The sequence below is a fragment of the Physeter macrocephalus genome, chromosome 3, assembly GCF_002837175.3.
Source record: "Physeter macrocephalus isolate SW-GA chromosome 3, ASM283717v5, whole genome shotgun sequence".
Classification (NCBI taxonomy): Eukaryota; Metazoa; Chordata; class Mammalia; order Artiodactyla; family Physeteridae; genus Physeter; species Physeter macrocephalus.
This window is the reverse complement of record NC_041216.1, coordinates 23,183,285-23,255,089: the sequence shown is the minus strand read 5'-3', so window position 1 is coordinate 23,255,089 and position 71,805 is coordinate 23,183,285. Positions and strand designations below refer to the sequence as shown.

General features: G+C 46.8%; 2 protein-coding genes across 6 annotated transcripts in view; one reads left to right on the top strand and one right to left on the bottom strand.

Annotated features, from left to right (window-relative positions):
• DHRS3 (dehydrogenase/reductase 3) overlaps positions 1–12,956 on the bottom strand; it is a 40,061-nt gene extending 27,105 nt beyond the window's left edge. The window contains exons 1-2 of one of the 5 annotated variants that reach the window (XM_028487830.2): positions 12,782–12,956; positions 11,868–12,017 (exon numbers count right to left, since the gene is read on the bottom strand). In XM_028487830.2, the coding sequence (XP_028343631.1) occupies positions 11,868–12,017; positions 12,782–12,898 (267 nt within the window). In that variant the 5' untranslated portion in view covers positions 12,899–12,956. Of the gene's footprint in view, positions 1–11,723; positions 12,470–12,505; positions 12,516–12,781 lie in introns of those variants that run through there. The other 4 variants (XM_028487833.2, XM_028487832.2, XM_055083765.1 and 1 more) reach the window with 4 other exon arrangements.
• Positions 12,957–47,924: 34,968 nt separating this feature from the next.
• On the top strand, positions 47,925–59,080 carry LOC102995548 (arylacetamide deacetylase-like 4). The gene is given in 9 exon segments (XM_007129751.2): positions 47,925–48,092; positions 52,098–52,314; positions 56,396–56,459; positions 58,272–58,541; positions 58,543–58,637; positions 58,640–58,816; positions 58,819–58,887; positions 58,890–58,919; positions 58,992–59,080. Coding segments are annotated over 9 exon segments (1,179 nt in total).
• The last annotated feature ends 12,725 nt before the right edge of the window (positions 59,081–71,805 follow it).

The window sequence follows — 71,805 nt, the reverse complement described above, 5'->3', positions numbered from 1 at the left end:
GAGAGGGCACATGGCAACAAGCAGCCACAAGCATGGGGAGTTGCCATGGTAACCCATGACTCTGGCCTCACCACAGCCCAACCCTGACCAATTGAGCTACTTGGACACAGAGGTGAAAATGACTAATGGGGAAGAGCTGGGTGGTTGTCTGGGGAGTGGGCAGCCAGGACCACAGCAGAGGCCCTGGTCTCGACCAGCCTCCGTGCCTGGGCTGGAGAAAGGCCTGCACTGGACCAGCCCCTGTCCATGAGGAAAGGGGCCATCGGCCCCCAGCGGGAGGGAAGATGCCAGGCTCTGAGCCCTCCCTGTGCGGAGAGTGATTCCTTCTTACCGATTTCTAGAAAGGGTCAAGAGCTAAAATTCCCAAGGACTTCTGTGGCAGGGGCAGAATCCTCCTTTTTCTGCAGAATCCCAGAACCAGGGTGACTCTGGCCAGCGGGTTCTTTGCCTTTTGCCCCTGTGCCCCGCAGAGCACCTGGCCCAATAGCAAAAGGTGCAGAGCCAGGGCTGGAGGGTGTCCACTCTACTCCCCACCCTGACCCTGACCGGAAGGAGCCATCATTTCTTGCAGATGCTCTGGTGCTGAGCTAAGAGGTTTACAGAAGTTATTTCACTGAATCCTCATACTTTTCGTTTTTCAGATGGGGGAAGCCCAAAGAGATGGTTATTTGTCCAAGGTCACACAGCAGGTTGCTGGGAGGCCTCTTAGGATTTAAGGGATTAGGAACTGGCTCCCAGCAGCCCTGGCTGGCATTATGAATTGCAAGAGTGCTCTAGCCAGTGGGCTGGTCTCTACTACTTGAAAGACCTCAGCGGCTGTGACACTGCCCACGGGCCAGCCCTGGCTTTGGGGCTGGGATGGCCAAGTCACCTTCTCCCAGGGCTGGGAGCTGAATTTGGGCCGGGTGCCCTTTGGGAGGCTGTCTCAGTCCTGCTTGAGTAATTAGGGCTTCTAGCTCAGGGGCTGCCTAGTGGTGGCAGAGGGGGCCTGGCTGAGGGCTGAGCAGCGCCTGGGGTTCCTTCCACAAGCCTGGGGTAGAAGTGGGGAGCCCTCTCCTGAGGGGCGAAGGCACAGGCTAGGAGGAGGACACTTCTGTCCACGAGCTTCTTCAGCTTGGAGTAAAGAGACAAAAGTTGAGGCCCCAACGAGTCCAGTGAGGGGCAGCTGAGGAGAGGAGTGTGCCCTAAGTAATTCCCTAGAACATTTTACTTTCAAGCCTTATTTTTCTTCTTATCTTTGAAGTAATGGCATTCTTTCAAAATGCACACAAAAATCTTACAAAGAATTCTAAGCTACAAGACCTAAGTGAAGCTGATCTAGTTAAATGGAGGCGAGGGCCCCTCGGAACCCTATCGGGTCCACCTCCTATGGGGTCCCACCTTTTTGGAACCCCTTGGGTGCTCTGGAACCCAGTTTGAACACTTGGCCCTAGAACCTCAGCTGGTGTTGGGGTCTGCCTTGGGGCTTCTGGGGCTCAGACGGGCCAGAGGTCTGTAGAGGAATGACATGCAGACAGGAGACAGTTATCTGTAAACACTTTCTAGGAGTATGCTTCGGTGTGGACAAAATCATCATACGGTTCATTGCTCAAAATGCTTTTCTAGCCACTTCCCTGAAAGGCCACTGAAAAGGGAATTCAAGATCGAATTCCCCAAAGCAGGGTGCGGCCAACAGAATCAGGAAGGCTTGGGCCCAGTGGCCTTTGCCAGGCTGACGCCCGTTGGCCAAAAATCTGTACTGTCCGCTCTGGCTCGACCCTGGCTTTGGGTGGCAGGACCCCCGAGTCTCCTGCCTCTTACATAAGCTCCAGTCCTGGGCCCTGAATCTGAGCCTAAAGGAGTTGGATGGGTTTTGGTTGGATCTAGTCCAAAGCTCCTTAACCTGATGTCTGGGATAGGCATCGGGGGTGGGGGTGGGGGGCGTCCAAGGACCCCTTAAAAGTATAGAAATCTGCCTCTTTGTGCATTCTTCTTGAGACAAAGTTTATACTTTCTTCAGATCCTCAAACGGCTCCACAACCAGAAAAAGATGAAGCCTTACTGCAAACCCTTCAGTTGCCACCTCCTTCAAGAAGTCTTCTAAGATTTCCTTAATTTACAGTGATCTCTCCCTTCTCTGAATTATCAAAGCTGTCGGTCACTTGGGAGGATCCAGCTTGGTGACCTCAGGTTTAGCTGGAAGGAGCCGCAACCCACTCACTCCTCAAAGCTGGCTTCTAGCTAGAGGTGCCACCCTGGTTGTAAATGAATGAAATACAACTGTGCTGTTTTCCTGCTTATCAGTTAGCTGTTCAAAGCAAACCCTGATAACCAATGACTACCTTAATCCTTTGGCACGTATCCCACTCATTGTATGCAAATACTGCTGTTCGGTGCTTAAAAAAAATGTTTTGGTGAAGGCAAACTTAACTACATCCTGTTGACTCTTGGACTGTTCACCAATCCTCTTTCCAGAACCCTCTGTGTGCTGAGGTAGTTTCCATTATTAAACAGCTTGTCTCTTGACCTCTCCATAACCCTGAGTGGGGTAGGCCAGGCCAGGCTGATATTATTTGACCCAGGGGACAAGGGCCTAGTTTTGAAGCTAAAATCCTTGATTCAGAATCTGCCTTAGGCCAAGCATCCTGGGCGACTCACTTCGCTTGCATCTTAGAAATGGGCTGCTGATCACCATTGTGGAAAACAGGACGGAGGTTTCTCAAAAAACTAAAAATAGAACTACCGTGTCACTCAGCAAGTCCCCTCCTGGGTATATATCGGAAAAAAACCACAAACACTAATTTGAAAAGGTACATGCACCCCAATGATCATAGCAGCATTATTTACAATTGCCAAGATATGGAAGCAACCTAAGTGTCCCATCAACAGATGAATGGATAAAGAAGATGTAGTGTATATACAGTGGAATACTACTCAGCCATAAAAAAAGAATGAAATTTTGCCATTTGCAGCAACATGGATGGACTTGGAGGGCATTATGCTAAGTGAAATAAGTCAGAGAAAGACAAATACTGTATGCTATCACTTATGTGTGGAATCTAAAAAAATACAACAAACTAGTGAATATAACAAAAAAGAAGCAGATTCACAGATATAGAGAACAAACTAGTGGTCACCAGTGGGGAGGGAGGGAGGGGCAATATAGGGGTAGGTGAATGGGAGGTACAAGCCAGTGGGCAGAAGATAGGCTCAGGGATGTACTGTACAACATGGGGAATGTAGCCAACGTTTGGTAATAACTGTAAATGGAAAGTAATCTATAAAAATTGTATACAAATTAAAAAAAATTTTTTTTAATTGGAAAAAAAGAAAAGAAAAGAAAAAAAAAAAAGCAACGGGCTGCTGATCACATCTGCCTCTGGGCCTGGGCCAGACAATGAATGTGAAAAAGTACTGTGCAGTCCTGTAGGCTACCACAGCCATGTAGGGTATGGACCAATGTCACGTGTTGTATGAGGAGCCCAAGGACACTGTCAGCATCCAGTTCGGGTCTAAGTTATGAGTGATGGTCAAAATGAAGGATGTGAACATAGGCCTGGCCTGCACCCTCCCTCCTCCTCCTCCTCTTCCTCTTCCTCATCTCCTCTCTCCAGCACCCTGAAAAACCCGGACAAAGGAATGACCCAGTCACCGAAGGACCCTGGTGAGGTCAGGCTGAGCAGAGTTGTCTTCTTTTAAGTTTTAAGCATTGGCTGATTGATGCTGGTGGCCTCTCTTCCTCTTGGCCCCTGACTCTGTCTGGGTAACTGTCCTCACTGCTATCACGCTGGTAACGATGGGTCACAAAATCTAAGGGGTGGAAGGGACCCGGGTGGTCGTCCAGAACCCAATCTCTTCTGATGCAAGAATCCACAGCGCCCTCACTGCAGCCTGCTGACTGCAGAAAAGCTCCAGAGGGTGGGAAGGTGCTCCTGGGGCAGGGCCCCAGCCTCATGTGGCCCTCCATCCACCTGGAAGGTGGCCAATACCATCTCCGGCACCTGAAGCAGTCAAGCAGACGCTCACGGATTTGCCGTCCCACGTAAGTCGTGGCTTCTTGTCCTTGTCACCCGGAGCCTGCTCCCTGGGCGCCCTCCAGTTGCTCAGGGACCCTCTCCAAATGTTGACCAGCACTGACCGCAACGCACTCAAGCTCCTTCGACGAAGTGGAACCAAAAAGCGTCTCCTTTGCCGTGGACACCAATACGGTTGCTTTCATTTTCTTTTTAGAGGAAGTTCATCTTTGTTGCCACTAAAGGCATCTTGCTGGAGCTCACCCCCCTTTCCAAAGTGTCAGGGGCTTTATCTGGAGATGGTCATCGCAGCAGGACGTCAGTGCCATCAGAGAGAACCTTGTTTATGTGGTTCCCTGCGGCAGCTTCCAGCCTAGCTGGCTGAATCGATGAATGAATCTGACATAGTCACGATTCCCCCAGAGCCATGTCACCCTCGAGCTGGTCGACATTTTTCACCCAAGGACCAGATCACAGTATCACAACTGTCAGCAAGAACAGATCGCAACTTGCTGAGCGCGGGTCTCCCCAGCAGACTCCGAGGCCGGGTCCCGGATGACTCACACCCACACCTCTAGGGGTACACCAGCCCACCCAGACCCCCCTTCAGCCACACACTTCCATTTGAATCAAGATGTCAGAGGAGAGGGGCAGCATCTTCTAAAAAAAAAAAAAAAAAATCCAAGTGCAGGGGAATTCCCTGGCGGTCCAGTGGTTAGGATTGCGCTTCCATTGCAGGGGGCAGGGGTTCGATCCCTGGCCGGGGATCAGAGATCCCATATGCCACGCCACGGCCAAAAGAAACCCCAAAACCAAAAATCCAAGTGCAAAGCTGAGGGCAGGCCCCGAGCTTTGGAACGCTCTCAGAAGGACGCCCAGCAAGTCTGGTGCCATGATCTTAGGCGAGCCATGGAAGTGCCCCTAATCCCTCTCCTGCCTCTGGCTTGACCCCCCTGCGTTCCTCCCCACCCCCACCAGGGTGCTTGCCAAGACTTAGGTTAGATCATGTCACTTCCCTTCTCAGAACCTTCCAACAGCTCCCAGCTTCACCTGGAGCCAAAGCCACAGCCAGTTCTAGAGACTGCTGGGCCCCATCTGCCCTGCCTTGCTCCCCGCCGCCACCCCCCGCATTACTCGCCCACCCCCTGCCCTGCTCTCCACACTGCCGCCCTCTTCCTCTCGCCCCCTCTGCTCCAGCCACATTGGCCTGCTTGACGTTCCCCAGATATCCCAGGTACATCCTCTCCTCTGAGACCCTCTCCCTTCCCTCTGCCTGGGACACTGCTCCCTCCATTCCGGCCAGGTCTTCTGTTGTCTACTTTGCCTCATTTGTTTTCTGCTTAGCACTTAGATCCTTACTGCGATCTAACCGGCTGTTTTCTGTATCCTGTTTATCATCTGTCTCCCTCACCAAACTGTCAGGCTCTCCATGGGTGCGGACTGTTGTCTGCTTTGCTCACTGCTGCATCTCTGTGCCTAGAATACAGAGGGTGCGCCATAGATTTGTTGTATAAATGAGTGAGTTCCCACCAACCACTCATTTGCTAAACTGTTCTGATATCTGGCACTCTCTTCTTGAGAATCCAGAACTCTTAAGACGGCGCTCATTTTAAGGGACCTCACTCACCCCACAGCAGACGAGCGTGCATCTGGGGATGCTAGCATCTCAACAGATTTGCCTGTCTCTTTTTCATTTGGCTTCAACTCTTTCCTGACCTTCGTGGTTCATACGAATAATACGTTTCAAATGTTTCCCTTTCAGATATCTTATATACTTGGTGTATTTTTGTTGCTGTTGTTTTTTTGCGGTACGCGGGCCTCTCACCGCTGTGGCCTCTCCCGTTGCGGAGCGCAGGCTCCGGACGCGCAGGCTCAGCGGCCATGGCTCACGGGCCCAGCCGCTCCGCGGCACGCGGGATCCTCCCGGACCGGGGCTCAAACCCGCGTCCCCTGCATCGGCAGGCGGACTCTCAACCACTGCGCCACAAGGGAAGCCCTACTTGGTGTAGTTTTTAAATTGTGTCTTCCGAAGGCAGCTATAGGAGAAAGTCTTAGAACATTCTAGGTGTGGTCGTGCTTCCGCCTGAGGATACAGAACAACAGGTTGGGTCTGGAATTCTTCCTGCACTCGCACCCAGAACTAAGTGGGATTTTAAGGGTAAGGCCTCCAGGGAGAAGTAATGGCTGCAACAACTAGATCTCTTTCCTGGGGCGGGGGGTGGGGGGGGGTGGGGGGGGGAGGATGGCTAACGGCTCTCTTCTCATCAATAGGGCAGAGGTCGTTTTCTCAAAGTGATGAGAATCATTTTCTCAACAAATTACCAGATGGAGATGGGACAGAGAAAGTAACTATCTTGATAAAGAAATCGGAAGGGCTCTGTGCAGGGATAAACCCACGGCCCAGGCTCTGAAAAGCAGAAAGTTCAGAAGAGCTTGGGAGTCTGCACAAGAATGAACAGATGGGCAGGTAGACTGGACAATGGACTTCCTGACTCGGGGTCAGTATTTCTAGATCTAGGGAGCATTCTCTGATTTTCGGATAAACACTGGAAGTTCCGCTTGACATGCTAATTGGGAAACTTGGGCCCTTTGTTCCCTTGAAAGCTACAAGTTGAAAACACTAACATCTTCTGCAAGAGTTGAAATAAATCAGGGCAGCCCGCTACCTGGTGGCTGTTAAGGGAGTTTAGTAATGGGTGTGGGGCCTCCTACAGACTGAGGGCATATTTTCCAACTCTGAGTTGCTTCTTTTTCATTCAGTGGGATCTGATATGTAGCAAGAAAGGCTGAGATCTGCAGTGGTGAGGACAAATGTCTTTTGCAGAGACCTTGGCACTCGGTTGCTTTCCTGAGATGGCTGAGCCATAACATGAGAATTTTAGAGCATGCCAGGATCTTAGGGATCATTGCATCCCCTCTCATTTTATGGGTGTGCTTCTTAGCTGCAGCCTAGAGAAGGGAGCCACTTTTCCAGGGTTTTAGCAAAGTCAGGTCTAGAACCCAGGTGAGCCTGGCCACAGGGGCCATGGCCCAAGATGTGGGCACCTTTGTTCCCCAGGGGAAGTTGGTGGGGCAGTAAAAGGGAGGTGTTTGTCTATTCAGGTGACAGTTCAAACTGTAAAGCCCATTGTTTGAAACCCAAGGACCAGATGCTGCAAGCTGAAAGAATTTTCCTAGATGCCTCGGGTAGGACAGGTAGCCTACTTTCCTGCTCCCAGACTGCATCAGATGAGAACCTGTGGCTTCCCTGGTGGCGCAGTGGTTAAGAATCCGCCTGCCAATGCAGGGGACATGGGTTTGAGCCCTGGACCGGGAAGATCCCACATGCCGTGGAGCAGCTAAGCCTGTGCACCACAACTACTGAGCCTGCACTCTAGAGCCCGCGAGCCACAACTACTGAGCCCGCGTGCCTAGAGCCCATGCTCTGCAACAAGAGAAGCCACCGCAAAGAGAAGTCCGCGCACCGCAACGAAGAGTAGCCCCGCTCGCCACAACTAGAGAAAGCCGCGCAGAGCAACAAAGAACCAAAGTAGCCAAAAATAAATAAATAAAATAATTTTTTTAAAAAAGAGAGAACCTGGTACTTTTCCTAAACAGTCCCAGCAAAGGCTGCATTCAGGGTGAGGATGGGGGAGGTGAGCCACCGCTCTCTCCCATGTCATCCCGGCTTTGTGACTTTCATGACACATCAATTGTTTAATGCAGCTATTTTGGCCTGATGACTCTGGGGCCCAAGATTACCTGTCTGGACCCTTCTCCCTTCTTTCTCCTTTTTCCTCTTCTCATCAGTACTGGCCTAACTCAGAGTCTGAGATACAAACTGCTTACTTCTCCTGATCACTAATCCACTCTACATGCTTTCCTTTCATTGCCTTCTACCTCCCTTCCCCAGTTTCAGCCAGGTATGCAGTCTTTGATTGGTGGTTTCTTGAACCTGGGTTACCCTTCCCCCATCCCTTCTGGCTGAAACTCTTGACCTTCTTTAAGCCTCACTCAAATGCCACCTCCTTCATGAAGCCTTCCATGCACCCTTGTTACAGATTAATAGCTCTGGGCTTCTTCTGCTTAGCACCCCACCCCCACCCCAAATTCATGTCTACCTGGGACCTCAGAATGTGGCCTTATTTAGAAATAGGATCTTTGGAGATGTAATTAGTTAAGGATCTCAAGATGAGGTCATACTGGATTTAGCGTGGGCTCTAAATCCGATGACTGGTGTCCTTATGAGAAGATGAGAGGATGCACAGACACACAGAGAGACAGAGAAGACAGCCACGTGAAGGTGGAGGCAGAGATAGGAGTGACACTGCCACAAGCCCAGGGACGCCAGCCAGGAGCCACCAGGAGTTGGAAGGGGCCAGCAAGCATTCTCCCGTAGAGTCTTCAGAGGGAGTGGGGCCCTGCCAACACCTTGATTTCAGATTTCTGGCCTCCAGAACTGTGAGAGAATCCATTTCTATTGCTACAAGCCACCAAGTTAGTGGTCATTTGTTATGGCGGCCACAGGAAACTAATACACACTATAATTTGTGCCTTGACGGTAAGCACCTGGCCATGTCTCTGCCCCTCTCCAGGCCCAGAGCTGCATCGAACACCTGATAGGCATCTCAGGTAGGTTTGCTGGACTAGGTCTCTCAGAGATGGTTGTCAAGGGATAGTTGGGCCTCAGCCTGCCCCAGTGCCAGGGTGGGAAGGATATGGGATTTGCTGAATGGATGTGATGGAGAATAGGATTCACAAATCTACGTGAAGGGCTAATTCCTGGCGAGCTGCTTTAGGAACAGGGCTACAGACCCATGGACTGTAAATTCAGTAATAGCAAAGCCAGGTGCAACTCAGAGCCAGTTCTTACGCTGGCTCCCTGAAATGGGTCCCCGAGTCCCAGCTCTACCCCTTCTCCATGGAGGGATTGGGCCCTGGTGTGTTGCCCCTGCCGCTATGGTCCTACAGTCATGGCCCAGGGCTCTAATCCAGCCACTTGCCTCCTACTGGACCAGAGGCTGGACCAGCCTCTGCAAATACTTCCAAACAAACAGTTCACTCTCTCCTCCAGGGGACTCCCGCTAAAACCATGTCAAGGTCAAAGACTGGAGGCTGGGCCTGCCATTAGCCTGCCAGGAGCCTTGTTGGGCAAGGGGTGAGCCCAAGCTCTATGAATGCTTTCGTGGAAGGAAATCCAGGAGGACATAGAAAATATAAAAGAATTGTAGTGGGCAATGGGCAGCAAGAGTCTTTGCCTTAGAGACCGGACCACGACTGGCCCTACCCGGGTTAACCTTGTACATGGTGGCTAAGCAGAGTTATCTCCAGGTGAGGAACTTTCCAACTCCTGGCGCCTTTGTGTTCCTTTAAGAAAAACCCTCATTTGGGTCACCTCTGCAGCCTAAGGTTCACTACTGCTCACAAATATTGCCAAATCCTGTTTGACTCAAGGTCGTTATGGGAACCTGGGTTGTCACTCCCCCCAAGAGGAAACGGACCTCTCTTGGTATGTCCAAGAGAGACTCTGGTTCTCCTCCCTTCTTTCTCTTTAGGGGGCCTTTCCCCTCAGGTCCAGCCTTCACCTCCACCAAGGGGAGGAGAGTCAGCCCCGTGCACCAAGGTCACCTGTCTAACACTGCTGCAGGCTGCAGCTGGTGCCATGCTCCCCAGCTCTCTCCAGCTGCTCCAGGACCACCCTGAGCCCACCATCCACACAACTCTCTCAGCCATCTCCTCCAAACTGCCCACTCCACAACACTTGGCCGGCCCTTTGTCCCCAAGCCCACCAGCCCCCGAACGCCCCCAGCTCTGGGAGTTGTTACAAGGTCCCCTCACCGGGCCCCAGATGGACTCAGGCAAGAAGCCTTGATTTCAAATTCCCCACCGTGACAGCGGGCGGAAAGCTCATTAAAAAGTAGCTCCAGTCATTGGTCAGATGATTATGAGTTACAGGGAGGGCTCTTGGTCATCCTGAGTGGTCCGAGGACTGAACCTAGGGTGAACGGCACTGGAAGTTCCATAGGCCCCATGGATCCTGTTTCTGGTGACCAGATACCAGTTTAAGGCATATTTCTCATTGGCCCTGGATTTATTCTTTGGAAGAAGGTATCTATTCCACGTTAGGTGGGACATGGTTCCCAGTGAAGGGACTTACAGGGTGCCGCTCCACCCCCTCCACCCCCCAATGCCATATACTTCTTTCAATTTAGGCTTGTTTATAGTCAGTCAAGTTTTTCCAGATTGACTGAAAGAGTTCTTCATATGCCTACTGAAACCAGTTACAAGAGCAGTGAAAGAGACCCAGGACTTGGGCCAGCTGGAAGAGTCAGAAGAAAGTTTCTGTGGGATGCAGACAGCTAAGGAATGACAATCACATGCGATTGTCCCAAACCCTACATCCTTCTGCAAGGGCACCCTCATCTGCCACGCCTCCACAAAGGGGGCACCACCTCAAGGAAACGAAACTGCTGAGAAGAACTTTTGCTTCTCCTTTTTCCGTGTGTCCAAGGGTTAAAAACACTTCCAAACTCCCCTTCCAACTGCAAGGTCAAGCAGCTGTCCAAACCACCCAAGGAGAAGCAGGAGCCCAGGACAGCCGACCCCAGCTAGCTCAGCCTTGATAGCCGCCAACCTACAGCTGCTCCTCCCACCCCCCCCACCCCTAGACACCGCCTGGGGAAGGAAGAGTTAATCGGCAATCGGCTTTGGCTGACGGTTCACGCTCCAAAGTTCAGTCCCAGTCAGAGCCACCCCGGAGGAATTGTAAATCTCAGGGCAGTATTTAACAAAACAAAAGCAACCTGGAATTACATGCAGGTTTGGTTTTCTACAGTACATATTTACTTAATCCCCTAGGTATGTGGCTCCATGTCAGATCAGCTGGCTTTGCTGGCCCTTTCACCCCCTCGCTCACAACAGTTTAAATTTCAATCTAATTCCCTGTTTTTGCTCTTCCTCTTCACAGGGCTGGCTGGAGACAGCCAGCCTCAAATCTCTCTCTCTATTGCTCTAGTCACTGGGTGAGTCAGCCTGGCTTGGGTCGGAGCTGGGTGACAGCTGGCTCACCCTCCACACTCTTGGGCACCAGGTCTGGGATAAGTGTTGGAAGAGGTGCTAGGACTACCAAAAAGTTAAAGGCAGAGCTTGGGTGCTGGGGAGGTGGGGTTGCACCACAGTGCCACCTCGCCCCTTAGTGGGGAGGGATCCCCTCTGGGGCTGTATTTGTCGGGGGGGGGGGTCGGGCGGGGGCAGCATTGAAGTGAGAACAAGGTCTCTTTATCACCTGCTGGTAACCCTGGTCCCCTCTTTCCAGATTTCCAAACACCTGGGCCTCCGAGCGCCTATCAGGCTAAGCTAGACATCCACCACCGTTTCTTCCTTTTCAAACCCAAACCAAGTATCCCCTCTTTTCTTGCCTCCAGAGCTGCAGCCGCCCAGGTTGGGGCTGGGAAGCGGGTTGCCAAGGAAAATATGAAGCGCCAGCTAACAGGCGGCTCCCAGCTCTACCCAGGAGCGCACACACCCTTCACTCACCAGGGTGGCGGCAAAAGAGGGAAAGACGAGAGGGAAAACACAACACCTTCCTCAGGGAGGGAGGAATGTCGGAAAGGGGGGGTCTGCTAAGTTTCGAGCTGGGGGTGAACAGCCAGCCACAGATCCCAGAGGAGCGGGTCAGCTCCGGACCTGCCAAAAAAGACAGTCCGGTGCCCGGGAAATGTACAAGGTGAAACTGACGAGCACAGCACTCACGGGTGGCGCAGAGAAGTAGGGTGGCCGGCGACTTTCAGACCCTGGGCGCGGGTCCCGGCAGCGGCAGCAGGTGGGCGCACCCCCTGTCCCCGCGGTCCCCCTCGCCTTTGGCCCCCATCCCCTGGAGTCGCGGTATCCCGGTACCTTTCTGGCGCCGCGTTCCGCGAACTCGCGAGCGAGCTGGCGCCCGATGCCTCTCCCGCCGCCGGTGATCAGGACGTTCTCCCGAGACAGGTCCCGCAGCTTGGCGGGCAGCACCAGTCCGACGGCAGCCTTCACCACCAGATAGATCATCTGCAGAGGGAACACCACCAGCGCGCCCAGCCATTTCCACACCATCCTCCGCGCCGCGGAGCCGGGCAGGGGTGGGGGGGCGAAACTCCCCGGACCGCACAAAACAGGACTTAAAAAAGAAAACACCCCCAAACAATAATAAATACACCGAATAAGGGGCAGAGAGGCGTCCCACCTGGCCACTCTTGAAATCACCTCTTCCCAAATGCAAAGCAAGCACCGGGTGAGAAAAAGGGCGTGGGGGGGGAGGTGTGGGTGGGTGGGTGAGATAAATCCTCGGGAGGAGAAAAAGCGTCTCAGAAGGTTGGGACAGTAAGAGGGGTGGAGGGGAAGCCGGAGGTGGAAAGTTCTAACAAGAACTTTCGTGCCCCAGCAGCCGTTTCGGCTGGGGAATTCTCAGGTAATGTTTACAGGCTGACAGAGGAGTTTAGGCAGGGGAAGAAAAAAAAAAAAAAAAAAAAAAAAAGGCACCAACCACACGAGCGCACCCTGCTACAGTCCCGCGGTTTCAAAGTGCAAGATTAAAAAAAAAAAAAAAAAAAAAAAAAAAAAAAAAAAAAAAGCTGTTTCCAAATTGGAGCGCCCCCCCCCTTCTCCAGGAAAAAAAAAAAAAGTAGGGGGGAAAAGTGCTTGGAGCTCCCAATTTCAGCCCGCGAAAGTCTCCCGACTCATTGCTATTCTTGGGCTCAGGAAATTGCTTAAACGCGATCTGATTGCCAGCAACGTGCAGGAGAAGTGGGGGGTCCGGGTGTCAGTTTCTTTACGTGCATGGCTCGCCCTCGCGCGCGCCCGCTCTCTTCGGCTCCCTCCCTCCCTCTCTCTTCCAGCAGAGGCTGGGAGTTGCCGCTCGATCCGGCTCCCTCTCTCTCCCTTGTTAGCATTTATTGCCTTCTTTTTGTCCTTTCCAACTTAGAGAGGGCCCGGGTGCGGAGCGCGCGTGGATCGGACGCCCTGGTCTGCGCCGCCCTATCCATTCGCTCCCGGGGCAGCCGCGGCTGGCTGGGAGCGAGAGGGCGGCCCTTTTTTCCCCCCATTTTTTTTTAATACCCCATTAAGTCTGATTGACAGTTAAAGTTGTTCCGAGGCTTCACTACCGTTCCTCTGAGTGGCTGCCGCGAGCTCCCCTCCCCCTGCGCAGTGGCGGGGTGCGCGCGCGGGCGCGCACACAGGCTCGCTGCGACTCCGCTCTCCCGGGGCCGGCTCCCCTCGCTGCAAGCCGGGGCTTGCCGGCGGTATCCCTGAGGGCTCGCCGCCGTAACTCGCACACGCTGGAACCGACTCCTGCGAACCGGCTCTCTCCTCGAGACATTCCTCCTGGCCCGGGACACGGTCTCCCCGAGCAGGGGAGCCTGCGGGCCAGGTGACCGCCCCTGCATGCGGGGCAGGTCCGGGAGAGCTCGCGCTTGTCTTGATACATCAGGTCGCCCAGGGTTTATTTCAGGTCATTTGATCATTCCCTGCCTCCACAGGACCAGGGAGCCACTTCTGACCCTTGCCCAGACTCCTCCAGTCTTCACTTAGAGTGCACTTTCTAAGTCTGCCTCGAGTCCCTCACGTTGCTGGAGGGAAACAGCTGGGAGCAGGGTTTTGCTTTGAGGGGTGGTGGGTGGGGGGCAGAGTAAAGGAACCTCTGCCACCAGAGTGCCAATAAAATCCCCGTACGATTAGCTGGGAGCATATTTATTGCTCATCTGGGCTAGAATTACCTTGACTGACAGCAATTTCCTTAATAACAAACGCCTGTAAACAAAACGTGCTAAACCCACGCGCCCCCTTCCCCCCTTGCTGTATAGGCAGCAGCTTCTCTCTTTGGGTCTCCCTGGGCTGCCCTAGTGGGGAACCCACCTTGTAACCTCCTGCTTTCCCCCAACAAGAACGTCTCCCCCGCTGGAGGGTGGGACCCAGCTATTTAGAGTTGTCCGTTGCAGGAAGTCTGGGAGGTGAGTCACTGAAAAGCAGGCCCAGTTAAAAGTGCTGATGGGACTTGCCTCCTGTTGCCCCTGATGGTCCCAGGCCTGGAGGAGAGAGAGTGAGCCAGGGAGCTGCCCTGTAATCTGGCGCAGCAGTTCTCCAGCGAGAGGCTTGTTCAGACGAGGAGTGCTGGGCCTCGCCCCCAGACCTTCTGATTCAGCAGGGCTGGGTGTGCTGGAATCAGTACATTTAATGCTCTGCTGAACATCAGGAGAGGAAATCACTTTGAGAAATGCTGGTTTGGGGAGGGGGTGGCTGGAGTTTAACTCTTCCCTGGGCTGCAAAGACCCTCTAGTTCTGGAGAGAAGTTCTGCAGGCGAGGATCTTCCTTCCAGATGAATTTGGAAAATCGTTATCTGGACCGCTGGAAGAGCAAGAAGGGTTGGGTAGAGTGGGGCTGGATGAGAGACTGTCCTACGCTGAGGGCTTAGATTCCGAAATTTAATCCAACCACTGACCTTGTAAGGGGGTTATTATTATCCCCGTCTGCCAGGTAGTGCAGAAGGGAGGAGTCCAAATCCAGACGCGATTCTTCTTCCCGCCCCACCCCACTCTGGCAGGAGGGGAGGAGAGAGGTGGAGGCCAGCCTCCCTCCAAAAGTAGGATGGAAAGGCAGGCCGTTGCTTTCATAGACTCCCAGGCCACGGCTAGAGGCAGGACTTCGTCAACGTGACGGCCTCCTCCCACCTAGGAGGTCTGTAAAAAAATGGAAAGGAAATCCCAACCCTGGAAAGACAGGCCCTTCCCACCCAGCTGTGGCCGGTGTCTGCCGGGCCAGCCAAGAAGACAACTGGGAAGGTCTGGAACTGGAACCCCCGTGCTCAGCCTGTTCTCATCTGTTATCCTCGACGCCGCCTCGTGGTCTGGATGCAACACTGCGCCTCCAAGCTGCCGGAGCCTCCCGCGTCCCGTGTTCCTGCTACCCTACCAGCTGATCCTTTTTCTTCCAGGCTTTTCTCCCCACCTAAGGTTAACACTCCAAGCCTAAAAGGCCTCACAAGGATCGTAGCTCCACTTCCCCACACACCTGCTACTGTGTGGAGTAGGAAATTGAAGCTCAGGGATGTGAAGTAACTCATAAACCCAGCACCGTGTTCACCTAAGTCCCCTGATCCTTGCCAGCTACCCAGTCCTGTTCAGATGCCAGACCAGCTAGGTGACCACTAGGTTCCACTTACATCTGCCATGGAGGTGAGTTTGAGCGGGAAGGGGGTTGAGAACCCAAGTGAACCTTCAGCGTATCAGGCCCTTTACACACATACTCTCCCTTCATCTCCATAACAGCCTTTGTGGGTGGGCGTCACTGCCCATGTAACACTGGGCTCAGCAGTCTAAATGACTCACTCAAGGCCCACACAGGGGGCTCCCCTTACCTCTTCCAAACATCAGGTTTAGAGTGAAATCACAGTAAAAAGGAACATGTCAGGCAGCCCTAAAAGGTTTGGGGTTGGTCTGAGGTTGGGAAGCAGACACCTTTTTTCTACTTGTTCCACCTTCAGGATGTGGGTTTTGTGGGCCTGGCATACCGTGAGCCTCTGGCCTCTTCCATCATCAGCTGCCCAGAGAGGTTCTGTCTGTTACCTGCTCTATGTCCCCCAAGTTCCCCAGGAAGATGAGGGCGAGGGGGTGCTGGGCTAGGGGATGCACAGTCTAGCAGGCTGGCCCAGAGGGTGCCTGTGACCTGGCTTCAGTGAGAACTGCGTGGGACACGACCCCTCCCCCTTCTCCGCCACTTCCCCTTACCCGTGTTTTTGGCTCTTGGTACCCCCTCCTCCCTTAGCTGGCAGCAACGGGTGTGGAATTTAACTCCAGGGTGAAGTTTGAAATTTCACATCCCAGCCTGGGAGAGGGCCCCACGGTTTTCTCCTCGCTCCTGGAAACGTGAAAGGAGCCTTTGTGGGCTTGATGGAGGAGGGAGGTGAGCTGCAGCCTGAAAACTAACTTTTTCCATGACTCAGCTCTCCCGGTACCCGGTGGGCACGGGAGGTGCGACGACCCAGAAGGGCAGGCTGGAGCCACCTTCCAGCCCGGAGCCGCAGCTCATGCTTAGAGGTGGGCCCCCAAGAGAGCCAGCCCTGTGACCCGCAAGGGAACTTGCTGGCCCTTGATGGGCCACCATGCTGTAACCGCCCCTTTCCTCCAGGGCTGAGTCCCATCTTTTTTTTTTTTTTTTTTTTTAACCAGGTTACTTGTATTTTTTTTTTAAAGTATTGTTGATTTACAGTGTTTCAGGTGTACAGCAAAGTGATTCAGTTACTATATATGTATATTCTTTTTCAGATTCTTTTCCATTATAGGTTGTTACAAGATATTGACTATAGTTCCCTGTGCTCTATAGTAGGTCCTTGTTTTTTTATCTATTTTATATATAGTCGTGTGTATCTGTTAATCCCAAATTCCGAATTTATCCCTCCCCCGCTCCCACTGCATCACCAGTGCCAAGCACACGAATGCCCTTTTCTAGTCCTTTTACCAGGAACTTTCCTTATTGCCATCTCAACTGAGAACTGGAGAAACAAACAGTTCTCAAGCCTTGCCTTCTACTTATCTGAGGCTTACAGAGTTAAGAAAGTCACTTAAGATCACATAGCCAAGAGACGGAGGTGGGATTTGAACCCCGGTCAAATGCTCAGCTCTGTCTGCCTTATCCATGGATGTCTTCCAGAACGTATAGGACGGCCTGGGGAGCTTGGCAAAATGCAGATTCTTGGGCTCCCACCGGCATCCTAGGAGTCCAGGAATGTGCATGTGGGCCAGTGTTCGAGAATCTCCCAGCCCTGCCTCTCCTTGGCCCCTGGTTACTCACAGCCCCTGCACGAAGCCTTCCTCGCCTCTTCCACCAGCAGGCAAGCTCTTCCCTCCTTTATACTTAGGATGTGTCACAACACTGAGCCCTCACCCTCGGGTTGTTCTGGGCTGGTGGCTCCACAGATACCTAACAGGGAAGAAAACGGAAGCTGGAGGACCAGGGCATGCCTTCCAGCGGCCAGTCAACCAACGGTCATGGCGTCTCTCCCTGGGCCACCGCCGCGGGGTTGGGGGCTAAGGCAGGATGGGTCAGAGAGGAGCCGTAGGGTGATGATTCTGGCTTTGGAACTGGGAAGCTCTGGTTCACATCGCAGCTTTGCCCTTCCCCCCCTCCCATCTCCAGCTTCCTCATCTGCGAAGGGAAGATATTAATGAGGATGGGATTAGCTACTCATAAAATCCCATACCAAGAGCTCAGTAAATGCCCACTCTCCTTTTTACGGTGGTGTGGTGCCTGCTTGCTGAGGAGCCAGTTCAGCCACTGGCAGAGATGCAGGCCTTAAGTTAGAGGTGTTCCTGGGCGGCCTCAGAGCAGGGCTTCTGGCCTCAGCTGGGTACCTCCTCCTTTCACCGGGTTACCTGCCACCCTCTCACCTGCCAACACACTTTCTCCCGGACCTTTTCTCTGTGGCCGAGGAAATCCCTATTCATTTTGCAAGGTTTCCTTTAGCTCATGCGGTATTTTTTCCAGGAAGCTCTTTCCAGCTGCCTCTCAGTCCCCGGTGTCCCCTTCCCCCAGCCAGGGCTGGCCCAGGGGGTTCTGTTCTCGGCCCCTGTATTGCCCTGCCCCCCAGCACAATGACACTGCACCGTAACTGCTGGTTTCCCCCGAATCTCACAGCACACGAGGAGCTCCTCAAGGGGAGGGACTGGGCCGGCTTGGTGGGCGCGTGGCCTGTGCAATGGAGCATGGGTTGGTGCTCTGCTGTCCCCATCTTGAAATTGGTCATTTCATCTTTGCCCTGTGTTTTGTAACAAAACACAAGGTGACCTGCTGTCCCCCAGTGAGGAAACTGAGTGGCTGACACAGAACTCTGGGGGCAAAGGCAGTGAAATATTTCGGATGTGTGCCTTCACTCATTCATTCATTCACTGGATATTTATTGAGCAGTGGCTGTGTGCCCGGCTCTGCGACACTGCCAGGAGGCAGAGGGTGCCAGGAGGAGCACAGGCAGCGTGTGGGAGAGAGAGGTGGGGACAGAGATGACAGCGGGTCGGGGACGGAGAGATGGGGCTAGTCGGGCAGCGGTTTACGTAGGGCGCCTGAGAAGGCGTTTCCGAAGCGACCCTGGGGCAGAGGCCGATTGGAGTGAGGCGTGAACCCGAAGAAGTCGGGGTGAAGAGCTGGGCGGACGGACGGGAAGTTCTGCGGTGGGAGGGTGCCTGGTGGGCTGGAGCAGCCAGGTGGGAGGAGGAGGTGGGTGGGAAGGGTAGGCCACCTGGGGTCTCCACGCTCAGTGCGGTCCTGGACCGGCAGCTCAGCGTTGCCTGCGAGCTCGTGGGAAATGCAGAGTCCCAGGCCGCACCCCAGCCCTCCCGAGTCAGACTCTACATTTTATTTAAGGCAATTCCCGGGTCTGTTTTATGCACACTGTTTCTTGGAGGAGTGCTGACGTATCAGGGTCCTGTAGCGCAAGAACAACTGCGGCTTCTGTTTCCCGCGTGACAGGAGCAGCGGGAGACGCGACGGGCTCTGTGCTTTAGAAGCAGCGTCCAGAGCCAGGGGTGGGCGCAGGGCGAGCGGGGAGGAGGCTGTGGGATGCTCGGCTGTGCGGTGGCTCCAGCTGCCAGGTAAAGACAGGGGGACAGTGACACCTGGAGGTGCTGCTGCCGTGGACACCCGGCGCGGGGGCCTTCGGCGAGGTCCCTGCCCTGCAAGGGACACTCCTCTGAGCAGGGTTTTAAAACCGGTTACTTGGTGCACGGACACACGGACACACAGACATGCATGTACGGAGACACACATACATAGGAACACACACAGACACACACACAGACACACAGACACACACACACTCACACAGAGACATACACAGAAACACACAGACACACACACAGACACACACACTCACACAGAGACATACACAGAAACACACAGACACACAGACACACAAAGATAAACACAGACACACTCACACAGAGACGACATACACAGAAACACACAGACATATACATACAGACACAGACACACACAAAGACACACACACACACAGACACACAAATATAAACACAGACACACAGAGACACACACACTCACACAGAGACATACACAGAAACACACAGACACACAAAGATAGACACACAGAGACACACACACTCACACAGAGACGACATACACAGAAACACACAGACATATACATACAGACACAGACACACACAAAGACACACACACACACAGACACACAAATATAAACACAGACACACAGAGACACACACACAGAGACATACACAGAAACACACAGACACAGAAGCACATAGACACATACATACAGACACAGACACACACAGACACACACACAGACACACACAAAGATAAACACAGACACACAGAGACACGCACACTCACACAGAGACATACACAGAAACACACAGACACATACATACAGACACAGACACACACAGACACACACACACACAGACACAGACATACACACACACACACAGACACACACACACACACACGGCTCTATCTGATGATTGGTGACTTTGCCCCAAGCAGAACAGCTGGCAGTGTTGACTGTGGGGGCTGGATCTGGAGAACCGTCTGGTCGAACGAAACCAGTGTTCCATGAAGTTAAGATTGGCTGCCTTGGGGGGGTCTTCGTGGAGACAGACGCCCTGGAGGACAGGAACTGGGTGATGTGGCCCGCCGTCTGCCAGGCCAGAGGAAACCAAGAGGGGAAAGCAGGCTTCAGACGGTGGAGCATCTCTGTGGGGAGGGGACACACGGTCTCAAAGTCTGGAGACGTTTAAAAACCTCATAAAATACCTCCCCTTTCTAATACAGAGCAGTTGCCAAGAGGGCCCCTTTTCTCCTTGGCGAGGCCTGGCTAATAGGACAGGATACATTAAAAAACAAAAAACAAAACCAACCAGGTAGAGTGGCCCCTTTCAGTCCAGGAAAACCTCCCTGACACAGGCAAGTGTTTTGTGTGGACTCCCGTCTCCCGTCCTGCCCAGGGCCGCCGTCTGCACACACCCACAGGTTTTCCTTTCCATCACTGTCCCAAATCCCAGGCTGTGGTGCAGGGAGGCAGGTTCTGGGGCTCCGTGTGAGTGGATGCTGGGGCAGGCCATGTGTATTCTGGCCGCCAGGGCTGGGTGGAAATGCACGCCAGAGCCAAGGCCAGAACGTGGCAGGAACACAGGCGAGGTGGGGGGGTTGGGTGTAACCTGAGAAAGCTTGGGCTGAGGCCAGGGGGGCGCCCAGCGGTTATCACCTGCCTCCTGCCTCCTGCCTCCTGCCTCCTGGTTGGTTGGTCAAATAATTCTAAATCAGGGTGTGGGGTATTGATGTGAGGATGGCTCTGGGGTTAGCAAGGCTGTGTTCAAACACAAGCTTTGCCACTTATTAGCTATGCAACTATGGGCAGCTTATTCCCCTTCCTGACCCTCAGTTTTGTCATCCCTAAAATGGGAATTTTGACACCCACTGAGATGATGTCTTTGAATGGGCTGGCATCTGGCAGGGAAAAGATGCTCAGTGGGTGTTCTTCTTCCTCCTGTCTTCACGTTCCCAAGGAACACACTGTCTGGGGTGAGGTGGGGGCAGGTAAGGAGCCTGAGTGACAGGGGCACTGTCTGAGGGGGAGGTAAAAAAGGTTAGGGAAACCTGAGTGGCCTGGGTGTAAAAAGTCTTCCCTGGAACCAGAGCTAGGGCCTTAGGAATGCTAAATCCTTACCCTGGGCCAGGAGTTGATGAACCGTTTCTGTAAAGGGCTTTGCAGAACATATAGTATCTATTGTAGCAACTCAAATCTGCTGCTGTAGCAATAGACAGTATGTAGATATAAACAATATGTAAACAGTATATAGATAAAATGTAAATAGACAACATGTAAGGAGCTATAACACACCTCCTCTAGTGAGCATGGCTGTGTTCCAATAAAACTTTATTTATGGACATTGAAACTTGAATTGCATATAACTTTGACCTGTCACAAAATATCATTCTTGTTTCGATTCTTTCCCAACCATTAAAAAATGTAAAAACCATACTTAGACTTTTAGACTACACACAAAAAGGCAGTGGGCCAGACCCTGTCTGTGGACTATAGTTTGCCAATTTCAGTCCTAGAGCACCACCATCAAGCAAACATCAGTCTCTCAAGACCTCAGAAATAAATGAAGCATGAGCCTCAGAAAAACAGAATCTGTTTTTTGCCCTCTTTCTGGAAATGTATTCATAGGGACTGACCCAAGTTTACATCCACTGTAAAGAAGTAGAGGGTCATTGGAGAAACCGAGTTCACTGAAAAATTTTTTTAAAAAGCAATAAGACTTGAGGCCTTCCCTAGTAGCACAGTGGTTAAGAATCCGCCTGCCAATGCAGGAGACACAGGTTCGAGCCCTGGCCCGGGAAGATCCCACATGCCGCTGAGCAATTAAGCCCGTGAGCCACAACTACTGAGCCCGCGTGCCACAACTACTGAAGCCCGTGTGCCTAGAGCCCGTGCTCCGCAACAGAAGCCACCACAATGAGAAGCCCACGCACCACCATGAAGAGTAGCCCCCGCTCGCTGCAACTAGACAAAGCCCGCGTGCAGCAACGAAGACCCAGCACAGCCAAAAGTAAATAAATAAATAAATAAATGTATAAAAAAATAAAAAGCAATAAGACTTGAGAGTCTAATGATAGATTGAAGTCATCCCAACTAACTGACATTTACTGAGTGCCCACCGCACCCTGGTGCTGTTTCCAGCTCATTTAGTCCTATCGGATGGGGCACTGAGATCCCAAGTGTTAAGTCACCTGTCTGAGGCCACAGGTTGGTAAACATTCCAGCAGAAGGCAGAACCTACAGGGTCTAAATCAGGATCCTGGTGAACACCCTTCATTGACTCTCAACAGTGAAACTCCCTTGAGGTTTATTACATCTCTGCCATTTATTATGAGGACCCCCAAAGATGACAAAGAAAGCTCAGATCCCGCCTTCAGGTGGGGAGACAGATGGGAAAACCCCTGGCTCTGCACATGTGTCCAGACAGTCAGGACCCCTGGTTGCTTTGCCGCATCTGGTCTGCTGTCTCCCAGAGGGCAGATTCGCACAGAGGGGATGCCTGCCAGCCCTGGCTCTGTTGTTGAAAAGCCCTGCTTGGGCAATTATTTCAATGACTTACTGAGTGTTGCCCTGATCAGTTTATAAAAACAAGTAGGAAACAGACTAATGGAAGTATATATACATATAATATGAAGATTATGTCTCTGAAATGTAAGAAACTTAATATTTGTTATCATTTTATCTTTTACTGAGCACTTACTAGGCACTGGGTCCTGTGCCTCACTTGGATTTTCTTATGTAGCTGTCACAGCCACCTGCTGAGGGGGGACACCATTGCATCCCCATTTAACGGATGAGGAAACTGAGGCACAGAGAAGAGGAGTAATTTGTCCAAATCATGCAGTTTTTAAGTCTTCCTGGGACACAGACTAAATAATCTGATCTTCTGGTCATTGGGAATCTGTGGCCTCAGTCAGGTGCTTGTTCAGCGTGTGGTGGGTTGTCGGTTAGAAGGAAAAGATCAACAACAAAACCCCAAAAGCATGTGCACAATATTGACAATATACTATGTCATTAAAAATTTAGCCTAAAGAGCAGGGTGTAATTGGGAATTTTATACTTTTTTTTTTTTTTGGCTTGTGGGAAGTCTGTTTTCCCACAGTTACAGCAGAAAAACCGTTAAAAGTGTTAGGATACAAATTTGTGTCACCAGGATGATTCCACTTTTGGAAAGAAAAAGCCTTAAGTCCATGTTCATACTTATTTAGTTACCATTCAGTCGGGATTTACTGTGTGTCAGGCGGCATACTAAATGCTTGGTATTCATTTAATTTAATCTCATTTAATCAAAACAGCTCCCTTGAGGTAGGATCTGTATTTCCCATGTACATCTGTGGAATTAAAAAGGTCAAGCAGCTTGATCAAGGTCATGGAACCCAAGAGTGGCAGGTATAGAATTCAAGTTTAGCTCAGTTTTACTTCAAAGCCCATTCTCTCTGCTTCTTTCTCTTTCTGCTCTGGACCTTTGTCCTTCCCTCTCTGTTTCTTTCTTTCCACACACACACATATGCAGGCACACAGGCACACGTGCAGATGTGCACACACAGAAAGAAGACAGAAAGGGAACACAGCAGACTGTTAACAGTAACTGTCTCTGGTGATAGCAGCACATGTGATTTTGTCTTCTTTTTATGTCTTTTTACATATTCCCAATGTTCTATAATGAGTTTATATTAAGAAAACTCCACTCAATGATCTGTTTGTACAAAAATGCTTGTTTTAGAGTCAGCAGGATATGGGAGTTCTGGTGTAAGGCTGCAGAGCCCCTGACCATGGGCCTCTTTAAAAAATATGCTAAAAAATAAGACAGGGGAGCCAGTACCTTTGCTTCTTGCAACTCTCTAATCCGTCCTATAATACCTTGCTTTGTAGGAAAGTTCTGTGCATAAATCCCATAAAACCCCACAATGTGGAGCTGACACTGAGCCTACCCAGAGCAAAATCTGCTAATGATCACAGCTTGCCCGAAGCCTGCAGAAGGGTCAGGCATGTCACAACCCCCGTGCCTGTCTCCCGCCTAAGCCCTTTCTAATAAGGACTCTTTTCATGGGTTTATAAAAACACTTTGTTTGGATCACGTTGGGTCTTTATTTCATCTTACTTGAATGTTGACTGTCTGGGGGCTGGAAGGCGCTGAGGCTGGCCCTGAAGTTTTGGGACCCAGAGAAAACCTTAGGTTTGTAAATCCAGCAACGATGACCTACGTCCCCCCAGCCCTCCGCCTCCCTGCGGGACTGGACCTTCTCTGCAGCTGCTCTGGGTGATGAGGTGGCAAAAGTGGGACGGAGTGGAGTAAATACCAGCTGCCCGCCTGGTAGTGGTCCCGAGGAGTGGGTTCTGACCTACAAAACCTGAATTTGGGCCAGGCATTTAAGCGCTCTGTGCCTCCATTTCCTCAGATTGAAAAGGAGGGTTATATTAATTACCTTGCAGGGCAGTTGGAAAACCACAGAGGCTGCCTGACACTTGATCGGTGACCTTCCCTCTCTCCCTTACCCCCACCAGAGTGCCCCTGAATGGTTACCTACTGCCTAGGTTGTCATAGCTCCGTGTTTAAAAGTTTTTAAACCGTAGGTCTGAAAAGACTTACAGGAAAGTTGCAAAAATGGAATCAAGAATTCCTGTGTACTCTTCACTTATGTGTTAACGTTTTACATTTGCTTTATCCATAAGTGCATCTGTCTGTCCATCCGTTCATCCATCCATCTATCCATCTATTCATTATCTACACTTTTTTTGGGGAGAATACACGTGGAACAGACTGCCTAACGGTCCCAAATATTTCAGCATATTCTTCTTGAAAACAAGAACTTTCTATTACATAACTACAGTACTTTTTAATCAAAATCAGGAAGTGGACATTGATACGATACTATTACATAATCTACAGGCCTTATTCAGATTTTGCCAGTTGTGTCACTAACATCCTTTACAACAAAAGAAAAACAATCTTTCCTGGTCTGGGATCCAGTCCAGGGGCACACGTGGCACTTACTTGTCATGCCTCTTTTGACTCCTTCAGTCTCTGGTCTTCTACCTCTCTTTGTCTTTCATGACCTTGACATTTTTGAAAAGCACAAGTTGTTAATGGGCTGAACTGTGTCTTCCCTAAATACGTATGTTGAAGCCCTAATCCCTAGTACCTCAGGATGTGACGGCATTGAGAGACAGGGCCTTTCAAGAGGTGATTACATTGAAATGAGGCTATTAGGTGGGTTCTAATCCAGTCTGTCTGGTGTCCTTGTAAGAAGAGGAAATTTGGACACAGAACAGGGATGCATGTGCACGGGGGAAAGATCATGTGAGGACACAGGGAGAAGGCGGCCGTCTGCAAGCCAGGGAGGGAGGCTTCAGGAGAAACCAAACCTAGTCTGGGACTTCTAGCTTCCAGAACTTTGAGAAAACACATTTTCGTTGTTTAAGCTGCCCAGTCTGTGGTATTTTGTTATGGCGCCCAAGCAAAGTAACACACAGGTCAGTTACTTTGTAAACATCCCTCAACTTGGTCCTGCCTCATTCTTAGTTGTTTCTTCTTGTCATCCGAGATACTCCCCAGATGGTTCCTTCAACTTCAATAAAAAGCTCTTCCTATGTGCCAGGCTGTGCTGAGGGTATTACTTCCACGATCCTCAGAACAACCCATTGAGGTGTGGGTGGTATTGTACCCACTTTACAGATAAGGAAAACTGAGCATGGACGGGTTATGGTCACATAGCTAAGAGGTGGAGGAGCAAGGCAGTTTGGGCCCAGAGTCTGTGGGCCAGAAAATGTAGGTCCAGGAAAGATAAAACTAGTTGAACTACATGAAGCACAACAAAGAATGTGAATTCACGACCACACGTTCCTGTAAATCAAGGGCAGAAGCCGCATAGTTTGTCTCTGTTTGTAAGGAGCACACATCTAGCTGTATCTCAAGGCTCAGTTGACCCAACACCACTTCTAATGAAGTTCTTAGAGCAGCTCTCCCCCAACGCCCCCCCCCACCAACTGGCCCTTCTCCCCTTTTTGAACTTACTGGAACAATAATAGTTGTTATTTACTAAGGATTTATTATATACTGGTTTCTGTTCTAGTAGATTTATCAATATAATTCATCTGTCAAAGAGAAAACCAGAGGCCCCAAGTGGCATCACTTGTGCTAAAGCCTATGATGCCAAACCTAGACTTAATATCTGACTTAGTTGCACTTCCAACCTTCCCCAGAGATGTAAGCTTAATCAATCAGTTTGGAATTTTCTGGACAGCACCAATGAGGTAATCTGTCATGTGGGCCTTCTCCACCGCCCCCTCCCAAGAACAGGCAATCTGCATGATAAAGTCGCCCCGCCCCCCCGCCCCCCACTCCCCCCCCCCGCTCCCCCCCCTCCACGCCCTCCCCCGCCGCAAAGATGATGTCTTGGCCCCAAATAACCCTTTCATTCCTTTTGCTAATAGCTTCCTTGCCCCACCCTCCTTTCTATAAAAGCTTTCCACTTTGAATAGCTCTTCAGGGACACCTTCTAGTTGTTAGATGCCTGAATCATGAATTGTTGAATTAAGTCAGTTAGATTTTCAAATTTACTAGGCTGAGTTTTGTTTTCATAACAATTTAAGGCTCACAACAACCCAGTGTAAGAGGCAGGCACAAACCCGATCTACAGATAAAGAAATGGACAACAGAGGTGAAAAAACCTGTCTAAGTCTTACATCAAATTGAGAGCTTCTTCAGGGTATGGGTTGGGCCTGCTTCATGGGCATGTGACCTATGCAGTCACACAGGGTCCCACACTTGGTTGAATGCTCTACAGTTGCCCTCTTGAAATCCTTAATAGTTTTTGAACAAGGAAAATAAATTTTCATTTTGCACTGGGCCCTGCAAATTATGCAGCCAGTCCTGTGCCTGGCTCCCGAGACCTTGCCCAATTTGGGCTCCGCAGCCATTGAAGACAGCTATCAGAGTGCCAGAGACATTTTATTGCATGTGTTTACCTACATGTTGGTCTCCATCCCCAGCCTGGGGACTGCAAGAGGTCGGGTGGTGTCCTCAGCACCCAGCACAGAGCTTGGCACAGTAGAGATGTGCAGGAAATGTTTATTGAGCAAATTGACTGAAAAACGAGCAGATTATTGATTCAACTCTAAAAAAGGAATATACAGAAACCTCAACTGAATAGAGCTAAGAGACCAGAAGGAGGGACCCTCATGCCCTGCCATGATAGCAGAGCCCAAAAGGAAGAGGAAAGACTCTTCTTTCCTGGCACCAAATCAGCCAATGAAAAGCCACAGACTCTTTGTTTACAACAGCCCCTCCCAGCTTCCTTTTCCCCTCCATCAAAGCGGCCTCCTTCCTTTGCAGTGGGGGGACTTGCTTGTGGCCCACCGTGGTTACAGACCCTGAGTTGCAATTCTCTGCTGATCCCGAATAAACCATCTTTGCTGGAGGAATATCTGACAGTCTATTTGTTTTAGGTCAAGACAGCGAAGACAAAAGAGGGCCGGGTACCCAAGATGGGCAGCAACTTATCACATTCTGCCCCTTGCCTGCCCCCAGATTCAGACTTTCAAATTAGCCTCTTGTCTTTGGCTGTGGCAGACTGGGGAGAAGGGGGAGGAGAATGAGCTGGAAAGAAAGGCTTCACCCCTGAAGGAAACAAGACCCCTGATGTGTGCAGGGGAGTGTGTGGAGCAGGGAAGTGCCCGCCGCTGCTTTGCATAAAGACTCAGCTCACCTAAGCCTCACGCACTCCCCAGAGGTTGCTTGGATTCAGAAAGCCTGGTCAGTTTCCTCAAAGACTCACACAGATGGTCCTTTCAGAAGGTGCGGAAGCCACCCAGGGAGTTCCCGAAGATCACGGGCTGGAGAGCAGCCAGTGCCTCCTCATTTCCACCCACCCTTCACGCTCCAGTCGAATGCCACCTCTTCTCAGAACTGTCCCCCCCAGAGTGTCCCCAGGCAGAGTAGTTCATCCCAAACTGTGTGTTCGCACCTTGCGCTCCTAAGGAATTTAAAATTATGGTTTTGGGCTCCCTTTACGGGAATTGATTCCCAAGTAGGTGAGGACGCAAATAATCAACATGGCTGCATCCTCCATCTCTCAAGCCTCAGTCCCTCATCTCCTCTGGGTCTTTGCTCAATGTCACCTCCTCAGTGAGGCCTTCCTGGGAGCCCTTAACCCTGTGACATCATCTTGCCTCCAGTTTTCAGCCTCCCATTTCCTTCTCTGCCTTAGTTTTCTCATCTGACTTACTGTATTTAAATTATTGTCTGTTTATTATCTGGGTCTCTCTTTTGGGTGTCAGCTGATCACTGTTGTGTCCCATGTCCTAGAACAGGGCCCCGCCCATAGTAGGTGTTCAATAAATATTTATTGGGTGGGTCCATTCCCATTTTACAAGTGAGGAAACTAAGGCTTGGGAAGGTCAAGTCACCAGGCCAAGGTCATGTGGCTGTGAGGGGCAGTCAGTCTTTCATTAGAAACCCGTAGGGGGCCTCAAAAGGTTAAACATGGAATTTCCATATGACCCAGCAATTCCACTCCTGGGCATACACCCAAGAGAAATGAAAATGTATGTCCACACCAAAACTTTGACATGAATGTATGTAGCAGCACTATTCACAATAGCCAAAAAGCAGAAACAGATGTCCATCAACTGAGGTTTTATCCATCAACTGATAAATGGATAAAACAAATGTGGTGCGATCCCACAATGCAATATTATTCAGCCATAAAAAGAAATGAAGGGCTTCCCTGGTGGCGCAGTGGTTGAGAGTCCGCCTGCCGATGCAGGGGACACGCGTTCGTGCCCCGGTCCGGGAAGATCCCACATGCCGCGGAGCGGCTGGGCCCGTGAGCCGTGGCCGCTGAGCCTGCGCGTCCGGAGCCTGTGCTCCGCAACGGGAGAGGCCACAACAGTGAGAGGCCCGGGTACCGCGAAAAAAAAAAAAAAAAAGAAATGAAGGACTGATATATAGTGCTACAACACAGATGAATCTTGAAAACATTAGCCAAGTGAAAGAAGCCAGACACTAAAGACCACATATTATATGATTTCATTTATGTGAAATGTCCCAAGTAGGCAAAACCATAAAGATAGAGAGTAGATTAGTGGTTACCTGAGATGGGGAGGAGGTTGGGGAAAGATGGTGGAGTGACTGCTAGTGGGCACAGGGTTTTTTCGGGGAGGGTGACGAAAATGTTCTAAAGTTGATTGTGGTGACGGCTGCACCACTCTGTGAATATACTAAACACCATTGAATCGTACACTCTAAATAGGTGAATTGTACGGCATGTGAATTATATCCCAAGAAAGCTGTTATGAAAAAAAAAAACCCCACGGGGGCTCCACACTTGGTGTTGGAGGGATAAGATGTCCAGTGAAAGTAGGCATACACCCCGCCCTTCCTCCTCACAGGTAGTGGGAGGCAGAAAGAAGTCACTGGTCACAGAAGCCAATTCACACTAGTGGGATGTCCCAAAGCAGAGGAGATGCAGTCTGCAGCATGCAGGGCAGGTAAGTGGGGGCTTGCCCGGGGCAGGGTAGGTAGGGTTGAGGAAACTTTGCTGGAGATGAGAAGACCACCTAGGCTCCCTGTCCCCAACACTTAGAAGGTCCAGGCTGTATGGTTCCCATCTCACCAGGCGTATTGTGGACGTGAGCCTTCTGTATTTGAAGCTCCACCTGGGGCAGGCAGGAACCCCCCCATAGGGGCTGACACCTTGTGTGCTTGTGGGGTCGTCTTATACTTTTTAAAAGCCTGGGTGGGAGCCAGACTGGCTCAAGTTCTACGGTAGTGAGTTGAAAGGCAGCTCCCCCAAAAGATATGTCCAAGACCTAATCTCCAGAATGTGACCTAATTTGGAGAAAAGGTCTCTGCAGATGTGATTAAACTAAGAATCTAGATCATCCTAGATTATCCAAAAGGACTCCGAATCCAAAGACGTGTCATTATAAGAGCAGAGAGATACACACAGAAGAGGATAAAGCCCCGTGTAGACAGAAGCAGAATTGGAGTGATGTGGCCACAGCCAAGGAACACCTGGTGCCACCAGAAGCTGGCCGAAGTGGGGAGGGAGTCTCCTCTAGAGACTTCAGAGGGAGCGTGGCCCTGCGCACACCTTGACTTTTGCACTTCTGGCCTCTAGAATTGTGAGAATCAAGTTCTGTTGTTTTAACTCATGTTGGTGGGACTTTGCTACAGCAGCCCTAGGAAACAAATGCATCTGCCTTCTGCATTTACCAGCTTACCAGGAACACATTTCTTAATGCTCCTGAGCCTTGGATTCCGCAACTGTGCAATGGGGACACCTCTAGTGACTACGCCAGGGAGTGTGTAGGAACTTGATTAGATCATGTAGGTAAGGCTCTCAGAGAAATGTCTGGCCCTCTCCCTTAGTGCCCATCACCTGGTAGCGAGATTTAAGGTTATATTACGAAATAGGCCTGGCCCTGACCCCTTCCGTCTCCCTGAAGGGGCACAGAGGAACTTTAGAAGCCTCCGTGCCAGCCTCCATGCATGGTCTGTCACACATAGCACACAGGACCCGGGCTCATCAGGGGCTATCAAGGCTGTGCTGTAGGAAATGGTGCTAATGACCCCTTGTGAAGTCATTTTTAACCCTATTAAAAGGGATGGCAGGATCTCACAGTGGTCAGAGTATGGAGATTCGTGGTAAGGACCCCCATGATGTCATCTTTAACACCCCATTAAAGGAAAAGCAGGATCTCACAGTGGTCAAACCACAGGCTCTGGGTCAGGCTCCCTGAGTTTAGATTTCTGCTCTGTGACTCACTTGCTGTGTGACCTTGGGCAAGTTTCTTAATCTCTCTGTACCTCAGTTTCCTGACCTGTAAAATGGGCATGATATTCGTAATGCTACTACCCCTTAGTGTTTGTAAATGCTTAGACTGGTGCTAGTTGATGCCGAGTGGTGGTTAGGGTTAAATAAAGATCAGACAGACTCAATAAAGAGGACATTCCTTTGAATTTGAAACCTAACCAAGTTTCCACTTGAGGCAAAACTGCCTCTTCACTGCTCTCCCCCGCCCTCCCTCCAAAGGGAAGGTCACCCGCCAGGAGAGTTCTCAGGCTGCACGTTGCTCAGGATTTTCCCAGGCAACACTTCTGAAGGTTGGGAGGGTGGATGAGTGCCTTGACCCTTGGCCCTGCGTGCCTGGGTTTCTCCCTCTGGAAGATGCACCCACCTTCGTGGTGTGAGCCCTCCCAGGCCACGATGGAAATGCTGCAATGGCCCAAATAGCAAGTCGCAGGGCCTGTTTTCTCAAGGGCCCCGCCCTCTGAATTCTTGGAATTCTTGGCTAACAGGAGTGTCTCCCAAAGGGGCTGGGTCCGCTGAGTTGATTGACCTAGCGGGGTGGGGTGGGGGGGGTGGGGGGGTCGGGGGCCTCGGACTGCAGCCCCAGGGGGTGTGGAGGGGCCCTGAGGATGAGGATTCCCACTGTCCCCTGAGGCTAGGGCATCCTGGTGGCACTCAGGCCCCACCTCATCTTCCCCAGCAAGTTGGCATCCCAGAGTTTTGCTCTGTGCAGGGCGTGGGGGGCTGGATCTACCTCATAGCACACCCCAGGAAATGCAGCACCCCTCCCAAGGGCCTGGGAAGGGAGGGACCCTGAGCCCTTCAGAGGGGGAGCTAGTGTCTGGACTGCTGCCTGCCTGCCACGTGATCTGGGTAAGTTTCAGACTCCCTGAACTCCAGTTTTCTCACTGGTAAGATGGGGTTCGTAGCATTACCTACAAGCATGGAGTAGAATTCTGCGCCACCACCTTGCTGTGTTTGGTGTCCCCAGGAGACGGGGTGAGGTCCGAGCCCGGCCAGGATGCCCTGTCCTACAGCACAATGGGAACCTTGGCTGGCTGTGTACAGGAAGCTCTGATTTGCCACTCAGAAAGCCCATTATTGTTTTTCCCCCCTGGAGCCGTGCTTTGGAAATTTGGTTCAAAACGCTGCTGTGACCGGTGACGCTCCGTGTGCCTCCAGATTTCAAATCCCAGAAGGGCACCCATCTCTCAGTTCAGCTGTGCTGAGCAATATCTCTGTGTGGGCGCTGGCCTTGAGAGGCAGGGCGGTCCTGGAGGGTGAGCCTCCCTCCGTCCGCCTGACTGTCCATCGGTCCATCTGTCTGCCGGTCTGTCCATCCATCAGGGAGTAGATGGGCCGAGCCCTTCTACTTCCTGGCTCTGTAAACGTGGCGAGTTAGTTAGGCAGTCTTGGGCCTCAGTGTGTTCTCTGTATGGGGATGACACCAGTATGTATCTCTTAGGTGGTTTCTGGCATTAATCAAATTCACACAGGTAAGGGACTTAACAGCTGTGCTGGCTCATGGCAGGCACTAAACCAGTGTTGGACCTTAGTTATTACTATTGTCGTTGGTATTGTTATTGTTGCTGTTATTATTAGGATGTTATTGGAACGTGCACGAAATTAACACCCAGCCTCACACCTGGCAGAAGCTTCTTCACCTTTGGCAAGTGGTCTTGGGAAGCTGATGAAGCCTTGCTCCAGAGTCTGTTTCATGTTTGTACCTTCACCTCAATTGGTAAGAAACGGGCTTGGCAGGTCTCAGTAAATGGCAGCTATTTCGTAGCTGCATCATTGCCTTGAGCACCTAGAGATTCAGCCACAGGCAACCCCACTGAATGTGCCCAACACCCTGTGCTTTTTAATCTTCTCTGCCTTTCGACATTTCAGGACAACACTGCATACTCACACCGCTGTCCTCACAGCTCCCTGGGGTCTGAAGCCCCACCTCCGCCAAGCTAAATCCATAGTCTCAGTGAAGCCACACGGGGTGAAGGGCATGGGAAGAGAATGGTCTGGGAGTTAAAACTCGAAAGCTCTGTGCCGTCCTTGTCCTGTTTGTCCCCCAGAGACCTCTATTAGGAAGAAGGAACGACATTGGTTAAGGTTGTGACTCAGGATGGAACTGCTTATATCACACCCCTGCTCCAATGCTTGTTAGTCTAGGGCTTCCCCTCTTTGAGTCTCAGTTTCCCGATCTGTGAAATGGGGATAATGATACTACATTACCTACGGGCTTCTATTGAAGAGTAAATGAGATAATATTCCTAAAGCACTTGGCGCCGTGTCTGGCACATAGTAGGTGCTCAGCAAATATGATTATTCTCCAGTAAGTTCAACCCCTCCCCTCTCCTCTCTGGAATATGACCGGGCAGAGGGTTTGTGCTTTGTCTGTTGGCCCCTCTAGATCTAGCTTCTTGCCTCCTCTATTTCCTGGTTTCTCTTCCCTGGGAGGGAGCCGGCCAGATGGGAACCACAGCGTGTGCCAGTGTCGCCAAGAGTGGACTCCACTTCCACGCCTCCCCCAGGCCTTTCTTCACCCACAACATGCTAAACCCCTCTGCTTGCAGGCTGGAGGTTATTCGTTCATCCAGTGAATTACATCCAAACTCACCTGGTAGGTAGAGGTGCTCAGAAAAGCAGGTGTATAAGTACCACATCTCCCATTGCACATTGCCTTATTTGATACAACAAGGCACCTTTATCCCCACTTTACAGGTGAGGAAACTGAGGCACAGAGGGGTTCAGTAGCTTGCTCAAGGTCTCAGATATAGTCAGAGGGGAGCCTGACCCAAACCCCGGAGGCCTGTCCCAGAGCTCACATTCTTAGACACCAGGTTATGCTGAATGGCCTCTGTTCTCTGACAGCAACACTGTGGGCTATTGTGAGGATATGCTGGGAGAACACATGTCCAGTGCTTAATGCATAAGGATGTAGTTCTGGTCACATTAATGTGTGCTCAGTAGAGCACACATTAACTCTATAATGTGTGCTCTTAACTCTTAACCCTAGAATGACAATAATATCAATAACTGCTACTATTGCTCTCGCCTATTTCCTGACCCACCAACTTGAGATAATGTAGGAGGGTCAGTCACAGGACCTGTATATTATAGATGTTCACTGTTCCTTCCTAATCCAGTTGAGTTGACAGTAAAACCCCAGGGAAGCCTGGTTGTAATGCAGAAATGCAGATTCCCATCAAGTATAAGAAAATCATAATTTTTTTTCTTGATTCTAAAGGTTATAATCATGTGGTTATTGTAGAATGGTGGGAAAAAATCCAGTGCCAAGAGATGGAGTCAGTTTAGGTCCCAGGGTCCCAGGGGTGGGGCTGGGAGGTCAGGCTCACCTGGCTGTTCAGGTTGGAGTGGGGCTTGGGGGCTGGGCATAGAGGGGGTGAGTATGAGGGGTACAGGGTGTGGGAGGCCACAGGGGGCTGGGTCCTGGGGGCTGGGAGCAGCACGACCTTCCCTCTCATCCTCTACACACCCGTGAAGTTTCTGAACTCACAGGATGCTGATAGTGACTGGGTTTTGTACTGCAGAAATCACCAGGGCTGAGGCAGAGCTAAGTCTGGACAACATGATCCAGCGCAGGCAGGAGGACTGCAAAGAAGCAGAAGGAAAAGTCAAGATTTTAGGAAGTGGAGGTTTGCTCTGGACTGGATGCTGTTAGCAAGCAGGGCATTTCCTAATAAACCTTATTTAGAAGTAGGGAGGCTAGACCGAGGCTAAAGCTGTAATTGCCTAAGAAGCAGAAGTCACTCATATGAGCCTTTTTTTGGCCATTATTGTGCCTTAGCCAATGTTCATGTTTTGTCTGTGTTCAGATGTGATTATGAAAGGGTCTTCTTTTTTTCTTTTTTTATTAATCCATCACGGTCACCAAGTGGCTTTATCTAATGTTTATGGTCTACTAAATTGTTTATGTTCACCAGGAAAATACCAAGGCGCAGGTGACAGTGCCAGGGGACAGCTCCCAGAGGTCGGGGTCGATTTTCATTCTCAGAAGTGAGATAAAGGCACTTACAGAAATCAGGAGACTTTGGCCCTCACATGCACTGGAAGGAGGATGGCGGCCAGTTGATCCACCTCTCCAAGGGGTGGGCCCAGTTTTTACAACTGGGTGACAAACAGAAGTCTATAAGGAAAGAAATAGAAACTGATCTCTGGGTCAGCTCCCCTGGATTAAAATCCTAGCTCTTAGTAGCTGTGTGTAATCTTTGACTGAGTTACTTAAACTTCTCTGTGCCTGTTTCTTCATTTGTAAAATGAGGATAGGATTCGTACGGTTGTGTGAGGATTAGGGAGATAAGGTGTATAAAGTGCCTGGTATATAGTGAGCACTGAAGTGTATGCTCTGTGTAGTTTGGTCTTCTGGTGTTTGCTACCAAGAATGTATTGTTTGCTCACATACCCCCGATCCCGGAATGATACTTGGCACAGAACAGACACGCAATAAAATTTTGTTGAATAAATAAGTGAGGGCATTTGTTTAACCATTTCTCTATCATTGGACATTTAGGTTATTTCCTATTTCTGTTGTCATAAATTACACAGTGCTATGAGCATCCTGTAAGCAGAACATACGCTGTCCAGCTGCCCCGAACCCCACGGCTCCCTATTGCCCCCAGTGCTGAGGTCATAGGCTGTTGCTGTTTTTCATCATATGTGTGCTATGGTTTTTCTTAAAGAAATGTTGTTCTGCACCTATTCTCTGTCAAAAATAGAAACATAAAAGTAGGACCGAGGGAGTTGCCTGTTCCTAGAAAAATGGGAGTAAGCAAGCTCCTTGGTGAAGCTGATGAGTATCTTGTGTACAAAGTGTCCTTGTCTTGTACCCACTTGCCTTGCCTGTTGGCATATCGCCCTTCTTTACCTGCAGGATCTGAGCGAGCATCCTTCATCTACTCGGTGTGGGAACACACCTGTGTAACCAACGCCCGGTTGAAGAAGAAGAACGTGACCAGCATCCAGAAGCCAGCACTGTGCACGTTCAAGGGTTAACATCATTGACTAGTCTTACCTGTTTGAACTTTGTATAAGTGGAAGCATACAGTATTCATTCTTTTGCAAAAACGTTGTGTTTAGGAGGTTCATCCATATTGTGTAGTTTGTCCATTTTCATTTCTGTGACATATTCCCCTGTATGGATATGCGGTAGTCATCCATTTTACTCTGGATGAACATTTGGGATTTTGTTTCTAGTTTTGGCCTATTGCAAACGATGACTTTAGGGACATTTTTATGTCTTTTGGTGATCACCTGGATACTTTCTGTTAGCTGTACTTCTAGGAATGGAATTGAGAATGTTCTGCTTTAAAAGATTCTGCCAGGGCTTCCCTGGTGGTGCAGTGGTTGAGAGTCCGCCTGCCGATGCAGGGGACGCGGGTTCGTGCCCCGGTCCGGGAAGCAGTGAGAGGCCCGGGGACCGCAAAAAAAAAAAAAAAAAAGATTCTGCCAAATGGTTTTCCAAAGTGCTTAAGTCTGTTAAAGTTTTTTTTTTTTTTCTGCACTGCATGGCTTGCGGGATCTTAGTTTCCTAACCGCGGATTGAACCTGGGCCCTCGGTGGTAAGAGCATGGAGTCCTAACCACTGGACCACCAGGGAATTCCCTGTTTGAAGTGTTTTAACATTGGACATTCATTTAGTTCTGAGTATTATTAGTGTCCCTTTTTTCACAGATAAGAAAACTGAGGCTCAGAGAGGTGAGTTAATTTATCTTAGGTCACACAGCTGGTCAAGGCTGGAGCTGGCTCCAGAGACCTCAGTCTTCAACACCACACTGTATTGTTTCTCATGGAGTTCCAACCTGATCCCTATACAACGTAGTGTCTGGGACATAGTAGGAGCTTAGTAAGTATTTGTTGAATAAATGGGCCAATGAAAGAACGAATCCCTTAAAGAAAGGGCTGAGGGGTCCTATCAGTCTACTCTCTGGACCAGTGGTTGATTTTTAGGGAACATGACAGTTTGGATTTAGAGACCCAGAAGTGCTGCCATTGCTTATGCTTCAACCTTTTGAAGAACTTTAGTCTCTTAAATTACATAAATAATAAATCATCACTACTGAAAAATTAGAAAAATTGATAGGTAAGAAAGATAAAATTTGCTCCAAGTCCCTCTACCCAGAGATAGCTACCGTGAACACATGACCAGTTACTTGCATGTAAATAAATGCTATTATGCCATTGAAGTCATCAGTCTTCTCTTCTGTGATTTCTGTATTTTTAAGCATAGTGGAAATCTCTTTTTCTTTTCCAAAGTTATAAGAAAATTCTTCCATATCTTCTGCCGGTGATTTTATAATTTTTGTTTTAAAAGTGTATAAATTTGCTCCATTGGAGCTTACCCTGGTGTACAGCATTCAATATGGGCTCAATTTTATTTTTTTTCACTTAGCTACCCAAATGATCCCAGATCATTTGTTTAAAAGCACATATTTACCTTATTTTAATTATGAAGGTTTTGAAATATGTTTTAATACCTGGCCTGGCCGGTTTCCTCCTATCTTCTTTTTCAGAATTTCCTGGATAATTTTGCTTCTTTATTTTCCACTTGAGATTCCATATCAGCTTTAATAAATTTCAGGGGGAAAAGTATATCAGTCTTTTTGTTGGAGTTTTATTAAGTTTAAAAATTATACCAGAGGAAATTGGCAACTTTATGATATTGAGTCTTTCTATCCAAGAACATATTATATAGTCTTCTTTTGTGTTCTTTAGTAGTATTTTGGAGTTTTTATTGTAGATTTTTTTTCCACACCTTTCTTATTAAGTTTACCTCTTGGTTGTCTTTTTCTTGTTGCTGTTATAGAGACTATTTTTCTATTGTATGTTCTAACTAGTTGGGGTTTTTTTTTCATATGTAAGTGCTACTAATTTCTGTATATCATTCTGTACTCTGCTACCTTACCATTATTGTTGGTTGTCATTTTCCTGTTGATTCTCTTGGATTTTCTAGATATACATTTATGTCATCTGCAAAGTAATAACTTTATTTCTCCTTCTTTCCAATTTTCATGTCTCTAATTTAAAAATTCTTCCAAAATTGCACAGGCTAATCCTTTGAATGCAAAATTAAGTAGAGGTACAATAATGGGCATTCTTATCATGTTCCTAATTTCCTAGATGTGGGAACACTTCTAATATTTCTCCCCACTTAGAAAAATCTTTTTAAAGAAGTATTCACTGATTTCTCTTTTATTAAATGTTTTTATGAAAAATGGATATTAGGTTCTATTAATGCCTCTTCAATAATTTTCTTTTGAGATCTTTAATATGTAAATTCTGTTAATAAATTTCCTAATATCAAAACCCCTTGTATTCCTGAAATAAATCCCTCTTGGTCATGATGAATAATTATTTTAATATGCTTTTGGATTCTATCTGCTAATAATTTGGGATTTTTGAAAAAATGTTTACAAATAAGCTATATCTGTAGTTTTCTTTTTGTGTAGTTTGTCAGGTTTTGTTAGAAATGTTATTCTTACTTCAAAAAATAATTTAGAATGTTAGTGAAGATGTGGAGTAAATGGAACCCTCATGCATTGTTGATGAGAGAGCAAAATGGTAAAACCACGTTGGAAAAAGATTGGTCAGTTTCTTATGAAAACCAAACATAATACCTGCTCCATGATCCAGAAATTCCATTCCTAGGTATTTATCTAAGATATATAAAAATATACGTCTAAAAAAATGACTGTGACAAGAATGTTCATGGCAACTTTGTTCATAATAGTAAAAAACTGGAAACAGCTGAGGAGTCCTTAAATAGAAGAAAGGATAAACAAACTTACATATTCATATGATGGAATACTACTTAGCAAGGGAAAGGAATAACCTAATGATACACAGAACAACAGGAATCAATCTTCAAAATATTACCGTGAGTGAGAGAAAGCTTACACAAAAGAACACATATTGTATGCTTCCATATATGTGAAGTTCTGGAATAGGCAAAACTAATTCATGGTGGAAAAAAATCAGAACCTCTGGGTAGGGTGGGAGAAAGGATTGATTTGGAAGGAACATGAGAAAACTTTCTGGAGTGATAAGCCAAGCATAGTAAAATATTAATTGTAGAATCAATGTAGTGAGAATACAGACGTTAATGGTAAAATTCTTTCAATTTTTCTGTCTGCTTGAAATATTTTATGGAAAATACCTGATTAGAAAAAACAGTTTAGGATTTCTGCTTCCAACCATAATAGAATAACTGGTAATAGAATTACTTTCCCATGGAAAACAAGTCTAGGCAGCCCAGGTCTAGGCAGCCACTAATCTACTTTCTGTTTCTATGGATTTGCCTGTTTATGGTCATTTCATAGAAATGGAATTATACAACATGTGATCTTTTTGATTGGTTTCTTTCATTTAACCTAATGTTTTCAAGGTTCATCCACATTGTAGCATGTAGCAACACTTGATTCCTTTTTATAGCTGAATAATATTCCATTGTACAGATATACATTTTTTGGGAAATTTAAAATAATTAATTAATTAATTTTTGGCTGCGTTTGGTCTTCGTTGCTGCGTGTGGGCTTTCTGTAGCTGTGGTGAGCGGGGGCTACTCTTCGTTGCGGTGCGTGGGCTTCTCATTGTGGTGGTGGTATCTCCTTGTAGCTTTGACTTCAGTTTCCCTCATGTCTAATAATGTTGAGGATCTAGCATACCCTTATTGGCCATTGATATACCTTGTTTGTGTCTATTCAGGTCATTTGCTCATTCTTCTTTTTTTGGCCACGCTGCGCGGCTTGCGGGATCTTAGTTCCCTGACCATGGATTGAACCTGGGCCCTGGCAGTGAAAGTGCCAAGTCCTAACCATTGGGCAACCAGGGAATTCCCAGCCCATTCTTAAATTTGGTTATTTATATTTTATTATTCAGTTATGAGTTCTTTATATATTCTGGATATAAGCCACTTATCAGATATATGACTTGCAAATATTTTCTCCCATTTTGTAGGTTTTCTTTTAACTTTCTTGATGGTGTCCTTTAAAGCACAAAAATTTAATTCTGATGGAATCTAATACATCCATCTTTTCATTTGTCTTTTGTGCTTTTGATGTTGTGCCTAAGAAAGCTTTGCCTAATCTAAGGTCATGAGGATTTATTCCTGTTTTCTTCTTAGAGTTTTACAGTTTCAGCTCTTACATTTAGGTCTATGATCCATTTGGAGTTACTATTTGTGTATAATGTAAGGAAAGGATATAAATTCATTCTTTTGCATGTGGAGATACAGTTGTCCTGCTACCACTCTGGGACAATTATTATTCTTTCCCCATTGAATTACCTTGGCATTCTTGTCAAAAATGAATTGACCATAAATGTGACAGTTTGGTTCTGGACTCTCAATTCTATTCCATTGATCCATGTATCTATCCTTATTACGTCAGTCAGTACCCCAGAGTCCTGATTGTATTGCTTTGTAGTAAGTTTTGAAATAGGGAGTTGTGCGTTCTTTTTTCCAACTGTGTTTTTTTTCAAGATTGTTTTTGGTATTCTGGATCCTTTATGTTCCTGTATGAATTTTAGGATCAGCTTGTCAATTGCTGTAAAAAAAGACAAGCTGGGATTTTGATAGGGATTGCACTGAATCTGCAGATCAATTTGACAAGTTTTGTCATCTTAACAACATTGTTTTCCTCGCCGTAAACAAGGGATGTCATTGTATTCACTTAGGTCTTCTATAATTTCTTTTTAAAATTTAATTTAATTTTATTTATTTTTGTCTGCGTTGGGTCTTCGTTGTTACACGCGGGCTTTCTCTAGTTGCGGCGAGCGGGGGCTACTCTTCATTGCGGTGTGCAGGCTTCTCATCGCGGTGGCTTCTCTTGTGGTGGAGCATGGGCTCTAGGCACATGGGCTTCAGTAGTTGTGGCACACAGGCTCAGTAGTTGTAGTGCACGGGTTTAGTTGCTCCGCGGCATGTGGGATCTTCCCGGACCAGGACTCAAACCCATGTCCCCTGCATTGGCAGGCGGATTCTTAACCACTGCACCACCAGGGAAGTCCCTTTAATTTCTTTCAACAGTGTTTTGAAGTTTTCAGACTACATGTTTTGCAACCTTTTGTCAAATTTATTTCTAAGTATTTTATTCTTTTTGATGCTATTGTAAATGGAATTATTTTCTTAATTTTGATTTTAGATTGTTCACTGTTAGCGTATAGAGATACAATTTATTTTTGTATATTGGTCTTGTACCCTGCCACCTTGTTGAATTCATTTATTAGTGCTAAGTCTTTTTAGTGGATCCTTTAGGAATTTTTTTTTTCATTGAATTATAATTGATTTACAGTGTTGTGTTAGTTTCATGTATACAGCAAAGTGATTCAGCTATACATACATATATGTCTTTTTTCAGATTCTTTTCCCTTATAGGTTATTACAAAATACTGAGTATAGTTCCCTGTGTTATACAGTAGGTCCTGGTAGGTTATCTATTTTACATATAGTCGTGTTGCAGGAAAGAGAGTGGGGCACGAGAGGATGGTCATGTCCCAGGTCTCAGGTGAGTCCCAGGGATGGCCGCCAAGTGTGGGTTCTTGGGTTTGTGCAGGAAAGAATTCAAGAGTGAGCCATAGTAAAGAGAAAGAAGGTTTATTCAGGGAGATACACACTCTGAAGACAGAGTATGGGCCATCTCAGAAGGCAAGAGAGGCACCAGGGTATGGGGTTGTCAGTTTTTATAGGGGTGGGTAATTTCATAGGCTAATGAGTGGGAGGAGTGTTCATACACACTCTGAAGACAGAGTATGGGCCATCTCAGAAGGCAAGAGAGGCACCAGGTTGTGGGGTTGTCAGTTTTTATAGGGGTGGATAATTTCATAGGCTAATGAGTGGCAGGAGTGTTCCAGTTATTTTGGGGAAGGGGTGGGGATTTCCAGGAATTAGGCCACTGCCCACTTTTTGACCTTTATGGTCAGCCTTGGAACTGTCATGGTACCTGTGGGTGTGTCATTTAGCGTGCTGCTGTGTTACAATGAGAATACAGTGAGGCTCAGGGTCTCACTGTGGAACCATCTTGGACCTAGTTTGTTCTAATCAGTTTATGTTGTGTCCTCAGGCTATGTCATTCTTTTAAAGGCTGTGCCCTGCCCCCTTCCTGTCTCAGTAGTGTGTCTATGTTAATCCCGAACTCCTTATTTATCCCTTTCCCCAGGAAATATACAAGATATTCAAGATATAATATACAAGATAATGTCATCTGCAAATAGAAATAGTTTTGCTTCTTCCTTTTCAATCAGGATGCCATTTATATCTATCTATCTATCATCATCTACCTATGTATATCTATCTGCCTACTTATCTAATCCCTGTTTGTTTGTTTTTGCCTAATTGCCCTGGCTAGAACCGCCAGTAAAATATTGGATAGAAATGGTGAGAGTGGACATCCTCATCTTGTTCCTGGTCTTAAGGAGAAAGCATTCAGCCATTCACCACATGTAGGCAGAATAATGCCCTCCGCTCACCAAAAGATGTCCACAGCCTAATCCTGGAAACTGAGAATACAGTACTTTACATGGCAAAGGAGAATTAAGGTTGCAGATTGCTAATCAGTTTAAAATAGGGAAATTATTCTAGATTATCTGAGTGGGCCCAGTGTAATCACAGGACCCTTGCAAGTAGAAAAGGGAGGCAGAGGAGGCAGAACCAGAGACATGGCAGCATGAGATGGACTCTATGTTTTTGGCTTTGAAGATGGAGGAAGAGGGCTGATGCTGAAAGTTCAGCTTCTCTGTGCACCGGTGCCGAATAAAATCTCGGAGACAGAGTTTTGGGTGAAGTAGAAAAGGATAGCTTTATTACTTTGCCAGGCAAAGGGGGACACAGTGAGCTCCTGCCTCAAAAAACTATGTGTCCCAACCCAGGAGGATGTGATAAGGAGTTTTATAACAATATTTCCCAAGGGTGGTGTTGCTGACAAGATTAGGGTGTGTGTAGGGGCTCAGGTGGTCAAGTCTCCTAATTTTTCTTTTTAAACTTTATTTATTTATTTTAAAATAATTAATTAATTTATTTATTTGGCTGTGCCGCCAGGTCTTAGTTGCAGCACGCGGGATCTTTAGTTTCAGCATGCGGGCTCTTAGTTGCGGCATGTGGGATCTAGTTCCCTGACCAGGGATAAGCCCAGACCCCCTGCATTGGGAGGGCAGAGTCTTAGCCACTGGACCACCAGGGAAGTCCTGGTCTCTTAATCTTGATGAGCTTCTCTGGTCCCTTTAATCTTGCCTCAGGTGGTTTCTTGTCTGCTCCTCCCCTGATGAACAACAGCTTGAATCTGCCCTTTGGAACTCAGGGAAGGTCATGGGGGCTGGAGTCTTGCCTGCAAGAAATGGGGGAGAAAAAATAAGAGGGCTCAATGCCCAGCAGCCTCACAGCGCCCCGCTCAGTTTCAGGGTTATGAGACAAGGAATGTGGTGGTCTCTAGAAGGTGGCAAGGAAACAGATTCTGCCCTAGAGCATCCAGAAAGAATGCAGCCTTGCTGACACCTTGATTTTAGCCCAATGAGATCCAGGGTGGACTTCTGACCTCTAAAACTGTGAGGTCATGAGTTAAGCCATGGTTAAGCCACTAAGTTCATGATAATTTTTTTTACAGCAGCAGTGGAAACTGATATACACCATTAATTATGATGTTAGGTGTGGCTTTTTCATAGATGCCCTTAGTCAGGAAGTTCCTTTTTGTCTTGAGTTTGTTGAGTGTTTTTATCACAAAAGGGTTTTGGATTTTGTTAAGCGCTTTTTCGGCATCTACTGAGATGATCATGTGGTTTTTATCTTGTATTCTATTGATATTAATCGAATTTCACATGTTAAATCTGCTTTGCATTACTGGAATAAATGCCACTTGGTAATTAATCGTTTTTCTAAGTTGTTGGATTCAGTTTTGTTGAGGATCTCTGCATGTATATTGGTCCATAGTTTTCTTTTTTTTTGATGTCTTTGTCTTTGATATCAGGATAATACTGGAGTCACAGTGAAACCGTGTGACTCAGAATGGGTCTTGAACCCACGGTCTTTTAACTGAGATCACACACTTGGTCTCAGGACTTTATGAAGCTCAGGTTCTTGATGTCTCATTGCAGAAAGAATTCAGTGAGAGACAAAGTGATCGGTAAGAAGTGGATTTATTTAGAGAGAAACACACTCCACGGACAGAGCATGGGGTAAGAGAGGCACCAGAGTATGGGGTTGTCAGTTTTTATAGGGGTGGGTAATTTCATAGGCTAATGAGTGGGAGTATTCCAGTTATTTTGGGTAAGGGGTGGGGATTTCCAGGAATTGGGTTACCGCCCACTTTTTGACCTTTGTGGTCAGCCTTGAAACTGTCATGGCGCCTGTGGGTGTGTCATTTAGCTTGCTGATGTGTTACAGTGAGAATATACTGAGGCTCAGGGTCTAGTGGAGCCATCTTGGACCTAGTTTGTTCTAATCAGTTTATGTTGTGTCCTTGGGCTATGTCATTCTTGTAAAGGTTATGTCCTGCCCCCTTCCCTCCTGTTTCAACAGAACGAGCTGGGAAGTGTTCCTTCCTCTTCTATTTTTTTGTTTGATTTTTTTTGTTTGTTTTTTGCGTTACGCGGGCCTCTCACTGCTGTGGCCTCTCCCGTTGCGGAGCACAGGCTCCGGACGCGCAGGCTCAAGGGCCATGGCTCACGGGCCCAGCCGCTCCGCGGCACGCGGGATCCTCCCAGACCGGGGCACGAACCCGCGTTCCCTGCATCGGCAGGCGGACTCTTAACCACTGCGCCACCAGGGAAGCCCCCTCTTCTATTTTTAAGGAGATTTTGTGAAGAACTGGAATTAATTCTTCTTTAAGTGTTTGACAGAATTTACTAGTGACACCATCTCTTTCTGTTGATCATACTTAGAGTTTCTTGGATGTGGATAATGATTTTTATCAAATTTAGGAAGCTTTCAGCCATTATTTCCTTGAGTATTTTCCTGATCGTTTTTCTCTCTTTTCTCCTCTGGCATTTCCATTACATGTATGGTAGTGTACCTAATGATGTCCCACTTTTCTTGGAATTCTCTGTTCATTTTTCTTCCTTCATTTCTCTCTGTTCTTCTGATTGCACCATCTCTATTAGTCTACCTTTAAGTTTGCTTATTATTTCTTCTGTCAGCTCAAATCTACTGTTGAGCCCCTCTAGTGAATATTTCATTTCGGTTATTGTACTTTCCAATCCCATAATTTTAGTTTGGTCTTCTTTTTTAAAAAATAATTTTTATCTCTTTGTTGGTATTCTTTATATGAAATAAGGTCATCATATGTTCCTTTATTTCTTTGAGCATGATTTTCTTTGGCTCTGAACATATTTATTATTGCTGCTTTGATGTGTTTGTTAAGCCTGACATCTGGGTGCTCTCAAAGGCAGTTTCTCTTGCCTTTTTTTTTTTTTTCTTCTTTAAGGTCACACTTTCCTGTTTCTTTGCATGTCTCATAATTTTTTTTTTCTGTTATTGAAAACTGGAGATTTTAGATATTACATTGTAACAATGCTGTATATTGATTCCTCCCCCACTCCTCCCTGGGCCTGCGGCTTATATTGTTTGCTTATTTGTTTAGTGACTTGGATGGATATTCCAGTGAAGTCTGTTTCCCTTAGTGTGCAGCTCTGACTAAGGGGGTGCAGCCTCAGGATGACTTTTTTTCTTTAGGGCCCTCTGACTTTCCCTGATCTCTCTGCTAAGCTATCTGCCTCTGTTGGTGCTACACCCAACAGTTAGCCTAATTGCAAGGTAGGCTCTTTTGTTTTCAGCAATGTCCTGGGGCACAAGTTGCTCCACCAGCCCCTCTAGGCGCAGCTCCTGAAGTGTGCATGGCTTCCCCAGACCTCGGGTCCTGCAGTGTGTGTGGTTTTATCAGCTCCAGCTCCTGTTGTTTGGATGGCATCTCTTCTAGTAGCTTTCCCTTCCAGGCCCCTTGGGTAGTTTCACTGCAGAATGCCTCCAGCCAGATACTTTCCTGTGAATGAAGGGCTTTTAATAGCACCCAGGAGGGCAGATTTCCAGCAAATTTTTTTGGGTGAGGGTTGGGGTAGATGCCATCAAGTCCCGCTGGTACAGCAGCAGAGCAACTATTAACCAATTCAGTGAGGCCGTCTCCTACACGCTCTGGACCTCAAGCCAATGGGGTGAGAAGTGGGGTTTCTCCTTTGGGTGCGCTATCTCACCCCTAGGGGTAATAGCTGTTCCTTGTATCTGCAATTATTTTGAGCTTTCTTTACTTCTTGCTTCTTCTCTTGTGACTCTCTGTTATGGTTAATAATTCCTTCTGTTGCACTTTTCCTCACACAGTGCAGAAGCTGGGTGCTGGCAAAGCCACGTGGTCTACAGGATCCTGCCGTGTGAGTACCTGGAACCAGGAAGCAGAGCCCTTCTCTCCTGAGATGTCTTTCCAGTACTCTTTCTTTCTTTCTTTTTTTTTTTTTAAATTAATTAATTAGCTTATTTATTTTTGGCTGCGTTGGGTCTTCCTTGCTGCATGCAGGCTTTCTCTAGTTGCAGTGAGCTGGGGCTATTCTTCGTTGCAGTGTGTGTGCTTCTCACTGTGGTGGCTTCTCTTTGTTGCGGAGCACGGGCTCTAGGCGCACGGGCTTCAGTAGTTGTGGCATGCGGGCTCAGTAGTTGTGGCGCACGGGCTTAATTGCTCCACGGCATGTGGGATGTTCTCGGACCAGGGATCAAACCTGTGTCCCCTGCATTGGCAGGCGGATTCTTAACCACTGCACCACCAGGGAAGTCCCTCCACTACTTTCTTTTTTTTTTTTTTTTTTTTTTTTGTTTGTGGTATGCGGGCCTCCCTCTGTTGTGGCCTCTCCCGTTGCGGAGCACAGGCTCCGGACGCGCAGGCTCAGCGGCCATGGCTCACGGGCCCAGCCGCTCCGCGGCATGCGGGATCCTCCCAGATCGGGGCACGAACCTGGTTCCCCTGCATCGGCAGGCGGACGCGCAACCACTGCGCCACCAGGGAAGCCCCCTCCACTACTTTCTTGACAACGCTTTGGTGGCAGTGGACAAAGGAAAGACGTTGAAAGGTTCCAGCCCATTTTCACAGAGCAGGCGAAAATTGTGAGTTTGGAGCTAAGAGGCAATGCAGTGATAACTGGCAAAAACTCAAATGTCCTTCAGCAGCAGAAGGACAAAGATACCACATATATACCAAATATACTACGTATATACCACATATACCACATATATACCAAATATACCACAAATATACCAAATATGCCACAAAAGCGGTGGTATATTCATACAATGGAATGTGATACCAGAATAAGAATGAATGAACCGATACATACAACACGGAAGGTACATACAACAGTGTTCAGTGAAAGAAGCCAGACATAAAGGAACACTCTGCATGATTCCATTTGTATAAAATTCAGAAACCAGCCAAATGAGTCTTGGCTGTTAAAGGAAGGATTGTGGTTACCTCTGGTGGGTGTAGTAACTGGGGGAGGGGGCGGTGGTGATGTGGAGAAGATGCTCTTTATCCTGGTTTGGGTGCTGGTCACTTGGGTGTTTTTGATTTGTGAAAATTCCTCAAACTTATCCTTATGATTTAAGCACTTTTACATATGCACATGTATGCATATATTTATTGATTAGAGATCAGCAAAATTGACTTGAAAAGTGAGAGGATGTTTACACACCCTTGTTCATTGCAGCACTATTCACAATTCCTCAGTTAGGTTCTCTAACTATCTCCTTCTTACAGGAGAGGAAATGGACATGCGGAGAACAGACATAACTTACCTAAGACCACAGAGCCAGTAAGTGGAAAAGGCAGGACTCAACCCAGGTGGGCTCGCTTCTGAGTGGGTCCTGTTAACCTTGGGCTCCGCTGCCTCTCCCCAGGGGGACTGGAGCATCAGAGCGGGGTCAGGACAGCCGACTGGAATAAGATGCACTTTGCCCACCTTGACCAGATGCACAGGAGGAAGGCTGGCCGTGTGTCTCCTATTTTACAAGGGAAAGATCAGGCCAGAGACTCCTGTGCAGCTCGCACGAGACCTCTCCCTTGGTGCCCAGCTGCGGGTTCTGTTTGAGCCTGATCTTTGCTGAACCTTTGGGAAGCCCATCTCCCAAGACTCGCCCTGGTCCCTGTATTCCTTAAGGAAGTAGGTCCCTCCCGCTCCCACTGGTCATGTTGTGTTTATGTTTAAGAAGCCAGGTCAGGTCACAGGTCAAAGTTAATCCAGAAAGAGTGGGAGGCTACCAAATGTAAAATAGATAGGTGGTGGGAAGCTGCTGCATAGCACAGGGAGATCAGCTCGGTGCTTTGTGACCACCTAGAGGGGTGGGATAGGGAGGGTGGGAGGGAGACGCAAGAGGGAGGGGATAGGGGAATATATGTATACATCTAGATGATTCACTTTGTGATACAGCAGAAACTAACACAACACTGTAAAGCAATTATACTCAATAAAGATGTTAAAAAAAAAAAAACAAAAAGAGAGTGGGAGGAGGAGACGGCGATATGACCCGCTCAAGTCCCGCTGACAGAAGTTCCTAAACTCACGGCCTCGGGAACATGGATGTCCCGCGGCTGGTGCTTCTAGCTGCACTGTGCACCTTTTTCCTGGGGGTCTTTGTCTGGGCTGTCTTTGAGCGCTTCCTCACCACAGGTGTCCCCTCTACTCTGCAACATCCTGCCAGGTTCCGATTTCTGCGCTGCGTGTTCCTCTACATGGTCACTTTGGTGAGTTTGCACTCAGGCCCTGTCATGGGTTGGGGCACTTTCTCTCTCTCTCTCTCTGCCTTGCCCCTCCTTTCCCTCTTTCATTTGCCTCCCCTCTCTCTCTTCAGACTCCCCCAAGAAAGACAGACTTTGCTTTAAAGTGGGCTCTCCATATCCGCGGGTCCTGCATCCATGGATGGGGGGTCGACTGTAAGAGATTGAGCAATGAAGATGTTGGTAAGATGGCGGTCCTAGAACCAGTCCTTCATGGACACTGAGGGACGGATGACGGTCCTCTCTTTCGTGTCTGCTATTCTGTTTCTCTCCTTCCTCTCACCTGCCCCCCGCCTCCTTTCCTTCCTTCAACAGCAAATATTTACTGAGTGCCAATCACGGGGCTCATTTCTGAGGATTCCCAAACGATTCCAGACCCAGCCTCTGCCCTGAAAAGGCTTATAGCCTCTGACAGAATGAACTTGCTTGAGCCACAGTGTCTTCCACTTCATGGCACACAGGCGTTTCCCTCCTGCTTAGATTGCAAGCACCTGGAAGGCAGGGACCCCCTTATGCATCTCTGCAAGCCCAGCCCCAAGCCCAGGGCCTGGCACCTAGCAGGTGCTTCCTCACCATTTGCTGATCAATCACCAGGGAATTCACCCAGCATTTCAGAGTGGCCACACCAGCCAGGCTCTGAACAGGGGGTTGGGATTTTGGGTAGAACGGTGCATGCCTAGAGCAGCAGATTTGGAAACAGTTTGGCACTGAGAGGCAGGCAACTTGGTTTAATGCCAATGTCCCAACCCTGGGTGGGGACCTGATGGCAGCCAAGCAGTTCACAATGATGACCTGTGGGGAGAACAACTGTTGAAGGAGGTGAGGAGGCCACGCTCCGCTCTGACAGCCGCTCCCTGGCTGTGTGATCTTGGGCAATTTACTTCACCTCTCTGTGTCTTGGTTTCCTCATCTGCAAAGGGGGAACAATTGCATTTCTTCCATCAGGCTGGTAAAGGATCAAGATGACAGGTGATAAGGGCTAATTTGCTTGGTGATATTTGGTAAATAAGTAAAATATGTTTCTGTGCTGCTGGAATGTTTCTCCAGGGAAACGGATGACTTCAGAGAAATGAACAAGTCTACGTCATAATTACAGGAACGTCACTGCCCCAAGGAGACAGGCTGAGGATGTGGTACTAGCATCTCTCTTATTAATTCTGGTCACGCACTTTGCTGGAGGTCAGGCTGTCTCAAGCCAGTGGCCGCAATCCTTATGGAATTATAGGCTAGTTTGAGGCCCTAGGGCTGAAAATGAGGGCCTCAGATATCCAGGTGGCCCAGAAAACCCGAGACCTTTCCAACCTTCAGTGTTTCTCCTCAAGAGTAGCCCACAAGCCAAGCATCTCTGATGACAGCTGCTCACGGGAGCCTCTGAGATGGGCCGTGGAGGGTGAATTCAGCTCATCATGTCCCATCCTAGTCCCCCCAGGCCTGAGCCCTCCTAGGACAGACTGCTCCTCACAAGGTGGCTATGATGAGGATGATGATATCCAAGTGGTCACTTGGTTCCAGAAGACAGATAGGTACAGGAAGGATAAGAATTGTAAGGAGAAGGAGGCAAAACCTAAAAGCTTCTACGGCCCAGAAATCAGGTGTCTAGTTTTGGTATTAGACAGCCTTGGGTCTGAGACCTGAATCTTCACTTGCTAGTTTTGTAGACTAATGTCTTTGAGTCTCTGTTTTCTGCTCTGAAAAATGAGGACAGCAAGAGAACGCTTTTTATACGTGTGAGGTGGGGATTGAATGAGAAATGCATTTAAGGTGCAAGGTACAGTGCTGGGCACTTAGAAAGGACTCCATAAAAATAGATTATTAGTAGTATATGTATCAAATCTCTGAAGGCAAAGACACAGCATTTCCTAAAATCATTATTGATTTAAAAGCTGTGATGAGTGATTTCAGCCTTACTAAAAGATATAAGGACTAATATAACAAATGCTATAGATTTTATCTTATTTTTTGTTTTTGTTTCATTTTTTGACCTCTTCCCAGGGTGTGTAGGATCTTAGTTCCCTGACCAGGGATTGAACCCGCACCCCCTGAGTTGGAAGCGTGGAGTCTTAACCACTGGACCGCCAGGGAAGTCCCTAGATTTTATTTTAAAGGGCAAACTCTGCTAGAATAGTTGTGAAAGAGTTTCAATATCCATCTAAAGTTCTGGATCTCAGGCGTTCCTAAACTAATGATGGCCCCCTTTATACTACTACTAATACATTCTTATACATAATATCAAAATATTATATTATGTTTATAATATTTATATATACACACTATAACATTTATGCAAATAATATATTTATAATATAGAAATATAATATATATACAATATATTTATAATATTTATATATAAATAATATGTATTTATAATATTATATAATAATATATAATAATCAATCTTCCTTATCTGCCTCTGTCCTAAATTACCAGCTCTGGCAAATGTGGACTCACTGTGGAAAAAAATAAACCAAACCAAACCAAATCTAACTTCCTGGCTATATCTAGTGACTTTTCATAATGTCGTGCTAAGACATGTTTATCACCACATTGCATCGTTCAAAATCCCTGAAACATTTGCTCTTCTAGATGCTGGAAATGGATTCCTCAGATGTGGGCTAAGTGGTGGGGAAAGTAGGTCATCTCCACAGCGTTGGTCACCTTGCTCCCACCTCAAGCCGGGAAACAGAGGTTTTGTTGGGAGTTCCCTTTTGAGAAGCCTAAGCCTTGGTAATGGGGCAGTGGGACGGGGGTGAGGTCGTCTCCATGGAGCGAACGCACTGGGACATCCCATCCCTGCACTGGGGCAGGACCCAGTATGAGCTCACACTTGCCAGGACCCACCAGTGACACACTCCATATGGGTGGTTGCATCTAATTCCCAAGCTTCATCCTCAGGGACTGTAGACTCCATTCTTCTATTTTATAAAATGAGGAAAATTGAAGCTCAGAGAAGGTAATGCTCAAGATCTTTCAGTGAGTCAGTGGTAGTAGAGCTAAGCCTTGAATCCAAATCTGCTGGACTTGAGAACCCAAGCTCTTTCTAGTTTAGTGGTTGAGAACATAAGTTCTACATCTTACTTGTTGACGGGCAAGGCACTTGACCTTGGCATGCCTCACTTTTCCCATCTGTGAAATGGAGCTGATAATTGTGCTTGACTTAGGAGAGTGGCTGAGTAGTTTAAGCCAGTTAATAATCCAAGTCACTTGGACCAGTATTGACATGTTGTAGGAGACTAATAAGTGTCAGCTGTTCTTACTATGTTCACAATTATCCCGTGCTGTTTTCTTTATGACAAAGACACATATTCCATGTGAGGTACACGGAAGAGATGATCCACTATGGTTGAAATGCATTTAGTACGTGAGATATGATACCATGTAACTATATTTCAAGAAATATTCAGATATTTTGCTTGTTTATAACTAGAGTGACCATATCAGTTTAAAAACAATGGACTTCTTTTCACATTTGGCAAATATATAGCCTTTGTGCTGTTGCTCCTTCCTCCTGAGCCCATGGCAGACATCCTTAATTGAGCCCATTACTCTTTCCTGTTGAACACAAATGAGACCTAAGGTTCTGTCATAACCCAGAGAGGCAATGATGGTGTTGACCCAGGTGATGGACCGTCTTTGCCGTCTTAGGCAGGGAGCCAAAGAGAGCGAGGTTGCCAGCCAGCTGCCTTGGACATTGGCTTTGATCAGTTCAATGCCCAACCACTCAGCCCAAACGTGGGCTAGCTCTTTGGCAAATTCATACCACTATTCAACCAAGAGCTTTTGCGAGGAGATTCTGAAAGCCCAACACTTTATCTGGACACACCCTAGACCCTGATGAGCCCTAGGTGCCTGCCTTTGAGGCAGATGAGAAACTGCAAAAACATCCTAGCAGTTACAAGGGGCAGGAGTCATCTACCATCCAGATAGATCCTAACCTCTCCTAGGATCTCCCGCTCTTTCTCTTACCTCTCATAGGGGAGTATACTTGAGAAATTGGGGATTTGCTCCATGCCCAGATTTATTCAGATTTTGCACAACAGCGTGAGAATCAAGGAGGACCCTGGGCTTGTGGTAACCAACCTGCGTTTTGGAACCGTACTCGTGAGGCTGTTCCAGCCCAAGGCGGCCTCCCCCAGCCCCCGGCGAGGCATCATCTTCTTCCACCGAGGGGGCGCTGTATTAGGGAGCCTGGGTAAGATGGCCCCCGGCAGCTTCGTGAAGGAAGAGCCTCATCTTCATGCACAGCTCTGCCCACCCCTCCCATGGGAACCTTGTTGGAGTCACTCCAAGGAATCAGCAGCTGGAGGTTTGTATAGGGAGCCCTGACTAGGGGCTCTGGGCTCAAGTCAGCACATGGTGTGAAAACGTTCTTTTTTATACTATGATAGTCTTGGTCAAGGAGAGGGTGGTGAAGGGGCCAGGGCTGGAGTGGGGTGGCGTTTGGTGTTGATGGCCCTGCAGTGTTGACTCTTCTCCGCTTCCTCACCGCTCACAGCCACTGACCAGTCCTGTCTGTTCTCACCCCACAGTATTTCCCAAACCCATGCGTTTCTCTCCGGTTCTGCAAGACCCCTGTGATCCGAAGCCACCTTCTCTTGCCTGCATCCCTTTGTCCCTACAACCCAGTAACTGCTCTCCCCATGTCACCCCTCACCCCTCACAGTCTAATCCTCACCCAGCAGCCAGAAAGAACCCTTAAAAATACGAGTCGGGGGCTTCCCTGGTGGCGCAGTGGTTGAGAGTCTGCCTGCCGATGCAGGGTACACGGGTTCGAGCCCTGGTCCGGGAAGATCCCGCATGCCATGGAGCGGCTGGGCCCGTGAGCCATGGCCGCTGGGCCTGCGCGTCCGGAGCCTGTGCTCCGCAACGGGAGAGGCCACAAAAGTGAGAGGCCCGCGTACCGCAAAAAAAAAAAAAAAAAAAATCCAAAAAAACGAGTCGGAACTTGTCAGTCTTGCAGTGAACACTTCCTGTGGCTTTACAGGGTCTTTAGGTGAAATCCCAGCTCCTCCCCACAGCTGGTGCTGGCTCCGCAGACCTCTCCGACCTGGTCACCCGGGTCTCCCACCTCCCACAGCGATTCACTCTGCTGCAGCCATGCTGCCTGTTTCTCTGGGCTTTGGACACACCAGGCTCCTTCTCACCATGAATCTCCTGCACTTGCTGTTCCCGAGTCCTCCAAAGTTGTGTCTCCCCCCACCCCTGCTTTGCAGGACGGGTGACCCCTTCTTCAGTCTTCCAGTCTGATCTCAAATGTCCCTCCTCAGAGTGGGCTCCCTGGACATCTTATCTAAAGAACTCTCCCTGCCCACTCTAATGCCCTACCCTATGCCTGCCCCCACCTCCATCCCTGACATCATCCTTTAAAGTTTTCTTCATGGCACTTGTCGCAATCTGAACTTATCTCATTCCACCGGGTGTTTCCTTATTTACCGTCTGCCTTCCCCAACTAAAAGTGGAAATTCCAAGAGTGCAAGAAAGTCTTCTATTTTGCTTGCTGCAGGATCCCCAGGGCCAGTCCTGTGGTTTTATTTTTTGAATGGATGTATGAGTGCATGAATATATAGATGGATGGATGGGCAAATAACTGGGTGAAAGGATATGTTCATGAACCAACAAACGGATGGATGGAGGGATGGCCGCACAGGAGAAAAAAATTTTTAAATTAATTTTTATTGGAGTATAGTTGATTTACAATGTTGTGATAGTTTCTTGCTGTACAGCAAAGTGAATCAGTCATACGTATACATATATCCACTCTTTTTTTAGATTTCCTTCCCATTTAGGTCACCACAGAGCACTGAGTAGAGTTCCCTGTGCTCTACAGTAGGTTCTCATTAGTTATCTATTTTATACATAGTAATGTAATATGTTAATCCCAGTCTCCCAATTTGTTCCACCCTCCCCTTCCCCCCTTGGTAACTATAAGTTTGTTCTCTACGTCTGTGTCTCTATTTCCGCACGGGAGAAAATTTGCCCAGGTGAAGAGGTGGGCTGTTCGCATTACATGTTCCCTGAGATTGGGGTGTACTGCCACCTGGTGGTGAAAATACAATATCTGAATTTGCTGCCCTGAAGCTCTCCCCTTTTCAGAAGTTAATTATGAATAATCTCCCATCTACTGGCCTCACCCTTGTCCAAGATCACTCTTCCCTTTCAGAGGCCCCGGGGAGCACCCGCATTCATTGGCTGGGTCTGTTCCCCTTCCTCTGTGGAGGGAGGACGTTATTTCCAAAAGTAAAACCAGGGCTCACTCAGCAAATGTTTACTGAGCACCTACTTTGTGTCAGACCCTCTTTAAGGCACGGGGGACACTGTAGAGAACAAGAAAGGTCCTCATTGGAGCCCACTCAAATGAGGGGGCTGGACAGTGAAACAAATGAGTAAGGTAATTTCACACCGTGGTAGCACAGAGCGATGGAGTAGAGAATGACTCAGGGAGCAGATTTAGTTTTTCCTATCAGAGGCAGCCTCTCCAAGAAGGCAAAGTTTGAGCCCAGGATCAACTGATGAGAAGGAACCGGCCCTACAGGGGCCGGGAAGGAGAGCTCCAAGCCTTATGGGAATGGGGTGAGGCAGGTGAGGCACCCTCCTTGGGCTCCGTATTTAAAGGGGCACCCAAAACCCCAGTGATCCAGATAAATATATTTTTATGCAATATTAAAAATATCGGTATTAATGCAGAAAACTAAGATGAACAACATACCAACGTTTATGTAAAAGCAGGATCCAAGAGAGCTGGGTAAGTCGTGCAAAAGCAAAGGAAGATTCTATTTAAAATTTCGATATGTTGTTTATCACGGACGTTTCTGGCATTCATTTTGATTCCTTAAAATATTGCACCGAAGTATTATTTATCTTGGATACTGAGTGGGTTTTTTTGCGGTACGCGGGCCTCTCACTGCTGTGGCCTCTCCCGTTGCGGAGCACAGGCTCCGGACGCGCAGGCGCAGCGGCCATGGCTCACGGGCCCAGCCGCTCAGCGGCATGTGGGATCTTCCCGGACCGGGGCACGAACCCGCGCCCTCTGCATCGGCAGGCGGGCTCTCAACCACAGCGCCACCAGGGAAGCCCAAGGAGACTGCATGTTTTGATGCTCCCTTAATTTTGCGCCCAAGGCGAGTGCCTTGCTTGCCTCACCCTAGTCCCAGCCCTGTTAAGGGAGAGCAAGTGCAAAACCTTGGGTGCTCAAGAGAAAGAAGAATGTCGGGACCACAGAGCGGGGGGCTGAAGTGGGGAAGGCGGCAGGACCAGGTCGTGGCTAGCAGTCGTCTCCACTCTGGCTGCGTGCACTTTAGAACCACCCGGGGGCTTGAGAGTCATACCCTCACACCCCGCTCCTACCCCAGGCCGACTGTCAGTCTCTGGGGATGGGATCCAGCATCAGTATTTTAAAAAAGCTCCCAGATGACTTAAGGCAGGTCTGAGACCTACTTAGGAGCTGCCCACTCTGACTCGTTTTGACCCTTCTTCTGTCACCTCCCCAAACCGTGTTAACAAAGCACGTAGCCGCCCCATTGTTGCTTCTCCCTGCGGGATGGTCAGTCACCGCCTCCCCTGACACTGGAATTGCCTGGTGGGATTTGAGAAATCCTGTCGCCTGTGCTCCCACCCTAGAGATTCTGATTTGGTTGGTCTGGGGCTCAGCCTGGGCATCAGGGTGTGTAAACCTCCCCTCCCCACCAGTATTTCTATAAACAGCCAGGGTTGAGAACTGCCGAGTTAGACGTGGTTTATTTGGTACAGATTCTGTGTCTGGCACTGTGCCTGTGTGGTCAATGTATTAATGATCAGGGGCCTGCTCTCTGAGAACCTCAGACATACTGCTCGACACATAGAAATGGCCCATGCGACCACTGCTTACTTCTTAATAACATCTATACATATATATAATTATTATTCATATTTCAGGGCAGACATGCCCGCCTTCCCTCATCTTGGCTTTGTTGGTTTCAAATCACCAAGCCTTCTAGGTCCACAGTTTCTCCTACTGTAAAAGAAAACATTTCAGCTGGGGAGCCCCAAGGTGCATCTGAGCCCCGAAATTCAGGAGATTGGGGTGGACTCAGGTGTCTGACTTGGCTTTTTGTGTTGTCCCGGCAGAGGTGGCCGGAGTCACTTCACAAGAGCCAAGAATAGGAAGAAAGGGACGATGTCACACCCAGTGCCAGCACTGTTGGTAGCTCTTCTTGGGGGCCGGGGAGCAGTGCTGGGCCCCGTGGGGCACCGACCTCCCTACAGGTGGCTGCTGATGTGTCGGTTTTGTCTTGCAGACATGTACCACGCCCTGTGTGGTTTTCTATCCCAGGAGACCGACTCTGTGCTGCTGTCGGTTGGGTGAATTGTTGGAGAAAGTCGGTGGGTGTTACCTGGGTGACAGAAGGGAGGGGTGAGGGCTTGGATGATTTGCAGAACAGAGGGAGAGGAGGTCCTAGGCCCCGAGAGAGGCACTCTTGGACATGCATCCACGGAGACAGGCGCAGCATCGTTCAAAACAGCCCATACCTGAAACAACCCAAATGCCCCTCGACGGGGAGTGCATGAATCAGCTGTGGCACAGTCAATGTTATATTGCACAGCTATTAAGGCGTTATGGGATATGACATGGCTGTTCAAGTAAGTGAACCGGAAGGCACACCATACTGTGGATGAGTATCGGCAGTACAAAAAGCAGTGAAAAAATTTTCAAAAAATTACATAAAGCCAGATACTTTGTCTACAAAATTAAAATCATAATAATACTTCTAAGGAATATACATAGATACAATGGAACTATGTAAAAAGGAAAGAAAAGGAGTGATGGATACAGGATTCAAGGTAACCGTTCTCTCAGACTGGGAAGGCAGCGAGCTGGGATGGTGGTGGGTGTATTAAGGGCGTGGCTGAAGGTTCTGGTCAAGGTCCTGGCTGTGGTTTGGGGTGATGACGCTGCAGGTGCTTTTTGCATTGTTGAAACTAATACCTTCAAGTCCCAATCTGGGTTTAGGCTGGGTTCGAGTCCTGGCACGTGGGTTCAAGTCCCAATCTGAGGTGCACGGTTTCAATTAGGCCTGGGACAAACTTTTAAATATTTGTTTCTAGGCTTTTTTTTTTTCAGCTTGGGGCCATTTTGACTTAAAAAATAACTTTTTAGCTTCATGCTTTCCTTTAATGTTATTTGAAATAACTGAACAAAAAAATTCGAATTAATTAATGTTTAAACGTGTCTTTGGGAATTAATATTATTTTAATTAATATTTATTAATATTAATATAATATTAAATATATTAATAAATATTAATAAATATTAATTTATTAATATTAATTAGTATTTATTTTGATATTATTAATATTAAAAAACCCCTAATACCTAATGGACTTATGAACTAACTAGCTAACGAATTAACTGCTGGCTGGCCATGCAGAGACCAATGTTGGGAGCGTCTCAAGAAAACCACGACTCAGGGCACCTGAGGTTCTTTGAAAACAGGAGAGGGAGAGCTTTTTAGTGGATGGAGGGGGCCATGGGTACCACTCCCCAGAATTCTGGTTCTTAATCCAACAGATTACAGCAATTCACAGGGAAACAGTTTAGAGAAGGCAAGTGAGAGGAACTAAAAACTGCCCTTTTAGGTTCAATCTCTAGAACAAGCCCCCTCATACAATTTGCTTAAAGTAACTTCCTTAGCATCTCTGGTTTTCTTGATGAGATTGAGGAAGACAGCATCTTTCCAGGATCCATCAACGTACCTCCCAGCCGGCTGAGCCTTGTGTCTGAAATTCCACCATCAGAGTTTCCACCAGACTCTGCATCTCTGAAGGGTGATAATAAAAACATCCCTTGAACACAGAAAGGTGTTAATAAGCACCTCTGTTAATACCCTGTAGGAAATTGTTGAGGATATTGTTATTCTAGATAGTTGAAAAGACCTAGCACGCAGGCCAGACTGGTTTTGATCGACAGGCTGGTGGAGGAAGAAAGGCAGGTAAGGTTCTTTAGGCTGCCAGGGGGCTGCAGGTGGATGGTGCCTGTGAGGAAATGCCCCGAGAGCACTGTACGGGGGGGAAATGGTCAGGAGCTGGGTGCCCCTGATTCCTCATCAAGACATAATGGGGTTTCTTAAGTAAGCTCCTGGAGGAGATCAGCCTTTCCACTGTTTGGTTCTGCAGAGCCTTCACCCCTGTGGTGGATGGGCAAGAGAGAGTCCAAGGAAGCATGGGCATTTCTGCTTCCTTCTGGCAGGTCTGCGTTGTGATCTGCAGAGAAAGTGCTGGGGCAGGGATTGCGACCTTGACCTCTCAGACCTTGGTGGGCAGATCCAGTCTTCCTTGGATCCGGGCCCATGTCCTGATTTATCCCATTGTCCAACTCATCAATTTTCGGCTGCCATCCTTTCCGCAGAACCAACACGTCCATTTCCTCACCCGGAAGTTCATGGTGCGTGTTTAAATATGTGTTTATCGTCTTCTCCTGGTGGGATGCCATCTTGAGTGGTGCTTTGATTCCCCCGGAAGTCTGGAAGAAGTACTGGAAGTGGTCAGCATGGACAATGTACCCGAGAGATTCAAGAAGACAGACTACCAATCCGTATTTCCTGCCCTTTTCAATGAGGCTGCCTATATAGAAAACAATCCCTTGTTGGATGTGGAACATACACCCCTCATAAAGGATGATGAGACCATTGCCCAGCTTCCTGAGGCCTTCCTGGTGAGCTGTGTGACATCCTCTGTGATGACATCTTGCTCCATAAGAAGTGCTTGGAGGACCAGGGGGTCCCCGTGACAGGTAGCACGTGGAGGATGGCTTTCATGGATATTATATGATAGGAATATCATATAGGAATCATATCATATCATATCATATCATATCAATAGGAATATGATATTATATGATATTATTTGATAGGAAGCCTTTCTCTTTCCCATGCTTCCTGAAAATTGTGAATGCTATAGTCAGTTATATAAAGAGCACACTGTAACCCTGGGGCTCTGAGTAGGGCATAGAAAGTATGGACTCTACTATGTGCTGAGTCCTTTGATGAACTGTATTTTATTGATTAAGGAGATGCTAAGTCAGGGCTTACCCTGCAGGGGAAGGATGAGAAGTAAGCTAAGAATAGTCTTGCCTAGTGTTTGAGAAAATCCAAATCGTGTCTGTTTCCTTTCAGTGCCAACAGTGTTCAATTCTGGATCTAGCAACATTCTCTAACATTCTCATTCAGGTTAAATAAATAGTCAATGGAGAAAAAAATGCCTTTAAAATTTCTCAGAGCTCTAACACACAAAGCCTCTGCAGAATGAATGCCAACAGCTGGCCATACTGTCCATCGTGGGTATATACCCATAATGCTGAAGGATTGCTTGGGGTCAGGTCCCTGTTGGAGGAGGGGGCACCCAATTGTCCCTAGGGCCAAAGGTCACGAGCCAAATTCCTGCAGATTGGTTACAGATTGGTTCCAGTTGGCCTGAGAAATGCTGCTGCAGTGGGTCTCTGCCCTCAGTATAGCCACATTTGGGCTGGACTAAGGGGAAGTTTTGGAGGACATCACTGGAAAGGGAGATGCAAGAAGAAGCAAGAGGAAGGCAGTGAGGAAAAGGGTGGGCTCTGGGGGCTGGGGACTTTTCCTGGGCTTAAGTCTTTAATCTGAATTCCAAAATTAGATCACTGGTTACCAAGAGGCAGGGTCTCAGAGCCAAGGCTGTCTTGGGAATCTCTGGGTGCCATCTGGGGTATGGAAACTGCATTCCCTAAAGCAGTAAGGTGTCAGCTTTCTTTGGTGCACTTATATATTGGTCCCACTTTTACAAAGCACCTTGCCTTCACTTAGCCCACACCACTTTCTCTGCTCACAGAGAAAAGGAAGAGAATATTTGTATTGCATGCTGGGGGCAGTCCACATTAGTTTTTGCATTGGGCCTGTGTTTGCTAGATACATTTGTAGTAGCGCTGGGACTCTGCTGCCTAGTCCCACCCAAGTGCTAAAGTTGGAGGATCTCTCTTCTCTGCAACCATAGCATCTCTTGGTGCCAAGGACCTCACCTATGACTGATGGAGGAGGGAGTCTTGGATCCTTGCAGAGGGGACAGATATCTACATAAGCAGTTTGGACTGGGATCCTGGGAGCATGGACAGGCATCATGATCCATGTGTTATATGCAAGCAGCTTTGATGGAAAAGTTTGTTAATTATCTATTGCTGTGTAACAACACTACCGTGAACTTAGTGGCTTAAAACAACACACATTTTTTTAATCTCACAGTTTCTGTGGGTCAGGAGTCTGAGAATAGCTTAGCTGCAATCAAGGTGTTGGGGCTGTGGTTTCATCTGAGTCTCAACTGGGGATGGATCTACTTCCAAGCTCAGTCAGGTTGTTTGCAGAATTCAGTTTCTTGAAGTTGTAGATGGAGAGCTTCAGTTCCTTGCTAGCTGTTGGCCAGAGGCCACTATTGGCTTCTAGAAGCTACTCACAGTTTTTTGCACATGAGTTTTCCCCAAATGGCTGCTTTCTTCCTTAAAGTGAGCAAGGGAGAAAGACTTAAGCAAGCTAGCCACTAAAATCTAAAGTAATTAAATCACAAATGTAATCACATATATGCCATCACCTTTGCCTTATTCTGTTAGTTAGAAGCAAATCACAGGTCTTGCCCACACAAGGGGATCACACAAGCATGTGAACACCAGGGGGTGGAGATCTTAGGGGCCACTGTAGAGTCTGTCCACCACAAAAGGTGTCTCCAGAAGGGGACGGAAAGAACAGTCAACACAACTTCTCTGCCAAAGAAGTAAATTGGCTTGACTTTCTGGAGCTAGTGATGATAGTTATGAGCTGTACATTGACACTCTTCCCCATAGGGTCCCCCAGGAGAGGTCCTCTCATCTCTCCCCAGTCCTAACTCCCGTCACATCACCATCATCTGGTTTCCCCAGGGGGCAGTAATCTGGACCTTCCTCTAGTCTCTTCCCAGTCTACTTTTATGATAATCTCTATGCTCTTGTATTAGTCAGGGTCCAATCAGGAGAAGGAAATCACACCACTCGTCTTCTTTTTTCTTTTGCAAGTTTTATTAGCCTCAAGTACAATAAAATCTTCTGAAGACACTTTCTGCTTTCAAGGATCTACCTAAAAATTACATCCAGGAACACTTACAGGAATTGTGGATACACAAAGGAGCTGGACAGCTAAATGTATCACAATAGAAGATTTGTTAAGTAAAAAGTCAAGATTATTGATTTTTTTTTAAGGGCTGGGCAAAGACATAGGTCTCTTCTAGTCTAACTGATCATTAAAAATTTTTTTTATTGTAAAATAGTTGATTTACAATGTTGTGTTACTTTCTGCTGTACAGCAAAGTGAATCAGTTATACATATAAATATATCCACTCTTTTTCATATTCTTCCCATACAGGTCATTACAGAGTATTGAGTTCCCTGTTTTATACAGTTGGTCCTTATTAGTTATCGATTTTATATATAGTTGTGTGTCTATGTCAGTCCCAATCTCCCAATTTATCCCTCCCCTCCTCTCCATCCTGGTAACCATAAGAGTGTTTTCTATATCTGTGACTCTATTTCAGTATTGTAGATAAGTTCTTTTGTAGCATTATTTTTAGATTCCACATACAATATCATATGATATTTGTCCTTCTCTGTCTGACTTACTTCACTCAGTATGATTCTCTAGGTCCATCCATGCTGCTGCAAATGGCATTATTTCATTCTTTTTTAAGGCTGAGTAATATTCCATTGTATATATATACTACATCTTCTTTATCCATTCCTCTGTTGATGGACATTTAGGTTGCTTCCATGTCCTGGCTATTGTAAACAGGGCTGCAATGAACATTGAGGTGCATGTCTCTTTTCAAATATGGTTTTCTCTGGGTATATGACCAGGAATGGGATTGCTGGATCATATGGTAGCTCTATTTTTAGTCTTTTAAGGAACCTCCATACTGTTCTCTATAGTGGCTGCACCAATTTACATCCCCACCAACAGTGTAGGAGGGTTCCCTTTTCCCCACAACCTCTCCAGAATTTATTGTTTGTAGATTTTTTGATGATGGCCATTCTAACTGGTGGGAGATGATACCTCATTGTAGTTTGATTTGCATTTTTCTAATAATTAGTGATTTTGAGCATCTTTTCATGTTTTTTTTTTTTTGGCCATCTGTATGTCTTCTTTGGAGAAATGTCTATTTAGATTTTCCACCCATTTTCTGATTGGCTTGTTTGCTTTTTTGTTATTGAGCTGCATGAGCTATTTGTATATTTTGAAGATTAATCCCTTGTCTAAACCCATCATTTTGCAGTTGGGGAAACAGCTGCTCCAAGAGTGAGATGATTCACCCAGGATCACCCAGGGATATTTGAGGCATGAATGTGGGAGTGGCAAGAGTGTCTGAAAAATCAGGCAAAGGATAGCTTGCACAGGCTTTGTAGGCCACGTAAAAAAGTTTGGAGTTTAACTTAAAGCCTTTGGGATACTAATGTTTTTAATCACAGAAGCAACATGATTAGATTTATATTTTAGAAAAAGTGTTCTGGAGGAAGTTGGGAAACACGTTGCAAAGGACTGAATGGTTAGTTAAAATGCTACAACAATCCCCCATCCCCTCCCTGCTCTCCACAAAAGCAAAAACAAACAAACAAAAACATATATACACACACACACACACACACACACACACACACACACACACACATACCCCCAAACAATCCACTAGAATGGAACAAGGGATGGAGGAATGGAATGACAATATTGACTGTAGGGCTAGAGAAGAGAGAACAGAGTTGCATCTTATTAAGGAGGTAGAAGGAAACTCAACAGCAGTTTGTGACCAGAGTAGATGGGGGAAAGTGTCAAGGAGTGAGCATGGTGTGTAGCATGAAATGGCTAGGCACATGGACACTGAATCCAGTGAGTTACTTAACCTTAATGGAGCTGGTAAGCACGTAGTTTAGAATACCTTAGTGAGACATAACTAAAGTGGGGGGTGGGACATGAACCCCTCAACAATCAAGGGAGCAACCATCCTAGTGAAATTTCCAGGGGTTCAACTCCAAGATAAGAGAGAAGTTGCTGCACTTGTATCACCTACTATGACAAATGCACAATGCTCATTAGGCATTTCTGGATTTGGGGGAGGCAACATGCTCAGCTACAAAACTCCTCATAGACTACTGCCTTTTTTGAGCGGGGACCAGAGCAAGAGAAGGCTCTGTAGCAAGTTCAGGCTGTAGTAGAAGCTGCTCTGTCACTTGGAAACCCTACCGCATATGACCAGCCACTTACTGTCAACCTGTACCCTACAACTGATGTAGGTCCCACCTGGCTGACCCCAAAATTGTAAGCAATATTTTCTTTCCAGGGGCACCATGTGTTCCCATGGGGCCATACTTCTTGTGTGGAAGGTACAAATTAACTTGCGTCCCTCCCCAAAATACAGTGACTTGTACCTCCCAAGAGGTGAAAAACCTCATATGAGGTCTTCGAGTGTTTAAGGAAACATCACCTTGGCTCTAACATACATTCAGATAAGCCCTGACTCCGTGCCCAGGGTTATTGCAGATGATAAAATTGCTTTCGTTTCCCTCCTTGTGGGATGAGGCAGAGTTTGCCCAGTTGTTAATACATCCTGCTGTACCTGGATTTATGCTTCAGGTCCAATAGAAAAATCCATACAAAACTTAAGAGAAAGCCACTTGCCTTTCCAAGGTAAATCCTGATGGTTTATCAGAGTTTTTCAACTGACTGCATCTGCTACATGTTAGCCTGATCCTAATTCTTGGGGCCCTGTAGAAAGTACTGTTAATAGCATTTGATTAAATGCTATGTAAGATAAACTAAAGATTTCCTCCCTCCTCCCAGCCTCTGTCAGTCAGGTTAATTGGAGTGGCTGAAGGAGAGGCATACTCTGTCAGTCAGGTTAATTGGAGTGGCTGAAGGAGAGGCATACTCTGTCAGTCAGGTTAATTGGAGTGGCTGAAGGAGAGGCATACTCTGTCAGTCAGGTTAATTGGAGTGGCTGAAGGAGAGGCATACTCATGGAAAAATTTGCCAGAAGCCAAGACCATGTGGAAATGAGGAAATATTTTTGGGAGACGATTCTCCATGGGTCTCTCATGTTTCTGTACTTCTTGTGAACAGGCACTGGTAGCTTTTGATCCAGACTGTCTTTTCAAAGACATTTGTAGAGTAAACAATCCTGGAAGACAGAGGTAGTGTTCCCCAACCCCCCCCAACTGTTTCCAGAAGAGGGCAGCTTTGTTTACGATCTGGTATAATATAATAATGGGGAAGTTTTAGGCTGGCACGTAAGGAGCTTAGAAGTTGTCGTTCCATTGTAACAACAAGGCAAAAGATGGACAAACTGAAAATTAACAACCTTTCTTCTTAGATCCATCAGGGAAGTGAGGACACAGGAAAACCACTGCCTTCCCCAGCCTTCACCCCCCTCAAAAAAGTTGGTGAGACATACAGGCACATGCAGAGGATTACAACTTACTGGAGCAGAAACCGAGGAGCAGAAACTTCCATAGGAACAAGGGCCAAGGTAGGAAAACCTGAACTGTAACTGTTCATTGCTGGAGGACAAGGCTGGGGGTTAAAAATTCCAGGGGCGCCTGTCACTGGGAAGCCCTCACAATTTTGTGAGTTTTGTCTCTAGGAGTTCTATCAGATTCTCACAGTGAATATTGGAGAAAAATTCCCCTCATGCTTCTGGCATGCTTCTGGAGGGGAAAAGGGACCCTTTTGAAATATATGAGAGCATTCTGTTTTTCTTAACAAGGCCTGCCCTCAGGAGAAGAATCTATTTCACCAGGTCCGAGTCTGCTAGAGAATCTATTTTATCAGAGCCTAACATACCTGGGGAAGGGAAATACCCAACTCCAGCCCTCTCCAGCCATCTTATCCCATGTAATGTGAGGGGAGGGGAAATTGGGGTTGAGAAGCATTGGTGAAGTTCACAGCCCTGGATGCACAAGCTCACTAAGATACTGAGACATAATCATAGGACTATACAATGCTTCCTTCCCCCCCACACCTTACTGCTACATTACTAAGAGCATATGTTCCATCATTCATTCTATTCAGTACATCATGTCTACCCTTCAACAAAAAATTACAAGGCATACTAACAGACAAAAGCCACATGTTGAAGATACTGAATAAACATCAGAACCAGAGTCAGATGTGGCAGGTATGTTGGAATTATCAGACTGGGAATTAAAAAAAACAAACAACTAAGGCTAATATACTAAGGGCTTCAATGGAAAAAGTAGACAACATGCAAGAACAAACAGATAATGTAAACAGAGGATAAAAATTCTAAGAGAATAAAGGACAAATGCTAAGACCAAAAACACTTAAACAGAAATGAAAATTGCCTTTGATGGGCTCATTAGGAAACTGAACACAGAGGAAAGAATCTCTGAGCTTGAGGATATGACAGTAGAAACTTCCAAAACTGAAAAGCAAAGAGGAAAACAAAAATATAAAAAAGATAGACTATCTAAAAATGGTGGGACAACTATAAAAGATGTAACATATTGGGTTGGCCAAAAAGTTTGTTTAGGTTTTCCTTATGGAAAAACCCAAACGAACTTTTTGGCCAGCCCAACATATGTAACAGGAATACCAGAAGGATAAGAAAGAAAGAAAGGAAAAGAAGCAATATTTGAAGCAAAAATTTCCCCCAAATAATGTCAGACACCAAACCACAGTTCCAAGAAGCTCAGAGAACACCAAGCAGGATAAATGCCCCAAACCTACACCTAGACAGGTCATATTCAAACTTCAGGAAATCAAAAATAAAGGAAAAAGTCTTTAAAGAAGGAAGAGGGGGAAAATGCCTTACCTATATATAGAGGAGCAAAGATAAGAATTACATCTGATTTCTCCTCAGAAACCATGTAAGCAAGAGGAGAATGGAGTGAAATATTTAAAGAATTAAGAGAAAAAAACCCCATCAACCTAGAATTCTGTACCTGTTGAAATTACCCTTCAAAGGTGAAGGAGAAATAAAGACTTTCTCAGACAAAGAAAAAATGAGGAAATTTGGTGCCAGTAGACCTGCCTTGTAAGAAATGTTAAAAGAAGATTTTTTGTTTGTTTGTTTTTGTTTTTGAGAGAAGGAAAATGATACATGTCAGAAATTCAGATCTACATACAGAAAGGAAGAGATTTGGAGAATGAAAAAATGAAGGTAAAATACTTATTTTTCTTTTCTTAGTTGATCTAACAGATAACAGTTTGTTCAAAATAATAAAAGCAATAATATATTTAATTACATGTGCTTATGTGTAAGTGAAATGAATGACAACAATGATACAAGGGACAATAGAGAGTAATTAGAAACATGTTGTTATTGTAAGGTACTTGCACATGGAACATTCACCAAGATGGTCTAGGTCCTGGGCCATAAAACACACCTTAACAAGTTTAAAAGAATAGAAATCATACAACATTTGCTTTCAGACCACAATGGAATTAAACTATAAATCAATGACAGAAAGACAGCTGGAAAGTCCCCAAATACTTGGAGATTAAAGACACACTTCTAAAGAATATCTGAGAATGGTGGGACAACTGTAAAAAGTAATATACGTGTAATGGGAACACCAGAAGGAGAAGAAGAGAGAGAGGGAAAGAAGCAATATTTGAAGTAATAATGACTAAAAAATTTTCCAAAATCCTTTGACATGGGTCAAAGAATCAATCTCAAAAGAAAATTTTTTTAAAAAAACCATTGAATTGTACCCTTTGTTTTTATTTTTAAATAATTTATTAATTAGGTTACACTCAGTCTTAGTTGTGGCAAGTGGGCTCCTTAGTTGTGGTTCGCTGGCCCTTAGGTGTGGCATGTGAACTCTTAGTTGTGGCATGCATGTGGGACCTAGTTCCCTGACCAGGGATGGAACCCGGGCGCCCTGCATTGGGAGTGCAGAGTCTTAACCACTGTACCACCAGGGAAGTCCCTCAATAGAAATTTAAAAACTATTTTGAACTAAATGAAAATGACAATAAAACTTATCAAATTTGAGGGATGCAGTGAAAACAGTGCTTAGAGAGAAATTTATACCATTGAATATGCATATTAGAAAAGATGAAAGACCTAAAATCAATAATCTAAGATTCCACCTTAGGAAACTAGAAAAGGAAGAGGGAATTATGTCCAAGGTAAGGAGAAGAAAAGAAATAATAAAAATTAGAGCAGAAATAAATGAAATTGAAAATAAGAAATCAACAGAAAACAAAAAACTGGTTCTTTGAAAAGATCAACAAAATAAATAAGTCCCTAGCCAAGCTAACTAAGAAAAAAAGAGATAGGACACAAGTTCCTAACACTGGAAATGAAAGAGGGGACATTATTACAGACTCCATTGACACTAAAAGGATAATAAAGGGATATTATGAACTACTATATGCTGACTGATTTGATAACCTTGATGAAATGAATGGAATTCCTTAAAGACACAAGCTGCAAAAAACCCATGCAAAAAGAAATAGGTCATCTGAATAGGCTTATACCTATTAAAGAAATTGAATTAAATTAATAAACTTTCAAAATAGAAAGCACCAAGCTCACATGGGTTCACTGGTGAATTCTACCCAACATTTAAGTAAGAAATTATACCAGTTCACTTCCAGAATATAGAAGCAGAAGGAATACTTCCTAACTTGTTCTGTGAAGCCAGCATTACCCTAATACCAAAACCAGATAAAGACATTACAAAAATCCCCCTAACCCCACCCTAAACAATGGACTACTATCTCTTATGAACATAGATGAAAAAATTGTCTACAAAATACTATCAAATTGAATCAAAAATGTATAAAAAGAATTATACACCATAATAGAGTGGGATTTTTCCTAGGTGCAGACGCTGGCTTAGCATCTGAAAGTCAATTAATGCAATCCATCAGGTTAACAGGCTAAATAAAGAAAATCATGTGATCACATCAATAGATGCAGAAAAAGCATTGGACAGAATCTAACACTCATTCATGATAAAAACTCAGCAAACTAGGAGTGGAGGGGAATATCTTCAACTTGATAAAGAAACATCTACAAAAAACCTACAACTAACATCACACTCGATGGTGAGAAACTTGAAACTTTTCTGGTAAGATCAGAAAAAGGTAAGAATATCCCTTCTCACCACTGTTATTTGACATTGTACTGGAAGTCCTAGCAAATGCAATAAGATGATAAAAGGAAATAAAAGGTATATAGATTAGGAAGGAAGAAACAGAACTGTCTTTGTTCACAGATGCCATGATCATCTTTGTAGAAAATCTGAAAAAACTGACCAAAAAACCTCCTGGAACTAATAAGTAATTATGGCAAAATTGCAGGATACAGCATTAATATATAAAAGTCAGTTGCTTTCCTATATACCACAATGAACAAAGAGGAATTTGAAATTAAAAACATATACCATTTAAATTACTCCCCCTGGGACTTCTCTGGCCATGCAGTGGTTAAGAATCCACCTGCCAATACAGGGGACACGGGTGCGATTCCTGGTCCGAGAAGATCCCACATGCTGCGGAGCAATTAAGCCTGTGCACCACAACTACTGAGCCTGTGCTGTAGAGCCCGTGAGCCACAACTACTGAGCCCGCGTGCCACAACTACTGAAGCCTGCACGCCTAGAGCCCGTGCTCTGCAACAAGAGAAGCCACTGCAATGAGAAACCTGTGCACCACAACGAAAAGTAGCCCCTGCTCGCTGTAACTAGAGAAAGCCTGTGCACAGCAATGAAGACCCAATACAGCCAAAAATAAATAAATAAACACATAAAAAATGTTAAAAAAAAACTAAATAAATTACTCCCCCCATTTTATACCTTTTTTTTTTTTTTGCGGTACGTGGGCCTCTCACTGTTGTGGCCTTTCCCGTTGCGGAGCACAGGCTCCGGACGCGCAGGCTCAGCGGCCATGGCTCATGGGCCTAGCTGCTCCACGGCATGTGGGATCTTCCTGGACCGGGACACGAACCCGTGTCCCCTGCATGGGCAGGCGGACTCTCAACCACTGCACCACCAGGGAAGCCCTATACCTATTTTTATACTTAGGTATAAAAATAACAAAACACGTACAAAACCTATGTGAGGAAAACTTCAAAATTCTGATGAAAGATGTCAAAGAACTAAATAAATGGAGAGATATTCCATGTTCATGAATAGAGAGACTCTATATTTTCAAGATATCAGTTACTTTCAACTTGATCTATAGATTCAAGGACAACTCCAATAAAAATATCAGCAAGTTATTTTGTGGATGTCAGCAAACTGATTCTGAAGTTTATTTGAAGAGGCAAAAGACACAGAATAGACAACTCAGTATTGAAGGAGAAGAACAACATCAGAGGACCAACACTATCCAACTTCAAGATTTACTATAGGGACTCCCTGGTAGCACAGACGTTAAGAATCTGCCTGCCAATGCAGGGGACACGGGTTCAAGCCCTGGTCTGGGAAGATCCCACATGCTGCGGAGCAACTAAGCCCGTTCGCCATAACTACTGAGCCTGTGCTTTAGAGCCTGCGAGCCACAACTACTGAGCCCACATGCCACAATTACTGGAGCCTGCGTGCCTAGAGTCCGTGCTCCACAACAAGAGAAGCCACTTCAATGAGAAGCCCGTGCACCGAAACGAAGAGTAGACCCCGCTCAATGCAACTAGAGAAAGCCTGCATGCAGCAACAAAGACCCAACACAGCCAAAAAAAAAAAAAGATATTAAAAAAAAATATTTACTATAAAGCCACAGTAATTAAGACAGTGTGGTATCAGCTAAAGAATAGACAAATAGATCATGGGAACAGAATAGACAGCCCAGAAACAGACCCACACAAATATAATCAACAGATCTTTGACAAAGGAGCAAAAGCAATACAATGGAGAAAAGATAATCCTTTCAACAGATGGTGTTGGAACAAATGGACATCTGCGTGCAAAAAAAATGAATCTAGACACAGACCTTACACTTTTTACAAAAATTAAATCAAAATGGATCTTATGTCTAAATGCAAAATGCAAAACTATAAAACTCCTAGAAGATAACATAGGAGAAAATGTAGGTGATAACTGTTTAGTTACAGCACCAAAGACATAATCCATGAAAGAAAAGATTGATAAGCTGAACTTCATTAAAAGTAAAAACTTCCGTGAAAAACAGTGCTAAGATAATGAGAAGACAAGCCATGGATTGGGAGAAAATATTTGCAAAAGACACATCTGATAAAGGACACATCTAAAATATACAAGAAACTCTTAAAACTCAATGATAAAAAATAGCAACCTGATTAAAAAATGGGCAAAGACCTGATTAAAAAATGGACAAATTGCCTCACAAGGAAGATATACAGATGGCAAGTAAGCAAATGAAAAAAAAGTTCAACATGATAGATCATTGGGAAATTACAAATCAAAATGACACTACACAGCTATTAGAACAGCCAAAATCCAAAATGCTGACAATACCAAATGCTGGCAAGGATGTGGAGCAACAGGAATTCTCCATCATTGCTGGTGTGAATGCAAAATGGCACAGCCACTTTGGAAGACAGTTTAGCAATTTCTTACAAAACTAAACATACGCTTACAACATGATCCCAAAACTGCACTCCGTTGTATTTACCCAAATGAACTGAAAACTATGTCTACACCAAAACCAGTACAGGACTTTTATAGCAGCTTTGTACATAGTTGCAAACTTAGAAGCAACCAACATGTTTTTCAGTAGGTGAATGGATAAATAAATTAATACATCTAGACATTAGACTATTATTCAGTTCTAAAAAGAAATGAGCTATCAGGGCATAAAAAGACATGGGGGGGGTGGAGTCAAGATGGCGGTGTGGGAAGACACCGAGTTAGCATCTCCCCACAGCTAAGGTGCCTGCTGGCTGCTGGTGTGGGACCCTGATGCCCAAGGAGATGGGAGGAACCCCCAAGTGAACCGGTAGGGTGTGGGGGGACTGAGGGGGGAGGAGAAGTGGAGACCAGACAGGATTGGAGCCCCTGAGGCCAGGGAGATCAGGAGAGGCAAGTGGGGGGGCCCTCCATGAGGAGTGGGAGAGGAGTGGAGGGCAATTGCCCTGCCCACTAGGACCCAGGGAGCCTGCTGAGCTTGCAGGCCGGTCCCCTTCCCTCCAAGACACCCTCTCCTCCTGGCCGCATTGGTCCTGGGGGCATAGGAAGGAGACTGAGGGGAGAACAGGAGAGGCAGGTGGAAGGGGCCCTCCAGGACTGGAGGAGCAGTAGAGGAGAGGAGGGCATTTGCCCCACCTACTTGAGCCCAGGAAGCCTGCTGGGCTCCTAGGTGAGGTACCCTGCCCTCTGACACCAGGGGTGGGGTCACGCCTGAGTCCCTTCTGTTCCACTGAGCCTAAGCCCCACCCCCACAGCCCCCAGGGCCTTTTCCAGCCCTGTGGGTCCTAAGCATAGGCCCCGCCCACAGCCCAAATCTTGCACTAGCTTAGTCCCCACCCTCTATAGACAAGGAGGAGAGCTTTTCTCCCCTTTTCTTTTCCCTCCTCTTTTTTACTATTGTGGTACTGTTGTACCTTGTGGTTCTTGATTCATCTATATTTTTATTTTTATATTCTTTCTAACATATCAGTTAGTTTCCTAGTCTAATTTTAGTTTTTACTTTGTTATTGTTCTCTCTCTCTTTTTCTTTTTTTTTTTTT